This window comes from Triticum aestivum, chromosome 3B, assembly GCF_018294505.1.
Source record: "Triticum aestivum cultivar Chinese Spring chromosome 3B, IWGSC CS RefSeq v2.1, whole genome shotgun sequence".
In the NCBI taxonomy this organism is placed as follows: domain Eukaryota; kingdom Viridiplantae; phylum Streptophyta; class Magnoliopsida; order Poales; family Poaceae; genus Triticum; species Triticum aestivum.
In genome coordinates this window covers 454935339-455007427 of record NC_057801.1, presented here as the reverse complement: position 1 = coordinate 455007427, position 72089 = coordinate 454935339, and the positions used below count along the sequence as shown (strand labels likewise).

The 72089-nt window shown below is 46.9% G+C and overlaps 1 protein-coding gene across 4 annotated transcripts; it reads left to right on the top strand.

The window, feature by feature from the left end:
* The first annotated feature begins 52461 nt into the window (after positions 1 to 52461).
* LOC123070327 (uncharacterized) lies at positions 52462 to 61573 on the top strand. Of its 4 annotated transcripts, none has more exons than XM_044493474.1 (10): positions 52462 to 53138; positions 53599 to 53731; positions 53852 to 53933; positions 54712 to 54821; positions 54910 to 55005; positions 55254 to 55304; positions 55406 to 55495; positions 55948 to 56856; positions 56932 to 57092; positions 60535 to 61573. In XM_044493474.1, exons 1-9 carry the CDS (start codon positions 52531 to 52533, stop codon positions 57046 to 57048), a joined length of 2196 nt encoding a protein of 731 aa, XP_044349409.1. In that variant the 5' UTR covers positions 52462 to 52530; the 3' UTR covers positions 57049 to 57092; positions 60535 to 61573. The 4 variants fall into 4 exon arrangements, with proteins under 4 accessions (XP_044349409.1, XP_044349410.1, XP_044349408.1 ...); XM_044493475.1 differs by lacking the exon at positions 60535 to 61573 and adding an exon at positions 58856 to 60161; XM_044493473.1 differs by lacking the exon at positions 60535 to 61573 and adding an exon at positions 58483 to 58767.
* Positions 61574 to 72089: the final 10516 nt, after the last annotated feature.

The window sequence follows — 72089 nt, the reverse complement described above, 5'->3', positions numbered from 1 at the left end:
CCTCCAAATGATGACATTGATCAGAATGAACAAAACCTTCATCCTGCTCATCCTCGTGTTGCAAATGAAGTACAGATTGAGAAGATGATCGATAGCCTCAATGCACATGGTCCACTCACTCGTTCAAGAGCCACACAAAGAGCAACACAACTCACCAATTTCTATGGACACTTGGCATTCGTCTTAATCTCAGAACCCAAGAAAGTCATTGAAGCCTTCATGGAACCTGAATGGATTCAAGTAATGCAAGAAGAGCTTCAACGGCTTGAATTGAACAATGTGTGGGAACTGGTCAAGCATCCTGATCCTCGGAAGCACAATATCATTGGCACCAAATGGATCTATCGCAACAAGCAAGATGAACATGGTCAAGTGGTCAGAACCAAAGCTCGTCTAGTTGCTCAAGGCTACACCCAAGTGGAAAGGATTGACTTTGATGAAACTTTTGCTCCTGTGGCAAGGCTTGAAGCCATTCACATACTGCTTGCCTGTGCAAATCATCACAACATTCTCCTGTATCAAATGGATGTGAAGAGTGCTTTTCTCAATGGACAGATAGAAGAAGTATATGTTGCACAACCTCCTGGCTTTGAAGATCCAAAACATCCTGATATGGTGTACAAGCTCAGCAAGGCACTGTATGGCCTCAAACAAGCCCCTCGTGCTTGGTATGATACGCTCAAAGACTTCCTAAAGAGCAAAGGCTTCAAACCTGGTTCACTAGATCCTACTCTCTTCACGAAGACATATGACGGTCAACTGTTTGTATGCCAAATCTATGTGGATGACATTATCTTCGGCTGCACCAACAAGAAATACAGTGATGAGTTTGGTCACATGATGCAAGAGCAATATCAGATGTCCATGATGGGTGAACTGAAGTTCTTTCTGGGTCTCCAAATCCGTCAGCAACGCAACGGCATCTTCATCTCTCCAGAAAAATATCTCAAAGATTGCCTGAAGAAGTTTGGAATGCAAGACCGCAAAGGATACACGACGCCAATGCCAACCAAAAGTCATCTGGGTCCCGACGACAATGGTAAAGAATTCGACCAAAAGGTATACCGCTCCATGATTGGTTCTTTGCTTTATTTATGTGCATCTAGGCCGGATATAATGCTTAGTGTTTGCATGTGTGCCCGATTCCAAGCGGCACCAAAGGAATCGCATCACTTAGCTGTGAAGCGAATTCTTCGATATTTGGCTTACACCCCAACACTAGGATTATGGTATCCAAAGGGCTCAGAGTTTGATCTAGTTGGATTCTCAGATGCTGATTATGCTGGTGACAAGGTTGATCGCAAGTCCACATCAGGCACATGTCACTTTTTGGGACGATCACTTGTCTGTTGGTCTTCTAAGAAGAAGAACTATGTATCTCTCTCCACTACTGAATCCGAATACATTGCTGCTGGATCTTGATGTGCTCAGCTTCTCTGGATGAAGCAAACTCTCAAGGACTATGGTATACACCTGAAGAATGTGCCCCTCTACTGCGACAATGAGAGTGCCATCAAGAATGCCAACAATCCAGTTCAGCACTCGAAGACAAAGCACACTGAGATTCGTCATCACTTCCTCGGAGATCATGTTATGAAGGAAGGAATTGATATCATTCACATCAACACTGAAGAGCAATTGGCAGATATCTTCACAAAGCCCTTGGATGAGAAAAGGTTTTGCAAGTTGCGGTGTGCGCTAAATATCCTGGAATCCTTAAATGTCCTGTGAATGGGACACACATCCTAACACTTATGCATTATTGATGACTTAGATGTGCAACACATGAAGTAACGTATATCTTCAATCAATGAAGACATACACTCTAAGTGTGAATACATTAATGCGGAATTTGACTTCGGAGCGCCACGATAATTGTGCGCCGTGTCTGGGTCTAATACTTCCTATACGGTGGGTGATGCCACCACCAAACTTTTGTTTGAAGTGTTTCTCTTGGCGTTATGTTTGCACAGTCTTCATAACTGATTTGTCTTCATTCCTGATTTATCTTGATCTAGTTGATTTGTACTTAAACTAGTTGTATACTACTCGTGTTCTGTCCTCCACAGCATTCACTTATAGCTATGACTTCGTGTTGAATCTTTTGATCTAAGTGAATGTGATCGGACCCTAACCTATCTGTGCTTCTACCTCAACTCTATCTGTCCAAATCATATGCATTCTATTGAAAACTGTCAATTGTCTTCACTGAACCTTGTCAGCTGAAGCCAATCTGACAAACATTTATGTCTGTTTTTAAATGCTCTATCTTTATTACCGGAAATCCGAAGAATTCGGAATGACCGCCCCGACAATCCAGGCGTGCATGGGAACATGGAACAACTACCAAGGAGTTGCATGCATGCCACATGTCATTCAAATGCGAATCGCCAGGGGCACCTGCGTAATTATGCTGTGTTGTCCCTTTCCTTATAAATGCACATCCCATCACGGCCAAAAATTCTTCTTCCACCTCGCCACCTCCCAAAAACCCTAGCGCCACCGCTAGCACTCGATGACGCCGGCGACGAAGCGCTTAGCTGCCGCGACTTCTCCAACGCCTTCCTCACACCGGTCGCGGACCTCATCTTCTCTGCCGCCGCTGTAGCTGTCTCTTGTCGCCAATTTAGGGCACGAGAGATTGAACTGCTCGGCCTCAACTTCCCCTCCATCTAGCAGTTCTTCCTGTGGTAACTAAAACTCTTTTTACTGTCTTTTTGATCTGATAGATTCATCCTTACTAACCAAAAGTAGTTTCTACATCTCCAAAGTTGAATTTGTTTCTCTCTGCATCTCATAAAGTGCCTAGTATGTTCACTTATGCTTCATCACAAGTTAGATTCCTCACTTGTACTTATTCTTGGATTCGTACAAATCTGGAATCAACTCTCATCAAATAAGTGAATGTCTTCGCGATATGAGGTCAATGTCTTCAAACTGATTTATCTTCAAAATCCTCTCAGAATGCATATGACCTCTTCCCCTTCCCTCGCATCTCTAATGCTGTCACAGGTACATGTCCGTGGGAGAATCCCTTGGTTCTCATAGTCTGCATTCATTTGCAGAGTTCCTACAGAATCATATAAATTCTCTTGAAGCAAGTTCTTGTCTGACTAGCCACAAGAAGCCTTTGCAAGTTCTGAAGCCTTTCAGGTTAAGCTTCATGGCTACTGAGAAACTAGCAAGAAAGGGTGGCAGAAAGCATCGTGGGAACACTTCCAAGGATTTGCCTCCAAATTTGCATGAGCTGTACAAAACGGACCCTGAGGAAACCTATACTGGTCGCAAGAATCACATCCAATGGATCCGAAGATACTGGGCTGAGGAATGGTTCAAGTATCGATTTGTCACTCAAGAATATGCTGGAAAGAATGCCATCAAGCGACCCTGGGGAGATATTCTGTATAAAAATCTTCAACCCAGAAACCAAGCTGAAGCCATTGAGCAAGGCTTCTATCCTTGCATGGTTCGCGGACCAGAGCCAGAGAATGCTGACCCTTCGTCTCTGCTGTGGTGTCGCGAAGACCATCTCTTCAAGCGCAATTACCAGTTCACCAAAGACTCAGCTGTGAAGAACAAAAAGGCTTTCATACTTGACTTCAACCCTAGTCCGTCCTCTCCATGGGAAGATGGCACCCATGAAGCCAATGAGAACAGAATCGGTCCCCTCTACAACTTTGAAGGCCTCCTCGCACACATCGATGTACAAGGTGCAAATGTGGATCATTCAGGTGATGGTGCAGATACTGATGATGCACCAGCTCCTCCCCCTAAGCCAAAGAAGCAGAAGAAAGCTAAGGCTTCCAAACCCATTGCTGCACCAAAGTCTTCTCAAGTGAAGCCATTGGCAACTACCCCTCATGCTCCAAGCAACACCTCTGAAGATCAATCTCGTGTCTCCAAACGGACCGAGAAGCCTCAGAAGAAAACAGCTCAGAGGACAAGTCAAGCACTGACACCAGCTGCCGTTCTGAGGAACGAATCTGAAGCCATTGATTTGTCTTCAGATGAAGAATTTGGTGAGGATGCTCTTGGGCAGCTGATCAAGAGCAAGCAAGAGGCGGAGATCTTCAATGATCTGCCCCTCTTTGATGTGAATATCTTGCACAATTTCATTGATGAATGGTTCGACAATTAAGATCTCAGCTTTGATGATCTTCAACTCCCCATTGGCATCAGCGTCGCCTTCCAAGGCACAATTGCTCCTGAGCTGGCTCTGGCCCAGCGAATTGTTGAACTGAAACACAAGATTGATTTTGAGAAGGAACAGTTCAAGAAGCATGTGGCCAAGCTGAGTGTGGCTGATGTCCAGAAATTCAAGGTGATGCTGAATGACCTGAAAGAAGCCTTTTGCAAAAAGCATGAAGAAGCCAAAGGCTCAAGAGAATGCATGAAGAATCTTGCTACCAAGTGTGCTCAAGCATACAATGAAGCTGAAAAGCGCAAGGCTCTTGGGCGTCCAGGCATTGACCCCAAGATGGCTGCCAAGAAGAAGTTTGTTGTGGCCCTAACTGATGCTACACGGCGGGAAGAACCTCGCATTGTTTTCCCTGCCAGCATGACAGGCTCGAAGCCTAAGGTCGCCACATCAGCTTCAGAACAAAAGAAAACCAAGGCAGCTGAAGCTGAAGCAAGAAAAAGAAAAACCAAGAACAACACTGATGATGCACCACCCCTCAAGAAGAGGAAGACCAAGAAGAGAGATCGGGCTGCTCCCAAAGAGCCCCTTATTGTTGAACCCATTGCTTATGCTCCCCCTCCATCCAATAATCAAGAACGTCAGTTGATTGTACATGAGCCTGCTTCCACAGAGGCTCCTGAGACTCAAGAAGTTCCAGTCGTTGATCCCATCGTGACTGAAGACATTGGTCCCCAAGACAATGTAGAAGCTGATGTAGTCCTTCCTCAGATTCAGAACTCCACAGTATCATCACCTGTTCATACAAACAGCGAACCCATCAGTATTGGTCATCCTTTGATGCCAATCACACAGGATGCCTCATGGGCAGATCGCCCCCAACCACAAACTCCAAGTTAAGATTCACCAAGTACTCCCCGTCCTTCACCAGCTCAAGCCACCAGTCCGTTGGTGAATGATGATAATTGCATGGAGACAACCCCTTCGCCAAAGGCGTCACCCGTGTTTCAACGGCTTCGCAAAGGTCTCAAGCCCTCTGTCTCCATGACAACCATCACAGAAGAGGATTCACACCAGTCCAGCTCAGTGGCATGTCAAGTGTTTCCTGAAGATAATCCTTCTATGACGGTTCCCTCGTCTGAAGCAAATGTTTCTGAAGATAATCAGGCTGCATCAGCCGAAGAAAGACAAGAAGAAGAGCATGTTGCTACTCCCCCTACCACCCAAGAAGTTTTTCTCGAGGAGAACGTATTTGTGCCCGACCCTCCAGCTACACAAGTGGAGGTTGCGAATACTGAGGCAGCCACCAACAACGCCACTGAAGCCAATGACGTTGTCATGGCTGAAGCCAATGTGGCGCCTCAAGCTAACACTGTGAATGAAGCCAATGCTGCACCAGCAACCACTATGTAGCCCAATGCCTTTGCTAATGCCTCTGCTCTTGTACTGCCGCCAAGGCCACACACTATTGAGCATGCATTTTATCAAGGTGAACTTGTTCCTGTCAGATGGCCAATTCTAGTTCCTCCGCCTGCTCCTGGGCCACAATTTGACTACCATGTGGAGCATAGGCCTCAGGTTCAGAAGCCAAAACCAAGACTGCCAAGGTTCCCAGGTACTGCATCAGCACCAGGCTCCCTCAATATCAATGGCTTCATTGCACACAACACCTTCTTTGATTCTGGCAAGAACCCATATTCCAAGCCACGAATATCATCAGATCAGTTCTGGAGCTATCAACAGCGCAGCTACTATGCCTGTATTCTATACAATTAGGAGCGCATATTTCCTCATATGCGTCTGGACACTGAAGCCATTGCTGGTCTGCCCTGCCTAGAAGAAGCCCTAGACTGATCAAGCTCCGGCCTCTCCACTCCAGGCGAACTGTATAAACCTGGTTGTCAGCTTCATCGCGATGCATTGGAAAGCATTTTTCAGAAGCCAGAGCCCAACATGAGCCAGATGCTTAGTATGATGAAGCCACTGCCCCAGGATGCTGAGTATCCCAAGGAATTCCATGTTGAAGACCTAGAGTATCTGCCCCACACTATCTATCATATCATTAGGCGAACTCTGTGTCCAATCAAAGGGCATTCCTCCTCAGCAAATCTTGAAGGTGCAATGAAGACATTGGTCTTCTACATTCTGAATGGCAAAAGCTTCAATGCTCAGGACTTCTTCGTAAGACAGTTTGCTGCATCTGGGTCTGACATTTTTGGTCTGAAATTCTATGCTCCTTGGATTATGCATCTGATCAAGCTCCACTCTGCCATTGACTATCAGCCCTCTGCTCGCAACCATCTCATATTCTTACTAGAGGTTGATATGTCCATTGGAGCCATTTACCCAGAGCCTGCCAAGGAAGCACTATATCTTCACAATGTAGATCGTCAAAGCTTTTCCCAACCATTGCTCCAAGGACACGTAAGTGATCCTGTGTGCTCAACGACCGAGAGCTTCTTGTGGCATTGCATCAGAAACAAGACAAGCATCATTTCTGGCTCAAGCGTCAAATGCAAAGCCTCTTGGTGGATGTAAATCGCATTCGCAATCTTGCTACCAAGAATGCTTTTGTCACCCATGAAACATGTCGGAGGTCCTGGAAGAGTCTGACATTACTAAGTGCTGAAGCTGATCTTCAAGATGATGGCTTCACTGAGAGATTCAAGTTCGACTCCACTCCTCCAAGGAATGTTGTTCTACGTCGAACCCCATCTCTTGAAGACTCAGAGTCCTCTTCCTCCGCAGCCACTGTTCACGCCAGAGTTATTGATGAAGCTGATGATGCTACCTCACCACCTCCAACCTGAACGCGTGTCGACACTGCACCAAGTTCTTCTGCACCACCAAACCTCAACGACGACCCTGCTGCTTCACCTACTCCTCATGGGAACGACTAGCGACTATGTCTTCAAACCTTTTTGGTCCTTACTGACAAAAGGGGGAGAAGCATATGTTGATAGTCTTCAAGCGGGTCCATATGGGTGGTTGCTATACTTTTGCCTAGTGCTTACAACTCTCGTTTTTGATACATTTGGTTCTTTGAGTTGTAACACTTAAACTCGATGGTTGTCTGCTACTTTTTACTGCTATTCTATGATGCGACGATAAATTCCGCATATGCGATGATAAATCCCGCATGAAGTCATTTCGCAGACATCCATCTTTCATTATGCATGTCATTATCCTTGTATATCTTTTCATGCATGATGTATTTTCTTCATATGGTGAGAAGAATCTCCACAAGTACAACCTACCATGTGCATTTGCATTCCAATGCAAAACATTTATATGCACATCTTTAGGGGGAGCCTCTTGCCATATATGAAGACAATGCCTTAATCCCTTACAATTTCACATACTTTTATCCCAGTTGAAAACTTCAACCAGTTTGTCACCAATCACCAAAAAGGGGGAGATCGTAAGTGCATCTAGTGCCACCCCTAGTTGGTTTTGGAGTATTGACGACAAACCTGGTTGAGGGACTAATGTGTTTGTGAGAATTGCAGGATAACACATGTAGTAGTCCCTCATTGATTCGGTTTACCTACCGGAGATGACCCCTAAAAATGTGTGAAGACATTGAAGACAATGGTGGTCTATGAAGCTAATCACGTTGAAGACTATGACATGAGAAGACATGTATGAAGACTATGGAGCGCGAAGACTTAGCTGTTTTGTTGTTTCTTTTCTTCGTTGTTGAGTCATAGGAACCACCGCACTGTTAAGTGGGGTCCAAGTGAACAAAGTTAGAATGACTAAAGTGATGCTCAACCAAATCCTATGTCTTCGAGCGAAGACAATGAGAGCAAATCTTATCGAGAGTTGGATAAGTCAGCTTTACTTGTAGCCCAAGTCAAGCTGTCGCGTGTGTTTGAAATCTGACTGTTGCGACACGTGTCAGTTCCTTAGTAACCCAGGGTCATTTCAGAAAAATCAGGTCGGGTTGCCCATGGCTATAAATAGCCCACCCCCTACACCATAAATTGGCGGCTACTCAGAGTTAGATACGACTTTTGTCGTTTGAGAGCAACCCACCTCCGAAGCCTTTGAGAGAGAGAATCCTTGCAAGGACAAAGCCCAAACCACCCAGAGCCGAAAGAGTGTTTGGCATCACTTAAGTCCTTCTGTCCGCGTGACCTGAAGACTTATTTCACTTGAGGACTGTGAATCCTCCAGCCGGTTAGGTGTCATGTTCTGAGCATCCAAGAGTCATTGTGGATTGCCGGTGAACGAAGTCTGTGAAGGTTCAGGAGTCTACCTTAAAGACTTACCAGAGTGATTGCGCAAGGACTGAGAGTCCTTAGCTCAAGGGGAATAAGGTGAAGATACAGTCTTCTGAGTTAAATCTCAGCCTCCCTAACCAGACGTACAGTTGTCACAGCAACTGGAACTGGTCGAACAAACCCCTGTCCTTCCGAAGTCACTGGTTCTATCTCTCACTTCTCTTTATTTACCATTTGTCTTCGTGAAGTCACTGCCTGCTTGCAATTGTCTGTTTGACTTCACTGCGTGACTACTTATCCTGATTGGCTTCGCATTATCTTCCTTTCTGATCCTTACTACCTAGTTGCTTATAGTCTTCATGCTTTCAATTCATTGAATACTTGACTATGGCTTGTCTAGTGTAGTCTACCTTCCGCTGCACTCGAATAGTGTTGTTTCTACTGTTTGTCTTCGAAACTCTCATGTTTTGAAGACTTTCATAAAAATCGCCTATTCACCCCCCTCTAGTCGATAACTAGCCCTTTCACCATGGCCTCGCACTCCCATTCGGGTGGACCAACGGCGTTCCGACAAAAACGATCTACTACCATGACACTCTCCCAACCACTCCGACTCAGTCCCCATCGGGCTAGTCCTGGGTGGCCCCGTGTCTACCTCCAGACACAACGACCACCGTCGTGGCCCGATCCACTCTGGGACCCTCGCGCAAAAATCAAATCAAAACCAGGCACACAAGGCTTATGTCCACCTACCTGATCAGGGTAGCATGCGCCCATAACCTTCCCTCGTTAGAGGCACCAGCGAGAGGCACGACAATAGACCGCATTAGGGCCGTCCCATACCGGCAAATGTGGTTGCACTAGAAAAAGTTCTATTTGGTGGCACTATGACTCGATCCCATTGATGACGGAGGGGTTTGTTATTAAGTCATATTATTATCTTCTCCATCATCAATCATCATACAAGCATTTTAACATGAATGCAACAATGAACATACATCATACAAATGCTTTAACAAAACATCAAGCTTCTCAAGTGAACACTTACAGCATAAAGAACATGACAATACCAAGTACTAACATATCCACGGTGCATTACCATCATCATAGCATTTTATAACGATGACATGAAAATAAAATAGAGTAGTGACATGGCATCATTAATAACAACATTCTAACTAGTCTGGCAAAAGATATCATGAACACACAAGCATGCATGGCAAGCATAACGGAATAACTGCAGAAGAAAATGATAAGAAACAACTGCAACTACACACACACAAGGTGCAAGCAAAGTCAATATGCAAGTTCGGGGCTTATGATAAGAGGTTGGCTTGCCTGGGGGTCGACAAATACTCTGGGAAGAAGTGAGAAACGACCGCGGAAAACTTTGCCGCAAACAGTTCTCTCTTAGAGGGGGCTATTTACGGACATGGCAAAAATGGTTATTTTCACAGTGTCAAACCATAGTGAAAACGATGGGAACGGAACGGTCTCGCCGAGACGAAGACGTGGGCGTTGGATTTACCTCAAACGGAGCTACAGGTAAAAAGATACGGACGTTTAAAACTCAGGGACTAATTTGTAAAAATACTTCTACAAACAGGTCCCTAGCAATTTTAAACCGAACGCGTCTTTTCTGAAATACGTCTTCGAATCAGGAAAATGGCTCACGGCGGGCGCTTCCACTTGGATGACGTGGCTTGGACTGGGTCAAAGGGCAGAGGCAGGGCCGGGCTCCAGTGACGCTGACAGGTGGGGTCGCAGGGCCCGCCTGGCCAGGTCAATGCCCACCTGGCCGGCTTCTTCTTCCTTTTGCGCTCGGGTGCACGACTGGTCGAGGCAGAGGCGAGCTTCAGGCGAGGGTGCCGGCCGGCTCCGGTCGTCTCCGGTAGTGGCGCAGCCACCGTTGAGCTCGGCGTGGCCCGTCGCATCCATTCAGAGGAGGGGCGTCTGCCGGGGAGGCGCGGGGAGGAGATGGCCACCGGAAAGGAGAGTGACCGCGGCGGCACTGGATCTGGGGGCCGGCGGCTTTAGGTACTCCGATGATGAGGTAAGGGGCTGGGGAGGATCACTGGAGCACGGGGAGGACGTGGGTGCGGTCAGGGAGAGGAGGGGTGGCTCGGGTCGCTTCAATTTAGGAGGACCGAGGCGGCGGCCATGGCGGCAATGGAGGTCAGGGAGGGGCTCTGGGCTCGGGGAGAGGCTCAGGAAGGGATGGTGGACTGCGAGAGAGCTCGAGGCGTGCTTAAATAGCCACGGGGAGAGCTCGGGAAAGAGGGGGCAAGGTGGCACGCGGCGGGCGACGTGTTCGTGCGTCGACGACGGCGCAGCGTCGGCAGTCGCGGCCAAGGCTCACGGGAGGAAGCGGGAAGGCGATGAGGGGGATGCAGCCGAGCTGCAGAGGCTCACGGAGACAGGGGCGCTCGCAGACGAGAGGAGGAAGAGGACACCAGGGAGGAAAGCGACGATGGCCACGGACGCACTGCTCGACCCTTGGCACGACTCATCAGAGAAGAAAATGGAGGGGGCGCGGGGTCCAGGCGAACGACGACGATGATGCGGAGCTAAAGGACATGCGGGGTCGAGCCAAAACCATCTGGAGCAATGATGCCGAGGCCAACAGTGGCTAGACCATCGTTTTGGCTGGCTGCACTCGTGGTCACCACTGGCATAGCGCGCTCTGGAGATTTTAATGAGGTTAAACCATGTCTACTGCGTAGTCCTTCGAAGATGGATAGTTACTATGGTAAAGGAACGGGCAGAGACAAAGTGAGCTGAGTAAATCAAGCTCCACAAGTTTACTGAAGTAAACTTGTCAATGTCCTAGAGGTAAAACCAGAGAGGGTAAATGGTAACTTTGATGTCTGGGAGTCTTAGGGTTGAAAGGACTACGGTCCTGGGGTTTATGAGGTCATTGGGACAATTATTTAGCATAGTTGCTTAACAACTGCTAAAATATGTCCAGACATCAAATGATGGTGAAGCAATCACTAGGGGGGTTGGATTGAGCTATAACTTGGAAAATCCTAATGATTTGGTCATAACTAGATGCTGTAAAAAGATCACACCAATTGGGCCAGCCAAATTGGTACTTGCTTCACAAGCATCAGCTTTGACCAGAAACTTGGGAAAATTCTAGGAAAATATTTGCTAAATAAAATTAGCCAAACTCTTAGTTAGGTGGGTTATATGGATAGGAGAAGGCTTGGGAATATTTTCAGCCATAACGGAGCAAGACAAAATATACTTGCTTCACAACCTGAAAATATGGACAGAATACAAGAATTGCCCCTGTGCTCACATAGATCACTGAAATGATCTGAATTTGGGTGAAGGCTAATGATTTGGGATACTTGACAAGAAGGCAGAGTTTCATCTCATTTGGAAAATCTATGAAGGTACTTCCTTCACAAAATTTTACTCTGGTCAGAAACTTTGGAAAATTGCACAGGGAGCTAGGATGACTGGATTGAGCTCATCTTTGGTTTCGTTGGGTGATTTATCAATATTAATCACCCTGCCAAATGGCAGCTCAAATGGAATTAGTAATAAGGCACTTCCTTTGCAAAAATTTCAAAGAAGGCAGAAACTTGCATTGGATCATGTGCCAAAATTTTGAACTGAGGAACATGAGCTGATGATGGAACTAGTGATTATATAGCAAGGACAAGCTCCACAATTTATGTAAGAATTTTCCCAGCTATAAAAATAATAGTTCCTTTAGGAAATGGCAGAAATGCAATATTAGTATTAAATAGAAAAGGGCAATTTTCCTTATTTAATTATGGCCAATATGATTGCTAGAGCTTGGATTAGGCATAATTATCCACTCCACCAATTCACATGAATTTAGGAGATGTCTAGCTATGCCTTTGGATTTTATTCCTCGGAAAGGCAAGAAAAGGAATAAATCATAATTCAAAAATATTGCATGGGACTTGGCAATATTTTTGCATATCCAAGGTTTAGAAGGATAGAAGGGTCTCTAGGAACAGATGGGATGATCAACATATCAAGGAAAATGATAGCCCCTTTGAAATCACAAGGGCATATTAAAACCCCAAAAATTTGGAATTAGGGTTTGAGAGGGTTTAAGATGATGCAACTGAGGTATTTCCCACTGAAAAAGACATGAGCAAGCTTTGGAAGGTTGGAAATGACAAGAATTCTCAGGGTCATCCAACAAACTCAGGAGAAAGATTTTGAAAAATGAGTGCCGGGAAGGAATAACAGCACAAAAATTGATAACCCAGTTTTGGGCTGTTACAGTCTCACCGATAGGGATCTCGGTCTCACCGAGATGAGATTGCAAACTCTTTGTTTCCCTTTGTAACATTTCGGTCCAACGGGAATGAGTGATCGGTCCCACCGAGTCTGCAATTCAAACTCTCTATTTCCTTTTCGTAATGCTTCGGTCCCACCGCGACGAGTGAATCGGTCCTGCCGAGTTTGCCTGACCAACTCTCTGGTTTGCTTATTACCAAAGTCGGTCCAACCGAGTTTGAGTAATTGTTCCAACCGAGATTACATTATGCCCTAACACTAATGAGATCAGTCCTGCCGAGATGCATGTCAGTCCCACCGAAATTGTTTAACGGTCACATATGAACTGAATCGGTCCGACCGAGATTTCTGATCCGGCCCAACCGAGTTTGGTGTAATGTGTGTAACGGTTAGATTTTGTGTGGAGGCTATATATACCCCTCCGCCCTCTCCTCATTCGTGAGGAAAGCCATCAGATTATGCCTACACTTCCATTATCCATTTTCTGATAGAGAGCCACCTACTCATGTGTTGAGACCAAGATATTCCATTCCCACCATATGAATCTTGATATCTAGCCTTCCCCAAGTTTCTTTCCACTGAAATCAGCTTTCCACCAAATCCAATCCTATGAGAGTGAGTTGAGTGTTGGGGAGACTATCATTTGAAGCATAAGAGCAAGGAGTTCATCAACAACACACCATCTATTACCTTTTGGAGAGTGGTGTCTCCTAGATTAGTTAGGTGTCACTTGGGAGCCTCCGACAAGATTGTGGAGTTGAACCAAGGAGTTTGTAAGGGCAAGGAGATCGCCTACTTCGTGAAGATCTACCCTAGTGAGGCAAGTCCTTCGTGGGCGATGGACATGGTGGAATAGACAAAGTTGCTTTTTCGTGGACCCTTCGTGGGTGGAGCCCTCCATGGACTCGCACAGTCATTACCCTTCGTGGGTTGAAGTCTCCATCAACGTGGATGTACGATAGCACTACCTATTGGAACCACGACAAAAACATCCGTGTCTCCTATTGCGTTTGCATTCTCCAAACCCCTCCCTTTACATTCTTGCAAGTTGCATGCTTTACTTTCCGCTGCTTATATACTCATTGCATGCTTGCTTGAACTGTGTTAAGATTGCTTGACTTGTGCTAAGTTGTTAAAATCTGCCAAGAACTAAAATTGGGAAAAGGTTAAGTTTTTATTTGGTCAAGTAGTCTAACCCCCCCCCCCTCTAGACATACTTTCGATCCTACAGAAAGCAGGGGCATTGGTGAGGCCGAAGGACATAACGGTATATTCATAAAGACCGTACCGAGTAGTGAATGCGGTCTTAGGAATATCTTCCTTTTTGATCTTGAGTTGGTGGTATCCTGTCCTTAAATCAATTTTGGAGAACACTTTTGCCCCACTGAGCTGATCAAATAAGTCATCAATCCTGGGCAGCAGGTATTTGTTTTTGATGGTGACATCATTCAGCTGACGGTAATCCACACACATATGGAGGCTGCCATCTTTCTTATCCACGAATATAGCAGGTGATCCCCATGGTGAGGAACTGGGATGGATGTAACCTTTCTGGAGCATCTCATCAAGCTGTTTCTTTAGCTCCACTAATTCTGATGACGACATCCGATAATATTTCTTGTATAACGGTGCGGTTACAGGCACAAGATCGATTGCAAACTCGAGCTCTCGGTCTGGTGGCATGCCTGGCAGCTCTTTAGGGAATACATCGGGAAACTCACTGACCACAGGAATTAATTCCAATTCATAGCGGTGAAAACCATATCTTTCTGAGGTATGCTCCTGCGGGCATGGAACTTTGTAACCTGCCCTTCTGGACTTGTCAAGGTGACTTCTCGGGTCACACAATTAATGCATACTTGGTATTGTGTCAACCAGTTCATTCCCAAAATGATATCCAACTTAACAGACTCAATGACTATCAAGGAAGTTGGAAAGTGGACTCCGTTGATATTTATCTCCAGATTACGGCAGACCAGATTGCTTCTGAGCAAAGATCTCGGGGATTGTACCAGCATATTGTTGCTCAAAATCAAACAAGGAAATTTGTTTTAGGTAACAAAACTCCGCGAAATAGAAGAGTGGGAAGCCCCAGAGTCAAATAAAATTATGGCATGTATGCTATTAACTGCAAACATACCAATGACGACTTCGCGGTTTTCTTGGGCTTCGTCTGCGGAGAGGTGATGGACTTGCCCGGTGATGCTTTGCTGGATAGGGTATGACCCCATAAAGTTGACTTGTAGCCTGAATGGAACGTGATTCCTGCCGCCCTTAGGACACTGTCTGGCGTAATGTCCGGTTTGCCCACAATTGAAACATGAATTGTTGCGCTGGCACTCTTCTCGCACCGGGTTGGTTATGACATTCTTGACTTGTGTATTGGTCTTGTTGACATTTTGCTTCCAATTGGGCTTGTACTCTACTTGTGTTTGCTGCCAGGTACGAGCTTTTTGCATAGGCTGGACCTCCTTTCTTGGCTCGAACTTGCGCTTGTGATCATTATTTGAAGTCTTGTTGTCATGCATCAGTTTGTGCTCCCTCTCAGCAATGAGGGCCTTGTTTACCAAAGTTTGGCAATCAGTGAAATCAAACATGCTGAGGGTGTATCAGAGATGTTGATTTAATCCTCCAAGAAACCGGTCAATCTTCCTTTCTTCGATGGACACATCATAAAGAGAATAGCGGGACAAGTGATTGAACTTATTCAAATATTCACTCACATATTGACTCCCTTGGAGGAGCGCGACGAATTCGCGCTGCTTGACTTTCATAATTCCAGCAGGGATATGATATTTGCAAAACTTATCTTTGAATTTTACCCAAGTGATTTGTTCATCGGCAGGCCACATTGCCTTTTCATTTTCCCACCATATTGCGGCAGCGCCTTCAAGATAATGAGTTGCAAATGGTACTTTGTCATTTGTATCCATACGGGCAATCTCAAGCTTCTTCTCCGCAACCAGTCGTCTGCATCCAACGAATCAGAAACCTGACTAAAACTAGGAGGGTCGGTTCTTTGAAAATCTAATAGTTTGGAGTGATGACCGTTCTGATTTCCATTCTGTCCAACCATAGCTTGCACACTTCTCAACATTTCAAGCAGATCATTGTTTCACTTTTTTTCAAACATACAGTGATTTTGCTCGGTGGAGGGTGGATTTGGCAGTTGAGGCGGTGGTGGAACGTACGGCTCGGAGGAGTGTCCTACCTGTTGTGCGGAACGACGAACAGGGGTATCCTCACAAGCGTCGCTATTGCTGCCTCCCCGCGTCATCCTATTGTTTTTCCCAAGACAACGTCATCGAGATGAACAACATCCAAAAAGAAATACTGTGGGGAAAATCCAGCGACAAAACCCAAAAGAAAACGAAATACCGAAGGAAACACACCGAATAGAAGAAAGTCCAACATAATTATACATAGTCCCGTACATAAAAAGTAAATGGTTCAATAAGTTCAACTACTCTCATACATCAAATGGAACATCATGACTTGTACGACTACATAAACCTGATAACTGTGAATACTCAAGCGCTCTAAGACTCTGCTGGTGCTGCGACATCTTCTCCTGAAGCGGACTCGGATCCTGAACTGACAGCGTTAACTGAGACCTCCGGGTTAAATGTAAGACGATGATGCTGCCTCGAGCATTCCCCCTCAGGAGCAGGCACATGATGGGGCTGAAGTATCGAGGCTACAGGGGTAGTGAGAAGAGAAACCCACTCAGCAGGAGCACTAAGAGGGTTCACGGTCGAGGTGCCCGAGCTACTCGGAGGAGTAATCGGTGCAACAGGTGAGCTAGAACTGGATGGGAGATAAGGAGTAAATCCTGTAGACGATGGAGTAGTGACAGCTCTAGTAGCGGCTAAAGCAATGCGGGCATGAGTCAGCTCTCGAGCCAGCTCGTGGATCAGAAGGTAGCTAGCAGTGATGTAATGAGAAAGGTGGCTAGCAGTACTATCGGACTCCGGATCAATAGTAGGAAAATGGACATGACCATTGTCGTGCAGGAAGGGATAGTAGTAGAAACCTGGATGGTTCTGCATTCAGACCTCGTTATAGCGTAGCTTGATGAGGACCTCAAATGCAGCAAACTGGACAGCATGAGAAGCGGTAGAAGCGTAACCGCTCTTGGAATTGCGAGTGTAAGATGTGGAAGAGGAATTGGTGTGCAGAGTAACCACGGCGTGATACTCATACACTGAGTCTGACAGACGCTCCCGGTACACACGATAGACTGGGTCGTCACCGTGAGTGTCGGTGTCAAAACCGGCGGATCTCGGGTAGGGGGTCCCGAACTATGCGTCTAGGCGGATGGTAATAGGAGACAAGGGACACGATGTTTTTACCCAGGTTCGGGCCCTCTCGATGGAGGTAAAACCCTACTCTTGCTTGATTGATATTGATGATATGGGTAGTACAAGAGTGGATCTACCACGAGATCAAGGAGGCTAAACCCTAGAAGCTAGCCTATGGTATGATTGTTGTAATGGTTGTTCGTCCTACGGACTAAAACCCTCCGGTTTATATAGACACCGGAGAGGGCTAGGGTTACACAGAGTCGGTTACAATGGTAGGAGATCTATATATCCGTATCGCCAAGCTTGCCTTCTACGCCAAGTAAAGTCCCATCCGGACACGGGACGAAGTCTTCAATCTTGTATCTTCATAGCCTTGGAGTCCGGCTGACGATGATAGTCCGGCTGTCCGGACGCCCCCTAGTCCAGGACTCCCTCAGTAGCCCCTGAACCAGCCTTCAATGACGATGAGTCCGGCGCGCATATTGTTCGGCATTGCAAGGCGGGTTCCTCCTCCGAATAATTCATAGAAGATTGTGAACACCAGGATAGTGTCCGACTCTGCAAAATAATTTCCACATTCCACCGTAGAGAGAATAATATGTACACAAATTCGATCTGCTGACGTATTTTGTGGCATGAAGTCACACCACTACCAAGCCTTTACTTGAATCGTTTTTTAATATACCACCTCAGCGCGTTTAGCGAAGCGGTTTCCTTGGCACGTCTTGTCGAAGCAGAGATCGTGTTCCCCTTATTCCGGGATTCTCATCAATACGGACGTGGGTAACCCAACCGCGCCATTGATGGTGGCGCTTGGGAGATAAGCCAGTTTTACCAGGCCTGTGGGGACGCATAGTTTTCGTCCGCCCATATATAAGGGGATAAGGATCCACCTTTTCACCTACGCCTTCTTCCTCCTTTGCTTATCCATCTCCGCGAACTCGAGCTCCAGCGCCCAAGTTCACGCATCTCGTCTCGACCTTCTCCGACCATGTCTGGAGCGGGAGAAAAATGGATGGCTTCCTCCGTTACGGAGGGGCACGTCGAAAGACTGCGCAGCGCCGGATATCTGTCCAGCGACATCACGCACCGGCTGCCCGACAAGGGGCAGCTCATCCCCACCCCCAGGCCCCATGAGAGGGTCGTATTCCTTCCCCACTTCCTCCACGGACCGGGCTTTCCACTTCACCCCTTTGTCCGGGGGCTCATGTACTACTACGGCCTGGACTTCCATGATCTAGCGCCAAACTTCATCCTCAACATCTCGGCGTTTATCGTCGTGTGCGAGGCCTTCCTCTGCATCCAGCCCCACTGCTCAAGACCTTCAATGTCAAGCCGAAGGTGGTGAAGGGCACTCAAGCGGAGTGCGGAGGCGCCATGTTGGGCAAGATGCCCAATGTCATCTGGCTCGAAGGGGCCTTCGTGGAGTCCGTCAAGGGGTGGCAATCGGGGTGGTTCTATATCACTGAGCCGCGCGACCCTAAGTGGGCGGCGGCCCCCGAGTTCAGATCTGGCATCCCTATGTAGCTCACCTCCTGGAAAGAGAAGGGGCTGCTATGGGGTAGTTCGGAGGAGCTGACCGGACTCCAAACCTGTATCCAGAAGCTGGTGAACAAGAAGCTCAGGCTTGTCAATGTGATCTAGGTCATGCTCGTCCGCCGGATTCTCCCTTGCCAACAACGGGCGTTTAATCTGTGGGAGTTCGATCCGGCACGGCACCAGGCCTTGAGTGGGCTCTTCGACACGACGTACGAAGCCGCCTGGAGGGTGCTGTTCAAGGGCGGAGAAGCCCCTGCGTCCGCGACGAAAGACCGTGGATTCAGCACCAAGCGCCCGGCCGGCGAGGTAAGCTTTGTTATCCTCTATGGGACTTTTATTTTCTTTCATAGTTTGACTCTATGCGGGATCTAAAACTCCCAATGCCTTTGACAGGACTGGCAGAGGATGTCCGGACAGGTAAACTGTCCGGCTCCCCTCCCTGAAGACCTAGCGGACGCCCGCTTGACGGGGCTGCTGGTCCCGGCACTCTATGTGGTGCCGGAGAAGAAGGCCAAGAAGGAGGCCATGGGTACTTGAAAGAGTTCCCGTTTTTAGGTGTCCGACGACTCCGAGGCGGACTCCTCCCCCGAAGGAGAGGAGGAGGAGGAAGACTCTCTCCCAGAGGAAGGAGAGAGGAAAAGGAAGGCTTCCCCAACAGGGGAGGCCGAAGGGTCCAAGAGGGGAAGGACTATTCCCCCGGACAGCTCCGCCAACGCCAACGTTGGCGACGAAGAGTGGCCCTCAAGGGCCAGGCCTCCGGCAAGATCGTAAGTATCCGGATTCCTGAATGATTTGTAATTTCTCTTGTGTCACATAGTGTCCTTCTAGTGCCGCACACTACCTGCAGTCCGGCCGATGAGGATCTCCCCGCTTCATCGAGCGGGTCGTTGGCTCCGTCGGATGTGGATTCCATCCCGACTGCCTCCACCCCTCGTGACGCCGAGGACGCCGAGGTGGGATCCCAGGAAGGGACCCATCAGGAGGAGGCTGCGGAGGCGCCGCAAGGAAGCCTCCCGGACTTTGCGCCGGACTCCACGCCGGAACCCGCAGTGGTTCCGGAGTCCGGCAGGCGGCCCCTTCGCAAGAAGGGAAAGACCGTGACGCCGGCGGCCCCCGTCCAACCGGAGGCGCCGGACAACTTGTTGGAGGCGCTCAAAGGCGCTTCCATCGAGGAAGAACACCGCACTATGATGAGTGCGGTGATTCAGAAGGTTCAGCTCGCCAAGAGCGGGCTGACCGAAGCCTGCAGTAGCCTTCTAACAGGCTTTGAGGTAAGAAGTAAAAAAATATGCAATGTAATACCGCCTAGACAGTAGCCCCTGATGCTCGGTTCGGTGTTCGGAAAGAAAAGCCGGACTGAGGATCTAAAAAGATATACGCAGGGTTGCTAAAAAATTATGTCAATATGGGTTTGCAGGCTGCGCTGCTGACCTCTGCCGCACTGACTGCGGAGGTCGGTGCTTTGAAGCAGGACCTCGAGCGGTCCAAGCAAGAGCTTGGCCGTGCCAAGAAGCAACTCGAGGACAAAGAAGGGGAGTAACACCACTTTGAATAGTTACCTTACAGAAAAGGATTTAGGTTGCAATAAAAATAACAAGGATAACATGGATACTGCAGGGGCCATGAACGAGGTGGCAACCCTGAAGGAGGTTGTGTCCGCGGCCGAACGCAATGCGGCCGCGAAACGGGCAGAGCGAGAGAAGCAGGAGGTGCGGGTGGCGGAGGTGCGGCAAGAGCTCCAGGCTGTCATGGAAAAGCATGAGAGTTTGGAGCGCGACTCAAAGACTCGAGAGTCCGAGCTTGCCTTGGCTCTCGAAAGTGCCAAAGCCGCCAAGGTCGAGGCCCAGAAGGCCCTTCAGGAGGTTGAGGATGTGAAGAAAATAGCGGCGGGTAAGGCATTTTTCATGCAAAGCAAACATGTTAATGTAAACTTCCTGATACTTACCCGAATTCGGAGTTCTCCAGGAGCATTTGCAGATCTACCTCGCAGCGTGTCCGATGCCGCCGCATTCTACCGAGCCGAGGAGGGGAGCTCAACGGAGAAGGTCTTCTGGTCTCAGTACGCTGAGGCCGGCCATCCGGTGCCCCCTAGCGACCAGCTGAAGCAGCTAGTCGAGCTCCACAAGGTAGCCGAGCAGGCCATGAAGGGCCTCATAGTCCGGCTGTGGCCTGGAGAGGCCATGCCTGGGAGATACTTCGGCCTCGTGCGGCGGCTGGTGATGCGTGCCCGTGGGTGGAGGTCATCAAGCGCTCCGCCTATATTGAAGGTGCTTGTCGGGCCCTAGCCGCGCAAAGGTGCACTGGGGCAGGCTGGATGCGGAGAGGCTTATCACTGACGCGCCGCCAGCGGGCACGGAGTGTCGTACGCCCGAGATGTACTATAAGACTGTCCTGAAGGGTGCCCGCAAGATTGCGGATGAGTGCACCAGAGATGTAATTATTGAGTAAACTCGCAATGTGTTATCCTGTGCGCTGAAAACTTTGTTCATATGCGCTAAGCAACGCTTATTGATTTAAAATACTACCTTATGTGCGGCCGTTTATAAAATCTGAGAGATGGCAAGTCGTCGGCTTCAGCCCCCATGCCACGAGTGCTGGGGTGTTCGGGATAAACTTGAGCACTCTTGTTCCCATTTTTGGGTCCATCTAGGGAGGCGCTCAACACAACGAACAAGGCAACCAGACTTATAATGCTTGAACACTCTCACTTAGCCATAGAATTCTATAATTTTAAATTTCGGCGAAGCCCCTAGTATTCAGAAGACCGAGTTCGGGGCGCTATCCACGCCTTGGCCGGACATTATCCGGTTCTTCGCTCGAAGCGGCATAAGTCTTTAGGGACTCGAAAAGACCTCTCGAACAGCGACCAGTCTCTCGCCTTATCATGCCAGTCAGTTTTAGCTTTCTCCACTGAGGCGCTCGCCCAGCTCAACCAGGGCGCAATCGCAGTGGTTCTCCCAGTGCTACCTTAGCCGACAGAACGGAACGTAAGGTACCAAAACATGGGAGCCGGGCAAACCCAACTATTGACCCAAGACATGATTCGGAGCCGATTCATATAATGCTATAAGTTCGGGGTGCCGCACTTGTGAAAGTGTTCGGACTTATCACACCATAATGCGGGGAACATAAGCCCCTGGTGTATTCGGCCGTACCAAAATATACGGGTGCAAGATGTCATTAATGAACATATGTGTAAGGTAATGCAATTATAGGCAAAAAGTGCTGCATTATTTATTCAAGGAATTCTGCTATGAGTGCGGAATGATACAAATAGTGCGGTAAGCAAGGGATTGGACTAATTAAACATCTCCCCCTGCAGGGGTGGGCTGCGGACTGGTGTATATAATCAAATTTAATGCTCGTAATGGAGACCACCTGAGTGTTCGTCGCAGCCTTTTTCCCTCCCTGGCTGTTGCATCATGAATTCGGCGGGTTCGCCGCCGGACAGGGCCTCTGGTGAACGGAGTCCTGTGTATAAAAAGAAGGAAAAATAAAAATAAAAAGAGCGACACACTTGGGAGCCCCTGGTGTGGTCGAGCCGCACTCTGGGTTTGTTGTGGTCGTGCCCCTCCCCCTATGCCCATGGTATCTCCAGAGCGTAATGATGTACGCGGAGGGCTGGTCTTGCAATCATGCGAGGGCTGGGGTTGGGGCCGCATTGCTACGCGTGCTCGGAACGTGCCAGGTGGTCTTGATTGATGTTGCTCCGGGCGCGTTTGGCCGTGTCCGGTCGTTTAACGGCCGGACTCGAAAATTGCCTTAGAAGGCTGCTCTGTACTTCTGCCGCGAGAGCCACTGTATGTTCCTCCGTTCGGAGGGAGCGTTCCGTATTTCCGTTGACCGTGATGACTCCACGAGGGCCTGGCATCTTGAGCTTGAGGTATGCGTAATGCGGCACCACGTTGAACTTTGCGAACGCGGTTCGTCCGAGCAGAGCGTGATAGCCGCTGCGGAACGGGACTATGCCGAAGATTAACTCCTCGCTACGGAAATTGTCCGGGGATCCGAAGACCACTTCCAGTGTGACTGAGCCTGTACAACTGGCCTCAACACCTGGTATGATGCCTTTGAAGGTCGTCTTTGTAGGTTTAATCCTTGAGGGGTCTATGCCCATCTTGCGCACTGTATCCTGATAAAGCAGGTTCAGGCTACTGCCGCCGTCCATCAGGACTCTCGTGAGGTGAAATCCATCGACGATTGGGTCTAAAACCAATGCGGCGAATCCGCCATGGCGGATACTGGTCGGATGGTCTCTTCGATCGAAAGTGATCGGGCAAGAGGACCATGGATTGAACTTCGGGGCGACTGGCTCCATCGCATATACGTCCCTTAGTGCACGCTTCCGCTCCCTCTTGGGTATATGGGTTGCGTATATCATGTTTACCGTCCGCACTTGTGGGGGGAAACCCTTCTATCCTCTACTGTTCGGCGGCCGGGTCTCTTCCTCGTCGTCGCTGTGCAGCCCCTTGTCGTTGTTTTCGGCAATTGACTTGCCTGCCTGCTTAAATACCCAACAATCTCTGTTGGTGTGGTTAGCTGGCTTTTCGAGGGTGCCATGTATCTGGCATGAGCGGTCGAGTATTCGGTCCAAATTGGACGGACCCCGAGTAGTTCTTTTGAATGGCTTCTTCCGTTGACCGGGTTTAGAGCCTCTAAATCCGGCGTTGACTGCCGTATCCTCATTGTTGTCGCCGTTAACGCGGCGTTTATTTTTGTTTCGACGCGACCTGCCATTGTTCTCCTTAGTATCCGGACTGCCAGCATTTTTGCTGAGGTTGTTGCTGCGAGCTAGCCAGCTATCCTCTCCCGCAGAGAAGCGGGTCATTAATGATGTGAGGGCTGCCATGGATTTCGGCTTTTCCTGTCCTAGGTGCCGGGCTAGCCACTCGTCGCAGATGTTATGTTTGAAGGCTGTGAGGGCCTCTGCATCCGGACAGTCGACGATTTGATTTTTCTTGGTTAAGAACCGTGTCCAGAACTATCTGGCTGATTCATCTGGCTGCTGAATTATGTGGCTTAGGTCATCGGCGTCTGGTGGTCGCACATATGTGCCCTGGAAGTTGTCGAGGAATGCGGCTTCCAGGTCCTCCCAACACCCAATTGACTCTGCGGGCAAGCTGTTAAGCCAATGCCGAGCTGGTCCTTTAAGCTTGAGCAGGAGATATTTGATGGCGTGGAGATCGTCGCCGCGGGCCATATGGATATGAAGGAGATAATCCTCGATCCAAACCGCCGGGTCTGTTGTGCCATCGTAGGATTCAATGTTGACGGGTTTAAACCCTTCAGGGATTTGATGATCCATTACTTTGTCTGTGAAGCATAGTGGGTGTGCGGCGCCTCTGTATTGAGCAATGTCACGACGTAGCTCAAGAGAGTGTTGTCTGCTATGTTCGGCCTGGCCGGAGTTGCTATATCCGGCGTGACGGTATTCATCGTGGGTCGTGAGGCACCGACGTGATCCATAGATAGATCTAGATTGCCTTGCCTTGTCCTCCAATATATCCCGCAAGTCCGGCGCGTTCCCTCGTGGCTTCATACTTTTTGAGCGATGCCGGGGTACGGTCCTGGTGGAGGGCCTAGGTGCCTCTCTGTCCCGACCACGGGGTGGTCGGTCTGCCGTATTGTGCGCTAGTGATGAAGGTATATATGCTTCCTCCTCTAGTCGGGGGAGCAACTTGCGTTTTGGGTAGCTCTTGGAGGGGCGTTCGAGTTCATACTCTTCGGCCGCGAGGACCTCGGTCCATCTGTCGGCCAACAGGTCTTGATCAGCTTGAAGTTGTTGCTGCTTTTTCTTTAAGCTGTTCGCCGTGGCCATTAGCCTGCGTTTAAAACGCTCTTGTTCGATGGGATCCTCGGGCATGACAAATTCGTCGTCGTTGAGGCTTGCATCGTCTCCGAAGGGAGGCATGTAATTGTCATCCTCTAACTCCTCATCTGCCGCTCTCTCTTGAGGGCTGGCTTCCCCGTCCTCCTGTGCTGAGTTGTATTGGAGGGGGTTGTCTTCGGCACTTTCTGGGGTGTTATTATCTCCGGTGCCGGAATCTCCATTCTTGCTGTGGCGGGATTTAGAGCGGCGCCGCTGATGTCGGCGCTTGGGCTGTTTCTTTAAGGAATCTGCCTCCGCTGCTTCTTCGCCGTCCCCATCTTTTGGGGTGTCCACCATGTATATGTCGTATGACGAGGTGGTCTTCCAGTGCCCGGTAGGAGCTGGTTCTTGATCGTCTCCGGCATCGTCGTCCATACCGTCGATGTCTTCGGAGTCGTAGTCTAGCATGTCGGTTAGATCGTCGACAGTGGCTACAAAGTGGGTGGGGGGTGGGCTTTGAATTTCTTCGTCGTCCGCATCCCAACCATCCTGGCCGTAGTCCGGCCAGGGCTCTCCGGATAGCGATAGATGCTTTAGCGAATTTAGGATGTCGCCAAAGGGTGAGTGCTGAAAGATGTCCGCAGCGGCGAACTCCATGATCGGCGCCCAATCTGATTCGATCGGCAGGGGCGCAGGAGGTTCGGAGTCCGGCAGGGAGTCCGGCACCTTGGAGTCATGAGCTTTATAAGGGACGAGATCAGTGTTCGGCTCCATCACCGTGGAAGTTGAAGGTCCCGAGGCGGTGTCCAGCCACCTATCCTTGATCTGCGCGATCGGCTCCGGACTATGGGTCGGAGCGGATTCGTGTGCGGCCTCCAAGGTACTGTCCGGCGGCAGAGTTAGGTCATGCCCATCGAGACAGTGCGGCACGCTCGTCTGCGGCTCGGATCCATCGAAGATCAAGTCTCCGCGGATGTCCGCCGTGAAGTTTAGGCTCCCAAATCTGACCTGGTGGCCAGGGGCGTAGCTTTCGATCTGCTCCAGATGGCCAAGTGAATTGGCCCGTAGTGCGAAGCCGCCAAATACGAAGATCTATCCGGGGAGGAAAGTCTCACCCTGGACGGCGTTGTTGTTGATTGAAGAAGCCATCAAGCCTATCGGTGACAACACAGAGGAACTCCCAATGAAAGCACCAATGTCGGTGTCAAAACCGGTGGATCTCGGGTAGGGGGTCCCAAACTGCGTGTCTAGGCGGATGATAACAGGAGACAAGGGACACGATGTTTTTACCCAGGTTCGGGTCCTCTCGATGGAGGTAAAACCCTACTCCTGCTTGATTGATATTGATGATATGGGTAGTACAAGAGTGGATCTACCACGAGATCAAGGAGGCTAAACCCTAGAAGCTAGCCTATGGTATGATTGTTGTAATGGTTGTTCGTCCTACGGAATAAAACCCTCCGGTTTATATAGACACGGAGAGGGCTAGGGTTACATAGAGTCGGTTACAATGGTAGGAGATCTATATATCCGTATCGCCAAGCTTGCCTTCTACGCCAAGTAAAGTCCCATCCGGACACGGGATGAAGTCTTCAATCTTGTATCTTCGTAGCCTTGGAGTCCGGCTGACGATGATAGTCCGGCTGTCCGGACACCCCCTAGTCCAGGACTCCCTCAATGAGGATACAGTCGATGCCACACGTTGCGAAGAAGAAGCGCGACGTGTACGACATCAGCTGCAACTGGCACGGATACAGCACCGGAGCCATCTACACTCACAACCATTAGCAGGTTAGAAATAAAATAACCAAATGCATGCTATGCAATAATCAGCTAGAAACACTATCGTCACTCAACTTTTATGCTAACTAACGTTTAGTAGCACGATAGGAGTCTAGCGTGTCCTACAGTCAGCGCGACTCTGATACCAAGTGTTGTGGCACCCCGGCTCAGAGCAACCAGATTACCTTGCATTGCCAGCGGAGAGACCATGTCTTCTGGCAACACCCAACATCTTGGTACAGAAAACAACTGCTTTATCGATGCTAGCGGAACATGATTCATATTACAACAAGTTAGGAGGCCAAGCTGCACACATGGTGCGGCTGAACAATATGTACATTATTTAATAAACATAGAGGGGGCCTCGATCATGACAACTACACGGCAGCAGAACGACAACGAAGCGGGATTCCATAGCACAGGGACACCGATGTGAACACGATCTAGACTCGAACAGCACTCCGTTCCAATGAACCTTTCCTGAAATCTGGCATGACACGCCAGGTCAGTACCTTGAATGTACTTGCAAGCTCACAACAATCATAAACATAATGACAAACAATATCATGACATTAACCAATTTAATCATCAATGCAAAATCATACTATGGATGTAGTGAATGAATTCTCGTGCCTCAAGTCCCACGAACTTGCTTACCAATGGGTTACCACATAACCAAACGGTCATCTTTCTCGGATCACAAACAGACCAACCTCGTGGTCATCAAACGGGTTACCTTGTAACCAAACGGTGATCTTTCTCGGATCACAAAGGACCAACAACTTGGTCATCAAATGGGTTACCTCATAACCAAACGGTGATCTTTTTTGGATCACAAACGGACCAACAACTTGGTCATCAACATGAACATGGTTTTCCAACCATCCAATAGTGCCATGTTATTAAATTAGTGTGCAAGATTTATTAAACATTGACCCATGGTGTGACCTACTTTAGAGCGTGTCCGTGACCGTGGACTCGGCTATCGATAGGTTTAATACACTCTGCAGAGGTAGCACACTGTACCCACACCAAGGAACCCATGGCCTCGCACTCCCATTCGGATGGACCAACGATATTCCAACAAAACACCTCCATTGCCATGACACTCTCCCGGCCACTCCGACTAACTCCCCACTTGGCTAAGTCATGGGTGGCCCCGTGTCTACCCCAGACACCAACGGCCACCATCGTGGCAAAACGGCCACCATCATGGCAAAACGGTCCCAAACGGGGACAAGGTACCAAAACAACATCAACAGGCACACAAGGTTATGTCTGCTTACCGGGCCAGGGTACCGCACGCCCATAACATTCCCTCATTGGAGGCACCGACCAGAGGTATGACAACGGACCGAATAAAGGCCTTCCCATAAAGGCAAATGTGGTTGCACTAGGAAAACTCGGTTCAGTGGCACCATGAACCGATCAACCATATGTTCAAGTTGATTTATTACCAGGTTCAACTTAAAGTAAAAATAACCGGTGTCATGATATGCCATGCAAATGCACTCATATAACATCTTCACTAATCCTCCGAACATTACTGGGTCAACTAAATCAAGCACTAGCCAAACATTTCGGAAACTCATGGCACTATTATCGTTATGTTTATGCAGCAACTAATCATGGCAATAAATTATCATAATTATTTTCTTAACCAAGAAAATATTATCACAACTATTTCTTTTCCATAAGCAAATTATTTCTCCATAAGTTAACATGACCTAAAACTAACTTAGTTAACTTCTTAACTTACTTTAACTCAACAAGTACTCATATTCTAGCTTTATACAGAATGAAAATAGATATTCATCTTAGTGATTAAATGCATGAACTAAATTTAATCATTCAAGTTGAAAATAAATCACAAATATTGCAATGGCACCATGAAAATGTTGCTGTGGCTTGCCTTAGTGCAGAGGAGGGTCACACTCTTCTTGGTGATCCTCAAGACAAGCTTCACCTTCTGAAAACAATTATAAACACAAAAAGAAAACATCAAGAAACACTCTGAAATTCACCAGAAAATCTAGGGAGCAGAGAAAAATCTCATCTTTGGTGTGCTGCTAGAGATTTTCATACAGAACACAATGCAAAAAGAATCAATTCATTTGGACTTATGGTTGAAAAGTTGTGGCTGTTTGAAGTTTCCTGGAATTATTTGAATTTGATTTAATATAAACAGAACTGGGGGGACGTCGAAAACGTAAACCCTGCGGGGCGCCTCCACTCATACCGCTTCGACTGCGGCAGAGTGACTGATAGCGGGCCCCGCTAGTCAGGTGAGAGGGAGGGGGAGAGAGAGATAGGGCACGGCGGGGCTTCGCCGGAGCGCACGCCAGCGTGGAGGGCGACATGGCCCGATCTTAAGGGAGGGTGTCAGGACCCCGAATCAATGCCACACCGATCTAGCATGTAACACCTCATATCACTTTGCGGCCTCACGCACGGTATTCCCACAGGTGTCACCTTACCCGGCCCGGGACCGTTTGCGCCTTTTGGCACACGTATATGATAGTGTTGCTAGCATCCATATGACAAGGAGCCCGGGCTGACATGGCTAGTCGTAAACCCAAAGTGGCACTAACTTACAGGGACAGGCATACATGACCCAACAACGAACGTGTCGGTCATCAGCGAGTGAATCCGGGCTGTAGCAACTGGGCTAGTAGGACTCCGGTAGACACCGCGTGACATTTCCCCGAAGGGACAGACACAGGAACGAAGAAGGACACATGCCGGCCAGCCTAAGTGTTCCGGAGCAGTAGCAAGCTACCAAGGCTCAGTGGAAGCACTAGGAGACATTTCCCGTAAGAGAGGCTACCAAGGATAAACAACTAGATAGTCAGGTCCCACACATACCAAGCATTTCAATAACATACACACGATATGCTCGATATGTGCAAATACAACATGGCATCACAACATGACTCTACAACTCAAGTATTTTATTCAATAGGCTCCGAGGAGCGAGATATTACAACATGGGTCTCATGACCCAACACTCAGAGCATACAAGTCAAAGCACAAACAGAAGCTTAACATGTCTGAGTACAAACATCTACAAATGAAAAGGCTGAGAGCCTGACTATCTACCAGATCCTGCCGAGGCACAAGATCGTAGCTGAGGTAACAAGCTAAACATCGAAGTCCACGTGGAACTACTAGTGAGACTAAAGTCTCTCTGCAAAAATATAAAATAGGCAAACGTGAGTACAAATGTACCCAGAAAGACTTACATCAGAACTATCTACATATGCATCATTATCAACAAAGGGATGGTGGGGTTTAACTGCAGCCAGCCAGCTTTGACTCGGTGGATATCCTGAACTACGACTGCAAGTAACTCTTTTGAGGTGGCACACACGAGTCCACATATTCACCATATCAATACACCACTATGGATCCGCTCTCGCCCCCCTACGAGAACGCCATCCATAGCACTCACACTTATCTTGCGTATTTTAGAGTATCCACTTCCACTTGTCTATGAACTGTTATAGGCAACCCAGAAGTCCTTTAACGCGGACACGGCTATTCAAATAGATGATGTTAACCCTGCAGGGGTGTACTTCTTCATACATGTTTCCACCACTTAGCATCTGCACACGACATGTGCTCGGCAGACTTCAAGCGAAAGCCGATGTGGGTGTAGACCACGACCTACCTAAACACTCAAGTCTCTAGTCCAGGTTTATCGCCTATTCAGGTTCCATCCGCAGGGAGTCCGGCCGAGGTTTCCACATACGGCCCCGAAGATGTGTACATGGTTCCGCGACACCAAACGGGCGCCCGGTATACCCGGCCACGTGCCTACCGCATCACAGCCCATCCCTCCGGTCAGTGCTGCGCACGGCCTCCAGCATACTACAAACACCAGAAACTACTTGCAACTCCTGGACAGAGGACAAGGGTGATTAAGAAGTCGAGCGGGGTCATATTTCAGGGCCCAATGCATGGTAGTAGCTTTTTCATGGATCACAAACACAGAACTCAGTTCCTGAGGACGGCTTCAATGAGACAACCCACCATGTACTCCTACATGGCCTCTCACCGCTACCTTTACCAAATCGTGTTCACACACTTAGCTCACACACAGTAGGACATGTTCACACACCTCTGATTCATTCCCGATGAATCAGACCTGACTCAACTCTAAGCAGTAGCAGGCATGACAAACAAGCATGGATGAGTAGGCACAACAGGGCTCAAACAACTCCTACTCATGCTAGTGGGTTTCATCTATTTACTGTGGCAATGACAGGTCATGCAGAGGATAAAGGGGTTCATCTACCGCAGCAAGTAACAGATGAATCGGTATTGTCCTAATGCAGTAAAAGAGAGCAGGAGCAAGAGGGTGGGATTGTATCGGAATGAACAAGGGGTTTTTGCTTGCCTGGCACTTCCGAAGATAATATAGTTCTTCATCAGTGTCATCGATCACGTCATTGGTAACAACGTCTACTCTGGGGGGAACAGGTACCGACAATAGAGAGAAAGCACAATCAATGCAATGCACAATATGATGCATGATCATGACGGGGCAAGATGTTGTGATTTGAGCTAATGCAACTAAAACCAGATTAAATGAAGTTGGTTTGAACCAAATATTCAAATTCAACTCCATATGTGATTATTTAAATGCCACTTATTTGATTTGACCTGATCAGCAAGCATAAGTTGTACAACATGCATGATAATGCCATAATCAGATTCTTTGAATTTTTCTGATCATTTTTCATATATAAATCATTTGATTTGGAGCTAAGGTTGATTTTATATGATTTTCAGAAGTTTAGGACATTTTCTGGAATTTCCTGAATTAAAATAAATCCAGAAAATACATATCGCGTCAGCATGACATTACCCTGATGTCAGCAGGTCAACTGGGCGCCTCCAGGTCAAACCTGACGTGTGGGGGCCACACGTCAGTGACACAGGGCTGTTTAGCTCACTGACAGGTGGGACCGGTCAACGGCCACGTCAGCAAAGTCAATGCTGACGCTTGGGTCCAGTCGGGTTGGATTAGTTCTAACTAATTTCGTTAGCTGATTAATTAAACGGGTGGGGTCCATGTGTTAGTGGGTCAGGGGTAATTAACCCGGGTCATTAGTCGCTAAGTAAGTGCGCCACGTCGGCGTCACCGGAGTTCTGCCGGCGGCGACCAAATCCGCGGCGGAGGGAGTCGGGATTTTGCTATGGGGCTCCGTTTTGAGCGCGCTTTGTTGCTACGGCTTGCTGGAGCTCTCGCGCATCTAGTGGTGGTGGCGGCAGCAACTGGAATGGCCGGAGTTGACGGCTGCGAGCATTTCCGCGGCGGCCGGAGTTCGGGCACCTGCGGGTTTGGCGTTGTATTGCACGGGAGGGGGAGCTGGGGTGTGTGTTAGGCTCCTAGTGAGGTGTGGAGCATGTTGCCGTGCTCGGGAGTGAGCTACGGTGGCTCTGGCCTCGTCTGCGCCATCGTCGGCGGCGAGGAGCTCACGGCCCTGGTGAAAAGGGCGGCTAGAGTGTGGAAACGAGCGCGGGGAGGAGGGGGAATGGTGACGAAGCTCACAGCGATCTCAATGGAGCACTCGGCGGGCTCGGGGAGGGGTCGGAGCAAGAGGGGTGGCGAGGGGGATCTCCGGCGGCCGACGGCATGGATGAGGATGATGGCATCGCTTCGGGCGTCCCGCAAGCGCGTGCTTCGTCTTGGGGCTCCGTGGCGTCGAGGCGGAGCCTCTGGACAGCACGGAGAGGCGAGGGAGAGGCGATGGCCGCGGTGGTGTTTGTCGTCGGCGGCGACAGCGCTCGGTGGTTGCGTGCGAGAGATCCAGAGGAGGAGAGGAGCTCGGGGAGAGAGTGAGAGGGCCTGGGGGTGCGTGGCCGTCTCCGTGGCGCTGGAAGGGCCTCGAGGGCGTGAGGCAGGCAGGGAGGAGGCCTTGGCATCGCCAGCGCTCGCCACCGAGCTGCTTCGGGGCGAGGGGAGGAAGACGACAGGAAGAGGTGGGCTGGGCCAGGTGGCTGGGCTGGTCGACTGGGCCGGCCAGGTGGGCTGCGGTAAGTCAGGTGAGGTTTTCTTTCTCCCTCTTTCTTTTTTTTGTTTCAGTTTTCTATTTTGTTCTGTTTTGTTTTGATTTAGTAAAAATACTAAACCATTTGATAAAATGCTGAAATTAATTATGTGGCTAGAACTAAAATATACCAAACCACATAAAATGTTCCAGAATTATTGGACATATATTAATTATATAAGAAATATATATCCAATGCAAATAGTTATTGAATTAATTCAAAGGCCCAAAATAAATGTTTCTGAGATACTGAAAATATTGGTTTGGCTTTTACCTCTTGCCAATATTTTCAGAGACTAAGAGGAACATTTTCTTGGACTTCTTTGAAGAGATTTTGATGTTGATTATTTCTGAAATGATTTATGAGGGTTTCAACTAACCTCAATTCAAATTTCATAAACATAACTATGATGATGACATGATGAGATGCAAAGACAAACAAGGCCAATCTAGGGCTGTGACAACTCACTCCCACTAAGCAAGAATCTCGTCCCGAGATTCAAGCGTAGGGTAAGATTTAAGGGGAACGCAAACTACCACAATCTTCATGATCCAAGTTGCACTTCATAAGGACGTTGTTTTGATCACCAACTTTTTCTCGATGTCTTACTCCGAGAACTCTAGCCAACATATCAACGAGAGGAAAAGGAAACTCTAGAAGGATCAATCTTCTCAAAGATCGAACAACTCAGGATCAACTCACAGAATGAGACATAGCAACATCTCTCGAGCTGAGACACGAAGCACACATCTAGAAGGATGGAGTGGAGCCGATGACGAGGGTTCACTAGGTAGACAACAATTTCACACTTAAGAAGGTGATGAACAGTTGTCAACATAGCGAGGAGTTGAATTGCCATGATACCATAGCGAGACATCTTGGAGGAGGGTGATTCATAGATATATCTGCCTTAAGTGGCAAAAAGAATTACCTTTGATACATAGATCATTGGGACTTTCTATACCAGCCTAAGGCAAATCACATCAATCATTTTGCGGAGTGCGAAGGGATGGCATGCCAGACTAGAATGGATGATGTGGATTACCTTGTTGAAGACAATGCAAGGAATGATTTTAGCTTATCATCGGAAATGGATGGAACCCATGGTAGAATGGCACATTGGCGGTGCAAGCTGGGAACGAAATGCAAAATCTGGTAATGATTCTGGTAACTGGGGAGGAACCCCATCAGTAAAGAGTGAATCCACTATTTGAAAGGGTTATAGCATAACCGAGGAAACTGAGAGCACTATGCAATTAATGCAGACGATAAAACCTAGCACTTGTGCGTGCTCTCAAGAACTTGAGCATTTCCATAATCATCAAGGTTTTACCAACATCCGTGTCAAGGATCCTGGCAACACAACGTACTACCATGATGAGTATTGGTGGAGGAAGAAGATGCAAAGAAAGATAACACCTTCTCAGATTTCACCTTAACGAGGCCAAGGGATCAAAATCTGGATGATCGACCGAGAGACATTTAGAACTCCGCTTCTAATGTTCTCCTTGATGTGCTAGCGTATCCCATTCATTGAAATGGTTTGATAACTAGACCATCAAGTAGAAGGTCGGACTTCGGGAGCACAAGAATCCATAAGGAACAATTAGGGAGTATATCCTACAAAGTCCTTATGGGGAGGTGGCCAACTTCTTCAATCAAGATACTACAATAATAGGTCTTCCGGCTGGGTGTGTCAGCCACGAGATCCACTTTACCGGTTACGGTGAGACCATTATTATAGTTCTTGGGAAACGTTCCAACCATCATATCTGCCTGAGATTCAGATCTGGTTGGTGTCAAAATAATCCAGACTCATGGAGTCTAGAAATAAAATAAAAGGTTGCAAACAAATCGACAAGATAGCGTTGCAAGATTCTCGGGGAATGAACTATGGTAGTAAGCTCCAAAACACAAGCTGCTTCTGCTACAAACATGTGGACATGCTGCCTCAGGCAAGCATGACCAAGTAGTAGTCATATAATAAAACACTACCGAGTTCAGGAGGGGAACCATCATCGAGGATATCAAAGTCCTTGCATAAGGTATACTCTTAAGAAGGAATGTCTTCTCCTTGAACAAATCAATCAGTGGCTTGGTGTGCTAGGGATACATATAGAATGAAGGTTGCAAGTCTCCGAACCACAGAATACTTTGCACGTATGCATGACCAATTTGGGATGATTCCAAAGGAAGCAACATTGTCTTTCTCGAATCCACGGCGGCAACTTGCATCAAATGCACATGAACTGGAGGAAGTCACTTCTTACATCCGAACATATGCTTCATGAGCTAGCATGAGCAAATGCTTTCAAAAATTTCCAACACTACCTTAATGTTCAACAAAATTATGGAGAAGGCAAGGATGTTGTCGATGGGCTCAACAACAATTCATCCAGGTTTCCATGAAGATGGAGTTCCATAATTATGTGAACAAGTGATAGCATTGGTCAGACCCAAAAGATATAATGGTGTATGCTCAAGGGATCAACCACGAGTAAGACAACATTACGAATTTTGTTGGTTCTGATTTGATTGGACGATAGCCCATACTCAAATCAAAGGTTTGGGGTAAGACAATAGATCCAACAATTGACCACGAGGATCAATCGATGAAGAAATCATCCTTCTACAACAAACACACAACCCAAGATATCCCTTTGGAAATGAACTAAGTTAGACAAGCTTTTATCTTCCAACTCTCTAAGTTGTTGTTTAGCTTGACCAAACAACTCAGGGTTATGCAACCCAGATTCTTGGAGAAGGGGTGGTTTATATGAAACCAACTTGATCACGAGCTCAACATAATAGTCGGGTGACGACCTGGTGATACTTTCGCAAAGTTATTCGAAAAATCACGAACCACTGATATGTTACTAATCTCGAGAACAATCTTGCTTTTCAGGGCAAGACGATATGATCAAAAGAGCGAGGGATTGACACAATCCTAACTCATTGATCAAAGAGTGCACCGGAAATAAGGACTGGGTAGTACGATCAACCTTAAGGTGATGATTCAATAATCAACATGCTAGGGATGAGGTTGTTATCCATTTAACTACCAAGCAACAAGGTTGCTAGGAGTATTGATTTCACACATCATGATTCACTTGTCGGCGTTCCGATTATAATAATACGGGGACCAAGGAATGAATAATGATGGCGAGAAGTATCACTGCATCAAGAGTTCATGGAATGGTGTGCAATTCCCATGACATTCCTGACATAAAGTGGGTAATACTCCAGGTTAGAACAGACCAAAAGCTTGATTGCATTTTGATATGCGGAATACAACTGCTTTGACCCAATCCTGGATATGGATGAGGTACTGGAGTTTGTTTCTCCTAGTCATTCCGGAGTAGAATGGTTTGACGGACCACAAGAATAATAGGCATCGATAAACATGATTGCACAACTACTCCTTACTATCAATTGATAGACGAGGGTCAAGATACAAGTAAAGAGGGACAACTCAAGGAACATATAACTTTCTGAGTTGTGGATGCATAGATTAGTATGTCGAACCAAGTTCAACAGGTTTCTTCCGGATAACCCATGCAGAGAGGGTAGAACTGATAGAGTCACAACATAGAATCGAGAACTCGTCAAGAGCACTCTGATTGTGATCTTTTGATCCAACAAACTTTTGCCATAAGTGGTTCATAGTATTTGGAAGAAGGAAATACCACGGACCTCGAGGACTAATGCAAAGGTTACTAATAACCTAAAGGAACGAGCAAACACTATCAACATGAGGTAAGTAGGGTGAATCTCGGGTTCAAAACCCAGGAATAGAATACCTACTAGCTAAATTGCATCACGGCATGCTTTCGAGAATGTTGGCCAAAATGATCACACTGGGAACACAATACATGACTAGATAACTAGGTGGCACTCTAAGACACCTAGGGTCATAATGATAACTCCAACATATATGTCAAGGCAACAAAGAACCTTAACTCACTGTTTAGTGTGGTTAATCTGGCCCAAAGGAACATCGAAACGAGAGGAAAGGATTTTGCAAATGCTTCAGACTATTTAGAAACCTGAGATGACTTGGACAACATAACGGCTGTAAATGCTTAAATGGATTTAAGATATCCTGCAAATGGTGGCATAACCACTCGATCATCACAAAATCAAGGTTCCGAGATCAACTATGAACACACAGAGGTAGTAGAAACTGAACTGAGGCTTAAATCCAACAATCTTATAAGTCTACGGATTAGTAACATGTGATCCTGATAGAGAGAAGAGAAAGCCTAGTTCCTTAACCCCGTAGGAAAGGTAAGATGACTCAGATCAGAAGGGCATAAGGTATAAGGAGTAAAAAGAACCCTACATTCCATCCCACAATCAATTCCCTTATATAACTAAAGAATTTCTAGACTCAACTTCGACCAGTTTGGCTTGGTAATCCTACAGGCAGGCAGGTTCTGATACCAAAGCTGTCAGCACCCCGACTCAATGCCACACCGATCTAGCATGTAACACCTCATATCACTTTGCGGCCTCATGCACGATATTCCCACAGGTGTCACCTTACCCGGCCCGGAACCGTTTGCGCCTTTTGGCACACGTATATGATAGTGTCGCTAGCATCCATATGACAAGGAGCCCAGGATGACATGGCTAGTCGTAAACCCAAAGTGGCACTAACTTACAGGGACATGCATACATGACCCAACAACAAACGTGTCGGTCATCAGCGAGTGAATCCGGGCTGTAGCAACTGGGCTAGCAGGACTCCGGTAGACACCGCGTGACATTTCCCCGAAGGGACAGACACAGGAACGAAGAAGGACACATGCCGGCCAGCCTAAGTGTTCCGGAGCAGTAGCAGGCTACCAAGGCTCAGTGGAAGCACTAGGAGACATTTCCCGGTAAGAGAGGCTACCAAGGATAAACAACTAGATAGTCAGATCCCACACATACCAAGCATTTCAATAACATACACACAATATGCTCGATATGTGCAAATACAACATGGCATCACAACATGACTCTACAACTCAAGTATTTTATTCAATAGGCTCCGAGGAGCGAGATATTACAACATGGGTCTCATGACCCAACACTCAGGGCATACAAGTCAAAGCACAAACGGAAGCTTAACATGTCTAAGTACAGACATCTACAAATGAAAAGGCTGAGAGCCTGACTATCTACCAGATTCTGCCGAGGCACAAGATCATAGCTGAGGTAACAAGCTAAACATCGAAGTCCACATGGAACTACTAGTGAGACTAAAGTCTCTCTGCAAAAACATAAAATAGGCAAACTTGAGTACAAATGTACCCAGCAAGACTTACATCAGAACTATCTACATATGCATCATTATCAACAAAGGGATGGTGGGGTTTAACTGCAGCAAGCCAGCTTTGACTCGATGGATATCCTGAAGTACGACTGCAAGTAACTCTTTTGAGGTGGCGCACACGAGTCCAAATATTCACCATATCAATACACCACTATGGATCCGCTCTCGTCCCCCTACAAGAACGCCATCTATAGCACTCACACTTATCTTGCGTATTTTAGAGTATCCACTTTCACTTGTCTATGAACTGTTATAGGCAACCCAGAAGTCCTTTACCGCGGACACGGCTATTCGAATAGATGATGTTAACCCTGCAGGGGTGTACTTCTTCATACATGTTTCCACCACTTAGCGTCTGCACACGACATGTGCTCGGCAGACTTCAAGCGAAAGCCGATGTGGGTGTAGACCACGACCTACCTAAACACTCAAGTCTCTAGTCCAGGCTTATTGCCTATTCAGGTTCCATCCGCAGGGAGTCCGGCCGAGGTTTCCACATACGGCCCCGAAGATGTGTACATGGTTCCGCGACACCAAACGGGCGCCCGGTATACCCGGCCACGTGCCTACCGCATCACAGCCCATCCCTCCGGTCAGTGCTGCGCACGGCCTCCAGCATACTACAAACACCAGAAACTACTTGCAACTCCTGGACAGAGGACAAGGGTGATTAAGAAGTCGAGCGGGGTCATATTTCAGGGCCCAATGCATGGTAGTAGCTTTTTCATGGATCACAAACACAGAACTCAGTTCCTGAGGACGGCTTCAATGAGACAACCCACCATGTACTCCTACATGGCCTCTCACCGCTACCTTTACCAAATCGTGTTCACACACTTAGCTCACACACAGTAGGACATGTTCACACACCTCTGATTCATTCCCGATGAATCAGACCTGACTCAACTCTAAGCAGTAGCAGGCATGACAAACAAGCATGGATGAGTAGGCACAATAGGGCTCAAACAACTCCTACTCATGCTAGTGGGTTTCATCTATTTACTGTGGCAATGACAGGTCATGCAGAGGATAAAGGGGTTCATCTACCGCAGCAAGTAACAGATTAATCGTTGTTGTCCTAATGCAGTAAAAGAGAGCAGGAGCGAGAGGGTGGGATTGTATCAGAATGAACAAGGGGGTTTTGCTTGCCTGGCACTTCCGAAGATAATATAGTTTTTCATCAGTGTCATCGAGCACGTCATCGGTAACAATGTCTACTCTGGGGGGAACAGGTACCGGCAACAGAGAGAAAGCACAATCAATGCAATGCACAATATGATGCATAGGGCAAGATGTTGTGATTTGAGCTAATGCAACTAAAACCAGATTAAATGAAGTTGGTTTGAACCAAAGATTCAAATTCAACTCCATATGTGATTATTTAAATGCCACTTATTTTATTTGACCTGATCAGCAGGCATAAGTTGTTCAAACATGCATGATAATGCCATAATCAGATTCTTTGAATTTTTCTGATCATTTTTCATATATAAATCATTTGATTTGGAGCTACGGTTGATTTTATATGATTTTCAGAAGTTTAGGACATTTTCTGGAATTTCCTGAATTAAAATAAATCCAGAAAATACATATCGCATCAGCATGACATCACCCTGATGTCAGCAGGTCAACTGGGTGCCTCCAAGTCAAACCTGACGTGTGGGGGCCACACGTCAGTGACACAGGGTTGTTTAGCTCACTGACAGGTGGGACCGGTCAACGGCCACGTCAGCAAAGTCAATGCTGATGCGTGGGTCCAGTCGGGTTGGATTAGTTCTAACTAATTTCATTAGCTGGTTAATTAAACGGGTGGGGTCCATGTGTTAGTGGGTCATGGGGTAATTAAGCTGGGTCATTAGTCGCTAAGTAAGTGCGCCACGTCGGCGTCACCGGAGTTCAGCCTGCGGCGACTGTCGGTGTCAAAACCGGCGGATCTCGGGTAGGGGGTCCCGAACTGTGCGTCTAGGCGGATGGTAACAGGAGACAAGGGACATGATGTTTTTACCCAGGTTCGGGCCACCTCGATGGAGGTAAAACCCTACTCCTGCTTGATTAATATTGATGATATGGGTAGTACAAGAGTGGATCTACCACGAGATCAAGGAGGCTAAACCCTAGAAGCTAGCCTATGGTATGATTGTTGTAATGGTTGTTCGTCCTACGGACTAAAACCCTCCGGTTTATATAGACACCGAAGAGGGCTAGGGTTACATAGAGTCGGTTACAATGGTAGGAGATCTATATATCCGTATCGCCAAGCTTGCCTTCCACGCCAAGGAAAGTCCCATCCGGACACGGGACGAAGTCTTCAATCTTGTATCTTCATAGTCTTGGAGTCCGGCCGATGATGATAGTCCGGCTATTCAGACACCCCTAGTCCAGCACTCCCTCAGTAGCCCCTGAACCAGGCTTCAATGATGATGAGTCCGGCGCGCATATTGTTCGGCATTGCAAGGCGGGTTCCTCCTCCGAATAATTCATAGAAGATTTGTGAACACCAAGATAGTGTCCGGCTCTGCAAAATAAATTCCACATTCCACCATAGAGAGAATAATATGCACACAAGTTCAATCTGCTGACGTATTTTGTGGCATGACGTCACGCCACTACCAAGCCTTTACTTGAATCGTTTTTTATTATACCACCTCAGCGCGTTTAGCGAAGCGGTTTCCTTGGCACGTCTTGTCGAAGCAGAGATCGTGTTCCCCTTATTCCGGGATTCCCATCAATACGGACGTGGGTAACCCAACTGTGCCCATTGCCACGCCCCCTCTATCGGAGGCGAGTCCCGAACAGACACGGGGACGGCTCTCGGTATTCTTTCCTCTTTATAATGAGACCAAGGCTCGTTTCTTTTCTTCAACCCTCAATCGAATCTGCCCCTTGCCCCGAGCTCCAACACCCAGATCCTCATATTCGAGCGCCTCGGACCTTCAATGATGTCCGGATCCGACCTACAGGGCCGGTGGATGCCCTCCTCCGTCATGGAAGAGGACGTGCAAAAGCTGAGAGAAGCTAAGTACTTGACCTACGAGATTTTGCATAGGCTGCCCGCCAAAGGGAAAGTCATTCCCACTCCCGAGCCTGGCGAAAGCATCGTGTTCGTGTCCCACCTCCGTCGGGGTTTAGGCTTCCCGATGGATCCTTTTGTGAGAGGGCTCATGTTTTACTATGGGCTGGAATTCCACGACTTGGCTCCGGAGTCCATCCTCCACATCTCGTCCTTCATTGTCGTCTGCGAGGCCTTCCTCCGCACTACCCCCCACTTCGGTTTGTGGCTCAAAACTTTTAATGTGGAGCCAAAGATGATCGAGGGGCGCCAAGCAGAGTGCGGCGGGGCGATCATAAACAGGAGGGCCGATGCTCCATGGCCCGAGGGCTCCTTCCAAGAGGAGCTCGGCTTGTGGCAACAGGAGTGGTTTTATATTACCGCTCCCAGGGGCAGCAGGCAGAAGCCGCCGCCCATCTTTCGCCCGGGACCTCCACGACGACTGATGTCATGGGTCAACCAAGGGCTCAACTGGGGGCCGTCAAAGGACGTGCCCCTATTGCAGGGCCAGATTCGAGACCTCCAAGCGAGGGAGATCGATCTGGTCGTGGTGATGCAGGTTATGCTGATTAGGCGTCTCCTGCCCTGCAAACGCCATCCTCTCCGGCTGTGGGAATTTAATCCGGAGGGGCCACGGATTCTCCAACACTTCATGGGTACGACACCCGTGGAGATGTACAAATTGTTCTTCGGATCATGAGAGGTGTGTCTGGAATTGACCGAGGACGCCGGCCTAAGTTGCAATCGCCCGGATACACAAGTAAGTAGCTCTGTGTCCGGACATATCATTTGTTTGCCTTTCTACGATTCGCCTTTTAACCAATTGCCTTCTAAGCAGGAGTGGATAGCGCAAGCAAAACTGATACGGTGTCCGGCCCCCCTCCCAGAGACCGCGCCGGATCCCGTGCTGGTCAGGATGCTGGAGGTTGCGCCTTCAGAGGAAGGCGAAGGGGAGAACAGAGGAACTACCACCTCTACCGAGGAGGCTTTTGAGAAGGGGGGAATCGAGAATCCCTCCTTCCAAGGGGAGAAGAGGACGGCTTCCGAAAACCCGGAGGCCAAGGCCTCGAAGCGGGGGAAGAGATCCTCACCGGAGGGTCCTGCGTCCGGGGAGGCCCCGGCTGCACTATCTCCTCTACGGAATCAGCCCTCCAGCGAGCCGTAAGTAGAAAAAAGGGAGTTTTGCCATAAGGGACATCCCTATTTGTGCTTCTGAGGATAACTTAAGTTTTTACCTTGTAGTTCGGATCTCCGCCCTTCTCAGATGAGCTCGTCTTCGGGGGACCTTCATCCGGAGATGATGGAAAGCGAGACGCCTCCGTCCGCCGCGCCGTCAGGTGGAGCGGACAACCCTGAGGTGTCATCACGGAGGGTATCCCCGAGTCCGGCAGAGCCGAAGAGTTCGGCGCCAACTGGTGTACGGCCGGGGGAGCTAAGGGATCTGCTTGAGAGGGCGTCTATCTCAGAAGATCACCATACATTGATGAGTATGGTGATTGGAAGAATTTTGTCCACCGAAGGCGGGTTGCATGATGCCGTCAGAAGCTTGCTGGCGGGGTTTGAGGTATGTAAAAATGACATACCTTTTGACAGTTTTACACATAAAGTGCGCCCTGTATAGATAGTAGCCCCTGAGACTCGGTAGGTTGTCGAGAGCGACAGCGTGCCGAGGATCAAAATCGCAGGTTTTAATTTTCGCCTTTCCTATGCAGGTGGCGGATAGTCCGGGGGCCAGCCGAACTGATGGAGTTGCTGAACTAAAGCGGCAACTCGACGTTGCGGATGCGGACATCGCGCTAGTCAACAAGCGACTTGACGAGTCGCAAGGTAAGTTTTTTTTTGTGGTCACCTAGTAAAGGAGTTGAAGCCCACTCCTTACAACATGTGTTCTAAATGCAGATGGTGCCACTGCTATGGAGAGCCTTCGGGCCGAACTTGCTCGAGCCAAGGAGCAGGCCAGAAGGAGTGATGCAGCTGCCTTAAGGGCGGCCGAAGAGCTAGAAGCCGAAAGGGCTGCTCACTGCCGAAGCAGGGAGGAGATGGCCGAAACGGCCGTGAAGTTCAAAGATGCTACCGACCGCTATGAGGTTCTTGAAAAAGAACGCCGAGCGGAGCAGGAAGACCTGGTGAAGGCCACCGCCGAAGCCAAGGATGCCCGTTCTGCAATGCGGGCTATAAAGGAGGAGTTGCGTCAGGCCGGAGATATTGTGGCTGGCAAGCCCTTTCTGCTGCGCAGGAGGTTTACGGATCCGAAGTACGCTCAGCTTGGCCAGCTGTGGGGTCCGGAGGATCCTTATATGGACTTAGTGGCGAGTGCGGCAGATGCTGTTGTGCACTTCCGAAGTCAAAAGGATCACGAGATGGAAGAGCTTTTTTGGTCTCAATTCCATAGTCCGGAGCGTTCACTTCCGCTGACCGATCGGTTAGCTGAGTGGGCTGAGCTTAATAGATTGTCCGGACTTGCCATGACGGATATCGTGGCTCATGTCTGGCCGGATAGGACGAAGCCGAAGAGTTATTTTGGCTTATTGCAGCAATTCCTTGGGGCGGTGCCGCATATCAAGGCGATGAAGCGGTCGGCCTGCATAGAGGGTGCACGGATGGCCCTCGCCCATGTGAAGACATACTGGACGGAGATGGATGCCACCGCTGTTGCGACCCAGGGTTCGGACGAAAGCCGGTTAGACACCGAGCACTATTTTGGGGAAGTTCTGCGTGGTGCTCGTGTAATAGAGTTGCAGTGCTCAAAAAATGTCAGGTTCAAATGAAATTTATGGTTTGTAAAACAATGTGTATAATATAAGCGCTTTTTGTACTTGTGCGTTCAAGTATTGAAATATCTCATGTGCGGCCGTTTATGTATACGTGTGTATAACCTGAAAGATGGCAGTCGTCGGCTTCAGCCCCCACGCACAAGGTGCGGGGGTGTTTGCAAAAATATCGCATTTTCACACTTAATCCGACGTCTCGGTCCTGTGAAGGAGGTGGTAGCGTAGCAAACGAGGCAACCGGACTATAATGCTTTATCACTTTCACTTAGCCATAGGAGTTCGAGGGTGGGGCTACGATATAGCCCCTAGGGGCACCGCGCTCTCCGAATTCGGGGCGCGTATGTGCCTGACCGGGAAACGGTCCTTCGTCAAAGCGGAGGAATTCTAAACATTCCGGTAGTCGATCGAGTGGTTGACCAGTCTCTCGCTGTATCATGACAGTCAGTTTTCGGCTTTCTCTACTGAGGTGCTCGCCCGGCCGAACCGGGGCACAATCACAGTAGTTCTCCTGGTGCTGCGTTAGCCGATGATACGGAACGTAAGGCAGCAAAACACAGGAGCCGGGCAAACCCAACATTTGACCAAAGACATGATTCGGAGCTGATGCATATAAGGCCTAACTCGAGACGCCAAACACTCCCTAAGGTATTCGGTCTTTATGATAACGGGCAGAACAATGCCCTAAGCCCCTAGTGTCCAGGTACACGCAAGGTCCTCTGACGCGGCCGATGTCAAAATGTCAGCCTCCTCTCTGGTGATAATGAGAAACCAGGGGATATGTAGCAACAAGAGATAGTAAAAAAGGTTTACGCAGGGTCTTAATCTGAAAAGAATCCTTGCAACGGGTCCCTACTGCACGTCTGCGCCTGTGTCTCTGTTGTGCTGTATCCTGGACGGGTGTAACACGCTGTTCATCTGTAAAAGAGAGGAGCTTAGTTTTGAAAAGAAATCGTGTCAAAAATGTATTTAAAACAAAGCATGAATAAATAAGGTTGAGCTTTTATTGGCTCCTTATTGCTCATACGCACAGCCCCTTGTGAAGGGGTGTGCGGCTAGGGAGCCCCTAGCTTATTTATGCCGGACTCGTCTAGCCGTGTTCGGGGTCTTGAACGACCTTTTAATGAGATGATGCCGCGTGGACCAGGCATTTTAAGTGTAAGAGACGCGTAATGTGGTATTGCGTTAAAGAGGACAAAAGCTTCACGTCCCAATAGTGCTTGATGGCTACTTTTGAATGGGGCGACATGAAAGATTAGCTTTTCGCATCGGAAGTTGTCGGGTGACCCGAACACAACTTCTAGTAGTAAGGAGCCCGTGCACTTGGCGTGAGGGCCTGGCGTCACTCCTTTAAAGGGAGTGCGGCTATGTCGAATTTTGGTAAGGTCTACCCCCAACTTGCGGATTGTGTCCGGATATAGCAGGTTTAAATCGCTGCCCCCATCCATTAGGACTTGTGTAAATTGTAGTCAGTCGATTATAGGATCCAATATCAGAGCAGTCCATCCTGCGTTTCGAATACTTCTGGAATAGTCCAGGTGGTCGAAATTAATTGGTTTTAACATCCAATCTCGGGGTTCCGCTGGGGTGGACTGTGCAACACGTGCTTTAGCGGGTGCCGTACTATTGTTCCGTATTATCACATGAAGTGAGTTTACTGTTTTGACTTCTTGTGGGAAGGTCTTTTGTTTTTCGGTGCTCTGCTGGTGGGGTTCATCGTCATCCTCGCTTGGCGCATCGAGCCCCTTGTGTTTGGCGTTGAGTCGGCCGGACTATTTGAAGACCCAACAATCTCGGTGGGTGTGGTTTGCAGGCCTTCTGGAGGTACTGTGGATTTGACATATCTGATCCAAAATTTTGTTTAAGTTGGATAGCTCCTCACTGTTGTCCTTAAGAGGCAGTGTTTTGTTGTTCAGCTGTGAGCTTTTGAATCCGGCGTTAACCGCCGTGTTCTTTGGGCTTTTTTCTTTATTTCGGCGCTGATCCTTTCTGCGCCGTGATTTTCCGTTTCCATCTCTGATCTCGGATGTACTTGGGTCGCTGGTGCTGCATCTTGCTAGCCAGCTGTCTTCCCCCGCGCAAAAGCGGGTCATGAGGCTTGTTAGCGTGGCCATTGTTCTCGGCTTCTCTTGGCCGAGGTGTCTGGCGAGCCATTCGTCTCGGACATTATGTTTAAAAGCTGCTAAGGCTTCGGTGTCCGGACAGTCGACTATTTGGTTCTTTTTGGTAAGAAACCTGTTCCAGAATTTGCGCGCTGACTCTCCGGGCTGTTGAGTTATGCGACTTAAATCGTCTGCATCCGGAGGGCGGACATAAGTCCCTTGAAAATTTGCTCTGAACGCGTCCTCGAGCTCTTCCCAACTTCCAATGGTATTTTCTAGGAGGCTTTTGAGACAATGTCGGGCTGGCCCTTTGAGCTTGAGGGGTAAATATTTTATGGCATGGAGATCGTCTCCTCTAGCCATATGTATGTGTAGGATATAATCCTCAATCCAGACTCTAGGGTCTGTTATTCTGTAGTATGCCTCTATGTTTACGGGTTTGAACCCCGCTGGAAATTCATGATCCAGCACCTCATCGGTGAAACATAGTGGGTGTGCGGCGCCCCTGTATTTGGGTGTGTCGTTGTCTTCAAACACTCGGCGTGTTGTGTTGCTTCCTGGGGCCCTCTTTTTTGGCCCATAAATGGACCTGACCGGGCCATCTGTTTTACAAGGATCATGTGTCGGCTTGTGTGCGGCACCGCTTGTCGCTTTTGGCCTGTCATCTGGTCGTCTATCCGGCCAGGCGGCCTCTTTGCTTTTTGACTGTGGGGGCTCTATGGCCTCCTCGTCGAATTCTGGCAGCAGCTTGTGCTTCGGGTAGCTCTTTGTTTGGTGGCCATTGCCATATTTGTCCGCGGTCTTGAGTACTTTGCTCCACCTTATTCTGAGTATGTCTTCCGCAGTTTTGAGCTTCCATTTTTCCTTCTTCAGACTTCTTGCAGTGGCGACAAGTCTTTTGTGAAGGTTCTTATGCTCCGGTGGTGTGTCCGGCGTGAGATCGTCTGGACTGTTGTTTTCGCCGGGCATAGATTGATTATCCGATTCGTCCTGTTCGGATGGTTGCTTGGTTGCATGTTCGTCGCCCACTGGTTTGCCCTGCTCTATTGCTGGGTCATTAGGAGTGTTGTTGTTGTCGAGGCGGGACTTAGGGCGGCGCATACGTCGCCGTTTTGGTTGTTTTTCGGCGGAATTATCCTTTGCCGCGTCCCGTTGTTCCTCGTTATCGCTTCCTTTTGGGGTGTCCACCATATATACATCATGAGTTGAAGTTTCCTTCTAGTGCCCCGTAGGCGCTGGTTCTTGGTCGTCTTCGGCATCGTCGTCCATACTGTCGATGTCTTCGATGTCGTAGTCTAGCATGTCGGTTAGATCGTCGACAGTGGCTATAAAGTGGGTGGTGGGTGGGCTCTGAATTTCTTCGTCGTCCGCATTCCAACCATCCTGACCGCAGTCCGGCCAGGGCTCTCCTGATAACGAGAGGTGCTTTAGCAAATTCAAGATGTCGCCAAAGGGTGAGTGCTGAAAGATGTCCGCGGCGGTGAACTCCATGATCGGCGCCCAACCGGATTCAGTTGGCAGGGGCGCGGGAGGCTCGTAGTCCGGCACCTCGGAGTCACGAGCTTTGCCAGGGACAGGGTCAGTGTTTGGCTCCATCGCCGTAGAGATTGCGGCCCCCGAGGCGGTGTCCAACCACCTGTCCTCGATCTGCGTGGTCGACTCCAAACTATAGGTCAGAGCGGACTCGTGTGCGGCCTCCAAGGTACTGTTCGGCAGCAGAGCTAAATCATGCCCATCGCGACAGTGCGGCATGCTCGGCTGTGGCTCGAATCCATCGAAGATCAAGTCTCCGCGGATGTCAGCCGTGAAGTTTAGGCTTCCAAATCTGACCTGATGGCCAGGGGCGTAGCTTTCGATCTGCTCCAGATGGCCAAGCGAATTGGTCCGCAGTGCAAAGCCGCCCGAACACGAAGATCTGTCCGGGGAGAAAATTCTCACCCTGGACTGCGTTGTTGTCGATCGAAGAAGCCATCAAGCCTATCGGTGACGACACAGAGGAACTCTCAATGAAAGCACCAATGTCGGTGTCAAAACCGGCGGATCTCGGGTAGGGGGTCCCGAACTGTGCGTCTAGGCGGATGGTAACAGGAGACAAGGGACACGATGTTTTTACCCAGGTTCGGGCCCTCTCGATGGAGGTAAAACCCTACTCCTACTTGATTAATATTGATGATATGGGTAGTACAAGAGTGGATCTACCACGAGATCAAGGAGGCTAAACCCCAGAAGCTAGCCTATGGTATGATTGTTGTAATGGTTGTTCGTCCTACGGACTAAAACCCTCCGGTTTATATAGACATGGAGAGGGCTAGGGTTACACAGAGTCGGTTACAATGGTAGGAGATCTACATATCCGTATCGCCAAGCTTGCCTTCCACGCCAAGGAAAGTCCCATCCGGACACGGGACGAAGTCTTCAATCTTGTATCTTCATAGTCTTGGAGTTCGGCCGATGATGATAGTCCGGCTATCCGGACACCCCCTAGTCCAGGACTCCCTCAGCGACCAAATCCGCGGCAGAGGGAGTCGGGATTTTGCTATGGGGCTCCGTTTTGAGCGCGGTTTGCTGCTACGGCTTGCTGGAGCTCTCGCGCATCTAGTGGTGGTGGCGGCAGCAACTGGAATGGCCGGAGTTGGCGGCGGCGAGCATTTCCACGGCGGCCGGAGTTCGGGCACCTGCGGGTTTGGCGTTGTAGTGCACGGGAGGGGGAGCTGGGGCGTGTGTTAGGCTCCTGGTGAGGTGTGGAGCACGTTGCCATGCTCGGGAGTGAGCTACGATGGCTCTGGCCTCGTCTGCGCCATCGTCGGCGGCGAGGAGCTCACGGCCCCGGTGAAAAGGGCGGCTAGAGTGCGGAAATGAGCGCGAGGAGGAGGGGAATGGTGATGGAGCTCACAGCGATCTCAACGGATCACTCAGCGGGCTCGGGGAGGGGTCGGAGCAAGCGGGGCGGCAAGGGGGATCTCCGGCGGCCGATGGCATGGATGAGGATGATGGCGTCGCTTCGGGCGTCCCACGAGCGCGTGCTTCATCTTGGGGCTCTGTGGCGTCGAGGCGGAGCCTCTGGACAGCACGGAGAGGTGAGGGAGAGGCAATGGCGCGGTGGTGTTCGTCGGCGGCGGCGACAGCGCTTGGTGGTTGCGTGCAAGAGATCCAGAGGAGGAGAGGAGCTCGGGGAGAGAGTGAGAGGGCCTGGGGGGTGCGTGGCCGTCTCCGTGGCGCTGGAAGGGCCTCGAGGGCGTGAGGCAGGCAGGAAGGAGGCCACGGCATCGCCAGCGCTCGCCACCGAGCTGCTTCGGGGCGAGGGGAGGAAGACGACAGGAAGAGGTGGGCTGGGCCAGGTGGCTGGGATGGCCGACTGGGCCGTCCAGGTGGGCTGCAGTAAGTCAGGTGAGGTTTTCTTTCTCCCTCTTTCTTTTTTTGTTTCAGTTTTCTATTTTGTTCTGTTTTGTTTTGATTTAGTAAAAATACTAAACCATTTGATAAAATGCTGAAATTAATTATGTGGCTAGAACTAAAATATACCAAACCACATAAAATGTTCCAGAATTATTGGACATATATTAATTATATAAGAAATATATATCCAATGCAAATAGTTATTGAATTAATTCAAAGGCCCAAAATAAATGTTTCTGAGATACCGAAAATATTGGTTTGACTTTTACCTCTTGCCAATATTTTCAGAGACTAAGAGGAACATTTTCTTGGACTTCTTTAAAGAGATTTTGATGTTGATTATTTCTGAAATGATTTATGAGGGTTTCAACTAACCTCAATTCAAATTTCATAAACATAACTATGATGATGACATGATGAGATGCAAAGACAAACAAGGCCAATCTAGGGTTGTGACAGAGGGATTGAAAGAGCAGAGAGAGGCGCACCTGCCCGTACCCGTAGAACAGCTAGGGGTGGTCGGACGGGACGGAAAGAGCTTCTCCAGCGGCGACAAAGGGATGAGGTCGCCGGAGTTGGAGATGACGGCGACGAGGGGCCGCCCCAGTGGCTCCAACCGAGTTGGACGGCACCACTGAAGCACGACAGAGGCCCGGGAAGAGTCGCCTGAGCTTGGGAGGGGGCTGGAGCAGTGTGGACGGGCAAAGGGAATCACCGGCAAGCTCGAGCTCGGGGACGGCGCCCCGAGGCCTGCTCGGCCAGGCTACGGCTACCTACGAGTTTGTGGAGTGTGTGAGAGGAGCTGGGGATGCTCGAGGAGGCTGGGGGGCTAGATTTATAGCCGAGCGGAGTGAGGGGATCGGGCTCCGCCAAAGGACACTTGGATGCTGCGCTCGGCGACGAACAACATCAGAGAGCGAGGGGAAGGCGACGCAGCTCACGCAAGCACTGTGAACGGATGGAGATGAGCACAGGAACACTGGGGTGGCGACGAACACAGTGCGCCGCACACTGTTGGGTTGGCCAGACCATGCCCGTTCTCGCTGCGGCGAGCTCCGGCGTCGGCGAGTGCCAGGGGGAAGTTAATGGCGTTGGGATGATGATGGTGGCGGGGTGTCAATGGGCCTTATTAGGCCTTAGTGGAAGAGAGGAGGAGGCAGCCAGGTGGAGGGCGCCCCCCCAAGCCTAATCCGAATTGGGGTAGGGGGCTCCCCCCCCCCTTTCCTTCTCCCTCTCTCCTTCTTCCTTCTTCTCCTACTCCAAGTAGGGAAGGGGGAAACCTACCCCTACTGGGAATAGGACTCCCCCCTTGGGCGTGCCATAGAGAGGGTCGGCCCTCCCCTCCTCCACTCCTTTATATACAGGGGAGGGGGCACCCCATAGACACACAAGTTGATTTCTTAGCCGTGTGCGGTGCCCCCCTTCATAGTATTCCACCTCGGTCATATCGTCGTAGTGCTTAGGCGAAGCCCTGCGCCGGTAACTTCATCATCATTGTCGCCACGCCGTCGTGCTGACGGAACTCTCCCTCGGCCTCAACTGGATCAAGAGTACGAGGGACGTCACCGAGCTGAATGTGTGCTGAACACGGAGGTGCCGTACGTTCGGTGCTGAGATCGGTCGGATCGTGAAGACGTACGACTACATCAGCCTCGTTGATAAAACGCTTCCGCTTTCAGTCTACGAGGGTACATAGACAACACTCTCCCCTCTCGTTGCTATGCATCACATAGATAGATCTTGCATGATCATAGGATTTTTTTTGAAATTGCTGCGCTCCCCAACATATTATGCATGAAAACATAGTAACTAACAGTAGGTAAACATGATGCAAAATGGACGTATCAATGATCACCCAGTTATGAAGTGACGTTTGATAGCACACAAGGTATTCTTCCAGTATCCGGGAGTGACATGATCTCATGGTCTAAGGAATAGATACTTAACATGAAGAAAGTTGTAGCAAATAACTAAGTGATACGATGTGATGCTAAGCTTATGGTTAGGTCTGTCCATCACATCATTCTCCTAACGATGTGATCCCGATATCAAATGACAACTCATGTCTATGGTTAGGAAACCTTAACCATCTTTGATCAACGAGCTAGTCTAGTAGAGGCTTACTAGGGACATTGTGTAGTTTATGTATTCACACATGTATTTAAGTTTCCGATCAATGCAATTCTAGCACAAATAGTAAACATTTATCGCGAACGAGGATTATGATAATAACTATTTTATTATTGCCCCTAGGGCATATTTCCAACAAATATTCCCCCCTATTCTCACATTAACGATTTTCTAGTGAACCTTTTGTTATAATATGTTATACCTTTTGCTTCACAGTACTTTACAAAAACCGAGGTGAGATATATCGGTATCCCCGTGAGACCAACACATGTTCGCTATACTAGTCTCCTTGTTAGCGGTTTTGTTCCTTTTCTCATTCCCGTGTTCCGGCATCCCTGTGATCCAATCACGCTATGTATGGCCATATGATGGTGGATGCCGTCACACCGATAGGGTCCTAAGGATACCACGGCATCATCGAAGGAGTAAATTCCAATCTCGGGCTATATAGTCCCTTGTCATATGTTTTTGATGAACCTATAAGTTGCCATTGTGATCACCCTATTACGGATGACGTTGGAACAACCCCAAAGTGCACCGTCCGGTATGGAGTGACTCGATACTCTCATAATCTAAGGAGTCATACAAATGTTAACTCTCTTGTTATGGACTATAGACTTTAGACAATTTCATCTTCAAGTATAACAAACAACTTGGGTCAATTCAACACGAGTGTTCTACCAACGTCATGCTCTCAAATGTTGTCGGCATTATGGTCATGCCCATGATCACGAAAGCAGAATCTACAGTCAACACTTTGAGCTATTCCTAGAGGCAAGACTAGGAATCTTGTTTTACCGTTTCTAACTCTAGACATGCTCATAGTTTTCTCCGAATTGCATATTCAGGTACCATAACAGTTATAGCACAGAATATTAACAATAATTATAAACTTGGAAATAAATCATACTAAAATATTATCGCCTCTAGGGCATATTTTCAACAAAATCCAGTGTAAAAAATGTTGGCGTTTCGCACAATCGAGGGGATGGAAGCGATGTAAATGGCCCGCCCCGCTTATAGATTGCTAACGTTCTACTACAGGTCCCAGTTTTCGGAACCTTTTAGAGGGTTCTTTTTTCCTATTATCGGGGCTTTCTTTTCCTTTTCCCTTTTCTCTTTATGTTTTTTTTAAAATCAATTATTAAAAAAGTTATTTTTTATTTTTTATTTTTATTTTATTAAAAACATTTGCAATTTTGGAATAATATTCATATTATTAGGAAATGTTCATTTTTTAAAAAACTGTTCACAAATTTGAAAATATGTTTGTGCTTTCATAAAAGGTTCAGGTTTTTAAACAAATCGTAAATTTTCAAAAATTCTTTGCGTTTTAAAAAATGTTTCAGATCTGATTTTTTTTCTTTTTTTAGAAAAATGTTTACATTTTGAAACGCTACAGTTCGGGTCGCTAAAGTGTTTCGTGGTCGAAATGGGAAATGGAAGTGCATTCGGTTCACGTAGCTTAATGGGCTGGCCCGGTTCTTGCACGGGGGCAATTTTTTGACGTAAAGAGCTCTATATTAGTTCCGGTCCAATCCAGGCCTAGCCTCCTCTTCCAAAACAAAAAATGGGAATATCTAAACCCTAGCTGCGCCACCTCCATCTCCTCCTCCACCACCAATGGCGCCGCCGTCGTCGTTGAGGAAACTCCGAGAGCTGATGAAGGGCAAATTGAGCCCCGGGGAAAATTCCATTAGGGATAAGGATGAGGAGAATCCAGAGGTTGCGCTTGTTTCAAAGAAGGTGAACAAGAAGCGGAAGAAGCTGCCGGGTACCAAGAAGGGGGAAGGGCGCGACGTGGATAGGCTGGTCCGGGAGGAGGATCCCGAGGTTGTGCTCGTTTCAAAGAAGCTGAACAAGAGGCGGAAGAAGCTGCCGGGTACCAAAATGGGGGAAAGGCGCGACGTGGATAGGCTGGTCCGGGAAGAGGATCCTGAGGTTGTGCTTGTTTCAAAGAAGCTGAAGACACATCCGGTGAGTGAACCGAATGCATCATCGAGGGAATCGATCTGGGAATCCAGTGAACCGCTCACGGGTAAGAAGAGAAAAGAGGGGAAAGGCCACGCCGTGCTGGTCGGGCAGGATGGTTCGGAGGTTGCTCCTGTGGCAAAGAAGTGGAAGCCAAAGCCGGTGGCAAAGAAGTGGAAGCCAGAGCCGGTGCCAGAGGACATTCGCTTGAGTGCATCATCGACTGTTATTGTTGCTTATGCTCCAGACATGCCACACAGGTTATTTTTGTAGGGCCTCTTTGATTCATAGAGAAGTGAAGGAAGAGCATAATAATAGGAAGTTCCCTATGGTTACACTATTTATCCATGTTGATTCAAAGGAATGGATCATATGATTATTTTTTTGGGTTTGAGCTTCATAGGAGAAAACAAGGAATTTTACAATCCACTCGCCTCAAATTAGAGTTTTATTATGCACAAAGATCAAGGCAAATAGTATTAACTAGTAGAATAGTATTAATTTAATCTTACCTTTGCATATGTTCTACTTAATCTGAGTATGCCTATTAGGGTTTCATGTGTTTTTCCTATTCGTGCTATCAAACACGCAATCCTGCAAACTTATTCTACTCCTAAGTTTCCCTATGTTTTTTCAAATTCTACGAATCAACCATGTGCGTGTTGTAACCATGCAACCATGCAACAATCCGTATTAATCTAAATTAAATATTTTTGTTAGGTATGGACATTTGCTAAGGTCGATTACCTTTCTTCTGCCTTACAAGAGTGATGGGACGGCATATGAATGTGATCCCAACAGAGTGAAAGATCTGATAAGTCGAACCAGATGTGGTTTATGTCTTTTCTTTCAGGTAAGAAGAATAAAACTCTTCTGAAAATTTAATTTACTAAGGTAATCATGAAGTTTATTTATTTGTATATTGTGTGATGTCCATTTCATTGTGTTTACATTAGTCTTATTTTTGTGGCAGTGGGTTCAAAGAGATAAGGAGATGTTTTGTTGGATAATTAATATATCGACAAATAATTCTACTCAGTTCCTCGTAAATCCAGGTAAAATTCAATAGATTTTAAAGTTTGTTTTTAAATATATATCACCACATATTGTCGTAGTACCAAGCCTAGATAATAAATGGAGGGTAGAGTTGTGAGACTACAGTTTTGCCCCTTGATCTACAACATACAGTGAGGGATATTATGGGCTTTAAGGGAATCCTAAAGGAATATTCCAATTGAATATCCTGACACAATATCATATATCGAGTAATCCTTGTTGGGTGAAGCGGCATGAGTGTGACGACCCTCACATATAGCGTAGCCCTTGGTGATGATGTCCCTCTTAACAGGTCGCCCACGAGTGCGTGCCCAGCACCCGCATAGGACAAAACCTTGATGGAACCCTCGGCATTGGGCTTGCCCCTGGCAGTGCCTGCTACCCACATGGGGCACCTTTTGATGGTTTCGTCTGCGCTGGGCATGCCTTAGGGCCAGTACTTTTGGTGGCCTTTTTGGGCTTCCAGAATAAGCTCCCCCTACCCAGCTTATTCTAGAAGCCCAACCAAAATTTTCATTTTAGAAGCCTACTAGTCAAGTCTTCACTAGGTGTCTTCTAAAAGATAATTTTGGTTGGGCTTCTAGAATAAGCTGGGTAGGGGGCAGTTTATTCTAGAATAAGCTGGGTAGACGTGTTGTATCCTTACGTCATGCGAGACGCCTTGCATCATATCGTTCTGAATTAGTGCGAGAACGCTCCTCCACACATATTCAAATTATTATTGTGATTTTTTACTTTTTGTTGATGATTTAATGATGTTTTCATTTTCTTTTGTAGCATTTGTATCTGAAATGTTAGAAGTGAAAGTTAAGCGTGCAGCTTGTGCTTTCTCATTAAACTTCTGTAGTGATAAAAAATGGGCTGGTGTAAAGAATGCTTTGGAGCTGGTAAGAATGTGTTGTAGTTAGTGTTTATTTATCTTTTTATTTATGTACTTCATGTATGAATGCCTGAATGCTATGTCAAACTCCATAGGTGTTTTCTTCACCTCAACACAAGACATCTGAAGCTCCTGATAATATGTATGTCTTCACAAGGATAGATGATTGTGTCTACTTCAGAAATATAAAGGTATCCAATCAGCCCACCTTAAAGTGTTTTTTGTCGTGTTAACATTTTTGTAAATGCCACTACACCCATAGTCTACTTCAGAAAGATTTTTGAGATTGCCAATATACCCATAAGTCTACTTCAGAAAGATTTTTGTGAATGCCAATACACACCCATAAGTCTACTTCAGAAAGATTGGCTCTGTTTCGGTATGAATATGAATTCATGTTTATGTTTTTCCTAATATTAGTTTATTCTATATCATCCAGATTAATGATTTCCCCAATATTGCCGAAGGCGAGCCATTGGATCTGAAAGAGGTGTAAATTCTCATCCTTGTTAATTTCATTAACTCGTACCTAACAGTTATAAGATATGCACTGCTCATGCCTAAACATTATTAAATGTTTGAAACATTCAGGTTGGACCTTATTTTTGCCTGAAGCTTGTGGATATTCATGGAGAGACTGATGTCCCATATCTACCTTCAGATGTTGTTCCACAAAATAAGGTAACGTAATTTACTATAGTTACTCTCTCTGTCCCATAATATAGTGTGCATTGGTTTTCACAATAGTCAATCTTAACAAACTCTGGCCAAGTTTATATACAAATTATCTATATCTAGAAGAGAGAAGTGCATTTCCAAGAGTGGCGATTTGGCACCTGGATGTGAAAAGTAAAATCAAATAAAATAGCATTTTTTTAGATCTATTTTTTTTTTGGCATACAAGATGCCTGAATGTATGATGTGCGTGCCCAAAACAAGTTTGCAAAAAACCAAAAATTGGTTGTGAAAGGAACTTTGAAAAAGAGCACTATTTGGACCTGATATTCGTTGCTGATAATTTATCTATAAATTTGGTCAAAATTTACAAGTTTGACTTAAAAAAACTAATATGCACTATATTAGTAGAATATTGGTTTATTAGCTAATGATATTATATGAAAATTCATTTGCAGATTAAAGTGTGTCCCATTCAATATTGTAGTTTGTCACCTGAATTGGGATCTTGCATAGCACCTCATTCCCTCTACTTGAATGACGAAAACTATACGATCCTTATTGAGAATGGTCATGATTTGTCAGCATTTGAGGGTTATAATGTTAGCCTTGAGGAGTTTCTTGCAGAGCAACCGTTATTGAAAATAAAACATATTGTTGGATCAAAAACTGGCGAGGAGTGTTTGTTTGTGAGAAACATTGCCAAGTATATCATCAAATCCATCCTTGCATACCTTGTTAAGCTCTTCTCTCGTGACAAATGTATCAAAATGAAGATAATAGGGCGCAAACATATCTTTCTGAAAGGGTCCAAAGTCAAATTCTATGGGGTGGAATTTGTACAGTTTGAAGAAAATCAAGCAGAAGACAATGTAGTGTGTGTTGTTGGGTTAATAAGTGGATGCTTCCCTGAAGACCTCATCCCTAGTGATTTAAGTGAGATGCTTGATCTTTTGCTATCAGATCCTCTGCACAATCTTGAAGCAGGGAAAGGTGATTGCTCCCTGCTGTCAGCAAAAGAGAGGAGAGAACTCTTGGTTCTTTTGCATACCGAGTACATGACAAATGTGAAACCTATGTTATGTGGTAAAGATGGCGACGATCCAAATGGAAATTTGGAAGAGTTCTTCGCAGGGTGCCCATACATAGAAACATGGGTAGACACTATGACAAAAAACACTTACCTAACTGAGGTCGCCAGTTATAACTCGGTACTGGGGGTTTTGAAACTGGAGAAGAGAAAAGAGGAGAACAAAGAGAAGTTGGAGAATGAAGAGGATGACAATAAAAAGCTAATACAAAAAGGAGAGCGACAGTTTCATGTTCTAAGAAATTGTGATGTACATATTCCTGAGAAGGCTGCAAAGGTAAATCAAGTTACTTGTTTTGTTCCTTCCATTATAATATATATTGTACCCTCTGATCTGTATTATTCTTTCCAGGATGGAATATGTCCATTTCGTCTGACGTGGTGTGACTACATCCGTACGTGCTACTTTCGAAAGTATCTCTCCTTTGTGCAAAGGCGCATGGAATCTTATCTAAAGCCGACAAGGTGAACTCACGGGTTTGTGCATGGCGGCATGCCGCGCTTCACTGATAGGTTTGTGTGCTAGTCTTCTATTTTGTGTAAATTTTCACGTGTCTATTCTTCTTTTTGTTTTCGTACCTTTTTATGGCTCACAATGAACTCTTCAATTATGTATTTTGTCTAGACTGTTACTCACTACACACCGTAACTGAATATAATATATTGATATAGAAATGTAACGCAAAAAGGCAGCCAAGTCATGATTTTGATTAGACTATTGACCAATTGCACCCTGCACTGCAGCTAGCTTGAACACATGTGTCGTAGAAAATTTGTATTTGATGACCGAGACCGATCAGCGCACAGGGGATGTTTATCCCGAGACATCAAGATAGTTTGAACATAGGTTATCCATTTTTTACGACACAAGACTTGTCCAAAACCTGAAAGTACAGAAACATTCATGTCACCCTCCTAGCCTAGAAGACAGTGACATTGACCAAATCGAATTGTTCCTATGAAAAAAGAGAGGTGGTTTCATTTTGATGTGATTGCAGCAAAGCCAATTGATATTGTTATCGATGTAGTGCTGTTAAATCATCAGTTACTAATGTACTGTTAGAAAATGGCCCTTTGTTGGCAGATAGTACAGTAGGGAAGGTACAGAAAGCAACACCTTCAAATGAGTTCATGCTCATGGACTCATGGTAGTTTTTTCTTGGAGGGCTATCTTGCATTTTCTTGTGAATGCATGCTCTACAGCTTTGTTGGCATCCATTTTCTTTCTTGGGGGAGACCGTGAACACAAACTCATAAGCTTTGTTGGCTATATTTCCATCCAGCAATATATTGTTCATTCATACTTTTGGTAGGCTAGTCCACGATGAGATTGTCTTTTGTTGATTTCAGTGGTGTAGTATGTCAGTTGATCGATTGTTACTTGTTATAGCTAGCTCAAAATGTTGTTGAATTGTTATATGCACATCACAGTACTGTAAATTTTCTTGGAAATATGCATCGGGTTGTGTAGTCATCTATGCACACGTGGGCTAATGATGGATCTTGTGCTGATTAGATATATATGCATCTTGGGTGTTGATCTTAAGGTTGCCACTCCTGGAAACCGACATTAGTGTATATTATTCTGAACATTATACAATTCGAATAGTGTTTATACAATTGAAAAGCTTTGAGGACTATTTTTTCAAGCTAGTTTCAGTTTAACATTCTTTTCTTGCCAAATGATGGCTTTCATGCCATGGTCATCTAGGAATAAAAGAGTACAATATTTTATTTATGTCAAATTTGAACTAAAACCATGACACTTATTATGGAACGGAGGGAATCAGTGTGAGCATATTATGTTTGCATCTATTTCATTGAGAACCATGCATATGTGCTTACATATAGTTTAAAATGTGATACTGTATAGTAACTACATTGTTCTTTTTTGATTTGCAAGTTCCTAAAGCTAACCAACGAAAATGTTCAAAGAACTTGATGGTGGAAGTTCCAGTAGAGTGATTATTCCAGTGACAACACATTTTAGCATGGATCAGTCCCATATGTACATCTTTATAATGGAACTGAATGCTTATTATTGCTGGATTTTCTTGGTTATATTTTCAATATTAAACCATGATTAGCACACCAAATTTATCCTTGGTTATATATGTGATTTGTGTTATATATGGTCAGCGTGTGATGTGGATTGGAGTTATTTTTCCTTGATTATGCGTGTTTCCTATTTCCGGGTTTTCCTTGAAATTACTGAATACTACATTTCCTATTTCCCACTCCGTTTCTTTTTTGTGGTTTTGTGAGTTTTTTTGTAGGTTTAATAGGGCCAATGAACCAAAACTGGTGAAATAAGGGGCAATACTTGAATGTGACTGCGGGTACATGTTTAGAAATGATTAAGAGATATGCCATGTTAGTTCATTTGGGGTATTATCTGTGTGTGCATCTTTGCCAATGACTTGACATCATGGCGCCCCCTGCACATAGAGTAAGGATTTTGTGAATCTTTGCCCCATAGAGTAAGGATTTTGTGAATCTTTCCTTAATAGTTTCTTAATCAACAAGTTAATAAACTAGGAATCTAAAAGTGTTACGTTAAAGCATTGACATCATACATTTAGTTTTACTAAAAATAAAGGTGTTAAACAAGAATAATGAAAAACATTGGACATGTTTTCTCCGATATATCTACATATGGCCTGATATATCACCCGATATTTGACGCCCGATATGTAAAAGCAAAACCGATACGAACATGATATCGATATTTTAAAGCTTGATTAGGAGTACTAGTGCTAGATTACATTCATAGTAGACTTGCGTTGTCCTTGATGGACCATCTAGAGGTTTCGATGGCCCATCAACAGGCTTCGATGGTCCATCTAGAGGTGGTGCACGGTGAGGCGGCAGTTTGCAGTGAGCTTGAAACGAAAAGCGCAGATGTCTCCTTCACAAATGTTGGCACGGTGATGAAACTCGAACCAGTTGGTGGCGATAGTGGCCCTCTTGCCAGTTCCTACCATAATACGACACTCGGCGAGCAGACGCCCACCGGCGAGCTTGACCATGAGTGTATGATCATCTGGATCAATGTACTGCAGCAGGTTCTCTTTCATATAGTGGACCTGAAAATTTTGTTAGGAGAAAGCAAGCAATTCAGATGAATGTAGAGTGTTGTGTGATATGGAAGGTATAGTTTGTTTTTTAGGTTACCGTGCGCTGGTCTGGCTTGGCATATGTTTTATTGATAGTGTATACGTAGTAGTCGAAGTGTGGCCTTTTGTGTCAGAACATGGCAAAGAGAGCATCTACATGATGTTCATAGAGCTTAACCTCATTACCCCAGTAACAGTGATCTTGAAGCTCTCCAAAGTACCGAATTCCACCAGGTGTTCATGCGTTCAGTTCAATCTAGGTGAGAAGCAAGTTAAGCAGCATATGCAACAGCAGCAGATATCATTGTTTTTTTAGAAATAGAGATTTCAGTTATAGAACATCGTAGGTAAGTTGTAAACATAGCGAAAATTCCATATGGGTCGTACTACTATATGATCATATTATCTGAGTCGTTGGTCATTTGAATGTATGATGGTATAAGATGGAGTATTGATATGTTCTTCAGGCTTGTTGTACAGTGCGCCTGACAGCCATGCAGACCGCATTTATTGATGGCCGCAACCATGGTCTTCTACGGTCTCATCTTTTGCCCTTTTTCATAGTCCGGTTGGGCTCGGACTTATTCCGATTTCGACTTGTGTAGGCTAAGCCAGAACAGAGGAATTTAGTGCACGACCAAATCATACATTCCAGCAATTAGCTAATTACATACAATAATAACAAACGTCTCTCAAGATTTTTCAGCCAACCCCCTACAATGTTTTCGGCAACGACAGAGCAAAACTGAAAGTGCAATCTTGCTCTTAAAGAGTATTTTTGATATTGATGACAAACCTACATATAGGGGACTAACCTTGTTTGCTAAGTATATACACAGGCCGTCTGTCCTCTGGTTTTCTTTAGTGAGCATCATGATCACATCATATGAGATTTTACTCAAGCAAATTATCAACGAGGAAAGGAGCAAACAAAGTTGAAGTATTGTGCTCTTTTCATATTTCTTGAGTAATAGGAACCCCGCACTATTAAGAGGGGATCCGAAGTGTAGGTTCAAGACTTGCTCACATTTTGTCTCATAAACGATTCTACCACAATAGACCAAAATGCCTAGCAATATCTCTTAGCCAAAACCTACCACCTCTCCTAGCCGGATCATCCGGATGGATACCCAGATCATCCGGATGGATACCCAGATCATCCGGGCCTCACCCGGATCAGCCGGACCCTGCACCGGATCGTCCGGATAATTGGTGCTCTCCATCACAGAACGGTATGGCTGAAGCCGGATCATCCGGACATTCCTCCGGATCAGGGCTGTTCCCCGGATCGTCCGGATCCTCTTCCGGATCGTCCGGATATCCGTGCCCGTTTTTCACAGAAGCCATATGTTGTAGCCGGATCGTCCGGCCAGCCATCCGGATCATCCGGGGCTTGTCCGGATCATCCGGGCTTGCCTCCGGACTGTCCGGGCTGCTCGCAGCTAAGCTGCAACCACCTGCATCCGGGCCTTCTGGCAGATCATCCGGACAAATGTCCGGATCATCCGGATGGTGTCCCAGATCATCCGGGGTGGTCAACTTGTGTCCGAACGGCTCTTTTCTGGACATGATATAAATAGCACCTTACCCCTTCGGGATAAGGCCGAACACTCCACACAAACACGCCTCAAGAACACCAGTGCTTTCCCTCTCTTGCTCACACACTAAATCCCAGATCCCGGCTTGATTCTTGAGAGTTTCGAAGAGTTGTTCCAATCAAAAGAAATATCTTGTTCCTCCCCTTCTTGTGACCAAAGCAAATCGAAGTTTGAGCAAGTCTTGAGTCTTTCCCCTCGGATCTTGTTACTCTTGGAGGCTGGAGACTCCTAGGCGGTAGGAGTCATTCGGTGAGGAATCAACGATTGTGATTACCCCCGGAAAGTTTGTGAGGGTTTGGAGACCACCCCAAGGTCTACCACTAGTGGTTGAGAAACGCCTTCGTGGTGTTGTCTCAAAGGGAGAATAGGGTGAGCCTTCGTGGCGTAGGTGTGCCTTCGTGGTAACATCCGCCCCTCTAACGGTGACTAGCTTCCCTCCAAGGAAGTGAACATCGGCATACATCCTCGTCTCCCGGAGTTGCGGTTATTCCTAACCCTAACTCTATACTTGTGGTTACTTGTTGTGATTTCTCTTACTTACATCTTATTGTGCTTGCTCACTTGTATGCTTGTGTTACTTGCCTAGTACTTTACTCTTACTAGCAATTGTTAGGCTCACCTTCATATTCCGTCTATTGCCTAAAATTGCGTAGTAATAATTAAAATTTGTAATTGTACCTATTCACCCGCCCTCTAGGTCCATCTCGATCCTTTCAATTGGTATCAGAGCCTCGTGCTCTATTCTTGTGGCTTAACCGCCCTAGAGCGAGATGAACCCGGATGGGACTCCCCTGGTTGTAGATCCTAAGGATAAAGGTGTGGCTTCCTCTAAAGTCAAGACCTTTACGTCGGAGGATCTAGAACGGGCCCTTGCTAAACAAAAAGAGGAGCATGATGCTTCTCTTGAGGCCTTGGTCCAAATGAGATTAGCCACGTTGTCCACAGTGCTTGCACCACTCTCGGGTGGTGTGCTTTGAGGCCAACTGTGCCTACTCCATCACTTGGTCAACAACCTCCTAGCAATGAACACGCCAGTGTTCCTTGGCTTTATGCAAGACCTCAGGTTGAGAAACCAAGATATAACCCTCAAGGCAAACCTCCTTTACTAAGTGGCACTTCCGATTTTGCCTTGTGGAGAGTTGCTATGCAGGATCATCTTCGACATGGAAATGACGAGATGCTGGAAATCTTGGAGTATGGCTATCATGCGGTTGATCCAAAGAACCCCACACCAAGAGAAATATATGACAAGAACCTCAATGACACTGCTATCATGTGTATAAGGAGAGGCATGGATGAAAAGCAAAGGAGACCGTTCATACACATCACAAGTGCCAAGGAACTATGGGAAAGTATCATACGATCCAAGACTGGCACCTCTACCCTCCGAAGTGCTCAATATGAAATTGCCAAGGGGCAATTGCAAAACTTTTGTATGGAGAAAGGTGAAACCCCCAATCAACTCCATGAGCGCCTCATGACTCTCACTGCCGATATTGAGTCATGTGAGTGTGACAAGACACAAGATGGATTCAACATGACTAAGAGATTCCTTGTGGATAAATTGCTTCATGCTCTTGCTCCATATCACCATCAAATGGTGTGGGACATAAGACAGCACCATACTTTCAAGGAAATGACTACAGATGACATCATATCCACCTTTCAACTATTTGAAGAGTCAAAGGCTAATGCCACAAAACATCTTGCCATGCATGGTTCCCCATCATCAAAGGTCAATCTTGCATTGAAGGCCAAGCATGTATGTGAAGATGAGCAAAGTGAAGAAGAAGAAGAAGATGATGATGATGATGAAGATGGTGATGAGATTGAATCCGACGAGGGCCCGTCATATGAAGACATGGCTCTCTTTGTCAAGAAGTTTAGCGCGGGAAAATTCAAGGGAAGATTCCAAAAGAAGGAAGTAAGAAAATGCTACAACTGTGAGGAAACCAACCACTTCTCAAATGAGTGCCCTTATGAGAAGAGAGAAGATAGACCAAGGTTTCCCAAGACCTTTCCTAAGAAGAAGTTGCCAAATCCTTTGAACTCCAAGCTCAAGAAGAGAGATGGGAAAGCAATGGTTGCTCAAGAAGAATCTGATCCGGATGATGTTAGTGGTGTTGCCAGAGTTGCTCAAGATTCGCAAAACACATTGAGGCTAGTCAATAAGAGTGGTGAAGTTGTCACCTACAACTACATGAAGGATTACAAGGGCAACGCTCACAAGTGCCTCATGGCGAAGGCCGTGGTAGAAGATGGAGAGGATCAAAACTCTCCTGACAAGGTCAAGGTAACCCCACGATCAAACCCTCCTCTTCTCACTCCTCCTGTTTCTAGTGATGAGTATCTTGATGCGGAGGATAGTTATGAGGATGATGATCTAAATGATCCTATGCTTGCTAAACTTAATAAATTCATGTGCTCCCTCAAAGGAAAGAAGCTCACTATGTTTCGCATGCTTATGGAGATGGTGAGTAAGCACACCATCACCATTAAGGAACTCGAAACCCTCGTCACCGAGGAAAAGGAAAAATGTGAAATCCTTGAGCGGAAAGTCCAATATGAGGAAACACGAAATGATGAACTATGCTTAAAAATTGGCACAAATATTGATGTTCATACTAAAGATCTTGCCTCCTTGAAAAAGGCTATTGGCTCTTGTGAAGAGTTGATGAATGATAAAAGTAAGCTTGTGAAGTCTCATGCTTCTCTCTCTAAGGATTGTGAGCTTCTATCCATGTCCCTCAAGACTAAGGAAGAAGAGCTCATCCTTCTTACAAAGAGTTTTGAGACGCTCAAACTTACTTATCTTGAAACTCTAGCTAAGGCCTATTCATCTCCCATTATAAATGTTGATGCTTGTTCTACTAACTCTAGTAGTGATCTAGCATCTATTCTTGAGGAAAATCGTTTTCTCAAGGCTCAAATTGAGAAAGGGCTCATGACATGTGCTCAAGGGCAAAATAACCTTAATGAGGTGTTGAGCCAACACAATGAAGTGTTCACCAAAGAGGGACTCGGGTTTGACCCAAGCACAAGCAAGAAGAAGACATTCTCTCAAAAGTGCACCACTCCTTTGAAAGAAACTTTTGTACGAGAAGGACACAAGGAGAAAGGTAAGGTTGCTAGTGGGAACGCCACAAGGGGCATGCCCACTCCCAAAAAGACAAAAGAGTTCATGCCTCCATCCTATGTACTTCGTAAGACTAAGGATGGAGAAGTTTATGCAAAGTTTGTTGGTCCTCGAAATGCATTTCGGTTTTATGCTATTTGGGTCCCTAAGACCCTTGTGACTAACTTGAGAGGTCCCATTGCAAGATGGGTGCCTCTAACCAAGTAATAATTTTGTGTAGGTTGCCTTCTCCGGTGGAGTAAAATGGGTGATTGATAGTGGATGTACCAATCATATGACCGGAGATAGCAAATTGCTCTACGATTTCATGGAAGCTATTCAACCATTTATGAGCATTATGTTTGGTGGAGGATCAAAAGGACATGTACTTGGGTTGGGAAAGGTGGCCATCACAAATGACATGTCTCTTGCAAATGTCATGATTGTTCAATCCCTTAAATATCATTTACTTTCTGTTCGTCAATTGGCATCTGTTGGTTATGATACACTATTTGGACTAACGGATGTGAAAGTCTTTAAGAGAGATACTCTCGAAGTGGCCTTTGTTGGAGAGTTGGATGGCTACCTTTACACGGTTGATTTCTCGAAAGAGAGCACATTCCATGCAACTTGTCTAATGGCCAAGGCCGACAAGGGGTGGCTATGGCATCGCCGGCTAGCCCATGTCGGCATGAGAAATCTTCAAGATCTCTTAAAGGGAAATCACATCCTTGGACTAACAAATGTCTCTTTTGAGAAAGATCGTGTGTGTAGTGCATGTATAGCCGGGAAGCAACATCAATCAAAGCACCCACCCAAGAATATTATGTCTACTTCAAGGCCTTTGGAGCTCCTTCATGTGGATCTTTTTGGGCCTCCTTCATGGGATAGTCTTGGTGGGAAAAAGTATGGACTTGTCATTGTTGATGATTACTCAAGATATACATGGGTGTTTTTCCTCAAGTCCAAGGACGAGACGAAGATCACTTTCATTGACTTTGCCAAGCAAGCACAACGCAAGTTTGACAAAGAAATCTTGGCAATAAGAAGTGACAATGGATCTGAGTTCAAAAACTACACCTTGGAAGAATTCCTTAGTGATGAAGGGATTGAGCATCAATATTCAGCTCCATACACTCCACAGCAGAATGGTGTAGCCGAAAGGAAGAACCGCACACTTGTGGAGATGGCAAGATCAATGTTGGATGAATACAAGTCACCACATAGTTTTTGGGCCGAAGCTGTCAACACCGCATGCCATGCATCAAACCGGCTCTTCCTCCGCACTATATTGGAAAAGACTCCATATGAGCTTCTAACTGGAAACAAACCAAATGTCAAGTACTTTCGTGTATTTGGGTGCAAATGTTTCATCCTCAACAAAAGAGAACGGTTAGGAAAATTTCAATCCAAAACGATTGAGGGTATATTTGTTGGCTATGGATCAAACTCTCACGCCTACAGAGTCTACAACAAATCCAATGGATGTGTTGTAGAAACTTGTGACGTGGTGTTTGATGAATTTAATGGCTCCCATGGGGAGCAAGTTGATCTAAGTGATGTAGGTGAAGAAGATTCTTCTCAAGACATTTTGACCATGGGTGTTGGTGCACTTCTTCCTATGGAACAAGAACCTCATGATGATGAAGAAGAAGATGGAAGTCTCACACATCATCAAACTACTTCAACATCCATACCTCCACAAGCTCCTATTGTTCAACCGATACCCTTAGCCCAAGATGAAGAAGATGATCAAGTTCCTCCTCATGACAATCTTCAAGAACAAGAACAAGAAAATCCAATCATTGATGATGAACCTCAACAAATGCAATATGAACAAGAAGATCTTCCTCCACACATTAATGATCCATATGTTGAGGATGTGGATGATGGACATGAAGTTGAACCTCGTGAAACCCTTACCACTATCATGCCACGAGTGGCCGGTCGTGTTGATGTTGACAAAATACTCACCGGCATATTGGAAGGTAGGGTCACTCGTAAACATTTGACCAACTTTTGTGCTCACTTTTCTTTTGTGTCTAGTTTTGAGCCCATCAAGGTACAAGATGCATTGATGGACAACGATTGGTTAGTTGCTATGCAAGAAGAGTTGAACAGCTTTGAACGCAACCAAGTGTGGTCACTAGTCAAGAGGCCACCTACCGAGCACAATGTCATTGGAACAAAATGGATTTTCAAGAACAAACAAGATGAGAATGGTGTGATCATCCGAAACAAGGCAAGGTTAGTGGCACAAGGGTACTCACAAGTTGAAGGTTTGGACTTTGGTGAGACCTTTGCCCCCGTTGCCCGTCTTGAATCCATTCGCATCTTACTTGCTTATGCTGCTTCCAATGGTTTTACATTACATCAAATGGATGTGAAGAGTGCTTTCCTTAACGGTCCTCTACAAGAAGAAGTATATGTATCACAACCACCTGGGTTCGTTGATCCCGATCACAAAGACTATGTGTATAAACTTCATAAGGCTTTGTATGGCCTCAAACAAGCACCTCGTGCTTGGTATGATCATCTTAAGAAGTTTTTACTCGGTGATGGTTTTGTGAGAGGGGTGATCGATCCCACTCTTTTTACTAAGAGGGATAAGGGTGATTTGATCTTATGCCAAATCTATGTAGATGATATCATTTTTGGTTCTCCTAACATTCATTTGTGCAAGAAGTTTGCGGACGCAATGACCAAGAATTTTGAAATGTCACTCAATGCGGATTTGAAGTTCTTCCTCGGATTTCAAATTCAACAATTTCAAGAAGGAATTTTCTTGTCTCAAGCAAAATACCTCAAGGATATCTTAGAGAAGTTTGGTATGTCTGATGCTAGTCCATGTAAGACACCAATGCCAACCAAAATAACTCTCACTGAAGACACAAACGGTATCCCTTTCGACCCATCTAAATACCGCTCTATGATTGGTTCATTGCTTTATCTTTGTGCATCTAGACCAGACATCATGTTTAGTGTATGCATGTGTGCTAGATTTCAAGCTTCCCCTAGGGAAAGTCATCATAAGGCGGTTAAGCATATTCTTAGATACCTTGTTCACACCCCAAAGTTGGGTCTATGGTATCCCAAGGATGCTAAGTTTGATCTCATTGGGTACACGGATGCGGATTGGGCCGGAGACAAAGTGGATCGTAAGTCCACTTCCGGTGCATGTCAGTTTCTTGGACGCTCCTTGGTAAGTTGGTCATCGAAGAAACAAAACTGTATTGCCCTCTCTACCGCAGAAGCTGAATACATTGCTGCCGCCAGTTGTGCAACTCAGTTATTATGGATGAGGCAAACTTTGAAGGATTATGGTATCACCTATAGAAATGTGCCTCTTCTGTGCGATAATGAAAGTGCCATCAACATTGCTGAAAACCCCAAGGATCATCTCCGCACCAAGCACATTGATATTAGGTATCACTTCTTGAGAGATCATGTTGAGAAGGGTGATATTCACATTGATCACATTGGTACAGATTTGCAACTGGCAGATATTTTCACCAAACAATTGGGTGAAGCAAGGTTTTGTCGACTTAGGCGTGAACTTGGTATCTTGGAGCTTGACAACATTATGTGAAATCTCGTACTCATGCATGCATCTTCATAATGTCTTGTTTTGATGTAGGCATATACTTAGGGGGAGACATTCAATTTATGAGTACTCTCTCCCTTACATAATGCTTAAATAGAACCAACACTCTCAAAGTCACTATGGCACTTACTTTGTGTCCATACTACTTTAAAATGATGGAGTAATAACCATGGGTCCAAAAGTTCAAATTGTTGGTCTCCAAAGTTATATATACTCATACATGGTGACTTAGCCTAATTATTCTTTTTGGGTGTTTATATGAGGTTGAGATAGTGCTGTGACTAAGGCTACTTATATATATATATATACATATATATAACAAACACACACAATATATATATATATATATATATATATATATATATATATATATATATATATATATCGGCATCACCCCATCACTCTTCATCACATCAGAATCATCTCTCAGAACTTTGGCCAGCCGGATCATCCGGACTTACATCCGGACGTCCGGGCTGTGTCTGCCCGGATATCCGGGCTCACTTCCGGACATCTGCCCCTGCCCGGATCATCCGGGACTCCTTTCGGACATCTGGGTGGGTTGTCGACTTGCCCAGTAGCATATCGGACCGTCGGGGGGGGGGGGGGCACAGGGAGTTATCCTCTTTCTCTTTTCCCCTCGTCCTCTCCCTCTCACCCCACCGCCGGCGGCTGCTCTGCGGCTCGCCCCGCCAGTCCGGCCGGCCAACTTGGCGGATCTTGGGCTCACGGGCTGCCGTCACCTCGATCTACTCCCTCCTCCCGCCGTTTTCCCCAGGGGCCGATTGGATTCTCTCCAATCTCGGCCTCCGTCCCCAACTCTGCCATGGTGGGCGGACGTGGTGGTACTGGCCGGAGCTTCAAGTCGACCTCCTCGGGCCCCTCTCGTGGTATCTCGTGTGCGCCCTTCCTCGTTTTTCCTCTTGTACTCATCTAGGGTCAGTTACTCATCGAGCTCGCCGATTTTTTTTTTGTTCTTTTCGCTCCAATGCGTATGCCTAGAACCACGTCGCCAAGCATCAACGGACTTCGAGGAAGCTGCTCGTCCACTCAAGAAAGCACCAGGTCGTGCTCGTCCGTCCTATGCCGGGCAGGACGATCCTGATTATGAGGACGATCTCCAGGAGGACGAGCTCGTGCCGGTTCGCTCAACGACCAAGGCCAAGAAGAAGAAAGCGGCTTCTACCTCAAGCTCGCAGCCTGCCGCACCTATCGGTCTCATTTTGTCCATGGCCAACCCCACCAACCGGGGCCGTCGTACTATCAGCTATCAGTCCATGGATCCCTCTGAGTATGCAGCTTTAAGGAGTGAAGTCAGCCAATTTGCTGCCCCGTCCAATGCAACCGATCCTCGGTTTCGCACTTTGGTTCAACAGGACATCTATCAATCGGTCATTGCTCATCTAGGGTTCTCTCCTCAGCATTATGTGAACTTGGATTACATTGCAAACAATCCAACCAAGTTCGATGGTGTGTTAGAGAAGATTGATGGCATGGGGCTGCGTCATGCTATGACTCTCCACTGTGATTGGAATGAGGCTGCCATTCGGCAATTATATGCCACGTGTTTCTTCCATCCGGATCGTTCGATCACTTGGATGACTCATCATTCTCAGTTCACTGTCTCTTTTGAGGAGTTTGCTGCTGCCTTGGGCATGCCTGGATCTGAGGCAGGTCTTTTTCGAATCCATGAGGTGAATCCCAAGTTTGAGGCTATGCCTATCAGTGCTTGCAGTTGTCTCACCATACCTCCTACTCAGCTATCCACAGTGCAGCAAAGCAAGGAGCTTAATGACATCTGTATCTTCCGTCTCAAATACCGGTGGCTTTTTCAGTGCATCCTCAACTCCATTGCTCCCAAGAAAGGGGATCATGGGATGGTACGAGCTTATAGCATTGACTTGATGTACTATTCACGGAAGAATCCCACTCGTCCCATTGACATGGCAGATTTTCTTTGGCATGAGATTCGCATGGCTAGTTGTCTGAAGGTTCGTACTCTTCCACATGCTCCTTTCATTCAGACCGTCATTGATTCTGTCTTCACTTGCCCCATCAACAAGAACAACATTCACTCCATGTGGACTCCGCGTGATGACACTTCTAGGGGCAAGGCTCCTGCTCCGTCGTGTGGTGAGAGCTCTTCTCGCCACACCAAACCATTCGTCAAGCCGTTTGACCGCCTTGCTCGCTTTATTGGGAAGTCCCATAAAGCCATCTTTGACACCTGCCGCTACACTGCTACTCACATTGCTACCGAGGAGGTTCGCCGCATCTCTGAGGCAAATGCCCTTAGGGCTCGTCTTCGTGCGCGTCCTGGCAGTCCTGTTGAGCCTGATGAGCCTATTCCTGCTCGACTTCCTCTTCCGAAGGTCGATTTTCCTTCTGCCACTGAGTTCCCCGAGTTCTTCCTTGTACCTGCTGATCTGAGTGATGGTGATGATGATGATGATGCTGAGGATGAGGATGATGCGTGATTCTCCTACTTTCTCGGCCGTCTTTCCCTTTTTCGGTACTTGCTGTCAAGGGGAGATGTAATTCTTAGGAGTTTCAGCGTGTGTCTGGTATGCTTATGCTTAGAGCTTTAGTGGACTCATTATTATTATTGTAATGGTACTATGGTACTTTGGTCATGAGTTATGAGTCTATGTCACTATGCAAGTGCTTATTGTAATGGTACTATGGTACTTTGGTCTATGGTACTTTGGTCATGAGTTATGAGTCTATGTCATGTGCTTAAGTATGTTGTCTTTATTCATTGCTCATGATGATTTTAATGATGTATGCCTATACTATACTCCGAATGTGGGCATCCACTTCATATGTGCATGACTTTGTATGTTTATCACCTTATTCCATGCATACATTAAGGGAGAGCTCCTCTTAAAACACATCCATATGCATAAATTAAGGGGGAGCTCTTCCTAAAACACATACCGAAACACATACTGGTCTGCTCTCCTAGAATCATTCGTATCACATTTCACTATAAAATGCTATATGTAGTTTGTCATCAACTACCAAAAAAGGGGGAGATTGAAAGTGCAATCTTGCTCTTAAAGAGTATTTTTGATATTGATGACAAACCTACATATAGGGGACTAACCTTGTTTGCTAAGTATATACACAGGCCGTCTGTCCTCTGGTTTTCTTTAGTGAGCATCATGATCACATCATATGAGATTTTACTCAAGCAAATTATCAATGAGGAAAGGAGCAAACAAAGTTGAAGTATTGTGCTCTTTTCATATTTCTTGAGTAATAGGAACCCCGCACTATTAAGAGGGGATCCGAAGTGTAGGTTCAAGACTTGCTCACATTTTGTCTCATAAACGATTCTACCACAATAGACCAAAATGCCTAGCAATATCTCTTAGCCAAAACCTACCACCTCTCCTAGCCGGATCATCCGGATGGATGCCCAGATCATCCGGGCCTCACCCGGATCAGCCGGACCCTGCACCGGATCGTCCGGATAATTGGTGCTCTCCATCACAGAACGGTATGGCTGAAGCCGGATCATCCGGACGTTCCTCCGGATCATCCGGGCTGTTCCTCGGATCATCCGGATCCTCTTCCGGACCGTCCGGATATCCGTGCCCGTTTTTCACAGAAGCCATATGTTGTAGCCGGATCGTCCGGCCAGCCATCCGGATCATCCGGGGCTTGTCCGGATCATCCGGGCTTGCCTCCGGACTGTCCGGGCTGCTCGCAGCTAGGCTGCAACCACCTGCATCCGGGCCTTCTGGCAGATCATCCGAACAAATGTCCGGATCATCCGGATGGTGTCCCAGATCATCCGGGATGGTCAACTTGTGTCCGAACAACTCTTTTCTGGACATGATATAAATAGCACCTTACCCCTTCGGGATAAGGCTGAACACTCCACACAAACACGCCTCAAGAACACCAGTGCTTTCCCTCTCTTGCTCACACACTAAATCCCAGATCCCGGCTTGATTCTTGAGAGTTTCGAAGAGTTGTTCCAATCAAAAGAAAGATCTTCTTCCTCCCCTTCTTATGACCAAAGCAAATCGAAGTTTGAGCAAGTCTTGAGTCTTTCCCCTCGGATACTCT

Excerpts from the sequence above, each read along its gene's own strand:
- LOC123070327 (XM_044493474.1), top strand. The coding sequence starts at position 52,531 with ATGGCGCCGCCGTCGTCGTTGAGGAAACTCCGAGAGCTGATGAAGGGC. Across the intron at positions 54,822-54,909 it reads TAAAGAATGCTTTGGAGCTG|GTGTTTTCTTCACCTCAACA; the intron begins GTAAGAATGTGT and ends CAAACTCCATAG. Across the intron at positions 55,006-55,253 it reads TCTACTTCAGAAATATAAAG|ATTAATGATTTCCCCAATAT; the intron begins GTATCCAATCAG and ends TATATCATCCAG.